Below are 72089 nucleotides of genomic sequence, written 5' to 3' on the forward strand. Positions count from 1 at the left end.
CCCTCCACTATCTTCTTGTGTGTAATTATATAGGTTTCAAGCCCTTGATCACTTATCAGCACACACACTATAGGCATGAGTTTAGAATAGTCCCTTGTGCGGCAGGGTAGCCTAGTGGTTAGAGCATTGGACTAGTAACGGAAAGGTTGCAAGTTCGAATCCCCGAGCTGACAAGTTACAAATCTGTCGTTCTGCCCCTGATCAGGCAGTTAACCCACAGTTCCTAGGCCATCATTGAAAATAAGAACTTGTTCTTAACTGACATACCTAGTTAAACAAAGGAATAAAATCAGGCGAGCTAGTTCAGGGCTAGCTCAGAGTTGTGAAATTTCTTGTGTCCCTGAGGAGAATGTTTGAAAACCACTATCTGTAGAGGTTTTGTTTTGCTTCACGTTAGGTTCATGTCCGTTACTGAAGAATTTACGAGTCTTTATCATAAGAGTTGAGTGACATGAAGACCCCTCCATAGAAGCTGTGTGTAATGTGTCTGAGTTAGTGTAGTGTACTGTTACCAGCCCTGGGGCCTGTAGGACAAGGAGACAGGTCTCTCTCTCTCTCTCTCTCTCTCTCTCTCTCTCTCTCTCTCTCTCTCTCTCTCTCTCTCTCTCTCTCTCTCTCTCTCTCTCTCTCGTATAAGTGTTTTGATCCTGCAGGTTTGTCTCATGGCCCATCTGCTGTTGCCTCACCTGAGAGGGTGTGGTCTCCAACTGAAACAAACACACAGTGCACCTGTATCGATGCGGAGCACCTACACACACCTGTGGTATTGTTCTCTCCTGACTGCAGGATTCAGTTAACATTTCTTTGTTCAATACATACATATCCTCTGCCATGCAGGACAATGAGACAGTCAGTAGGCTAGGGCTGTGGGGAGAGTGTATTTCATTTGACACTGTTAGTTGTGTATCTAGTGGTCTCTGCTGTACTGACCAACTCATAGAAAAGGTCTACTTTTGAAGGGTAGGTTGTTATGAGTTGGAACACACACAAACTGTAATAATGGCACTGTGAGTCGGGAAGCAGGTGCAAGTGAAACCTTCAATAAAACAACAAAACCAAGAACGACACAATTCTATGAGGCTACACGCCGGTACACAAGAATAATACCAACTGGTGAGTGAACATAAGAGCGTGACATATAAAGGGGAGGAAATGATGAAGGTAATGAAGTCCAGGTGTGAATCATAATGATTAACAGGTGTGCGTAATGATGAGTGTGAGGTGTGCGTAATGAAGAATCCCAGGACAGGTGGTTAGTATTCCGGCGATGTCGTAGGCTACGAGGGGAGGAGCAGGAGAAGATGTGACACACACACACACACAAAACAAAAACTGTCTACAGATATTATAACAGCAAAACTAAGACTTCTGACTGCAACCAGCTGGCAAAAAACTTGTTTAAAATATTCAACACCCAAACACAGCAACACTTTGAAGTATTTGGTCTTTATAAATTACAGGTTAAATCGTTACAAGCACCTGGGAAATAGATAGAGGAAGAGACAGAGAGAGAGAGAGAGAGAGAGAGAGAGAGATAGATAAAGAGAAAAGAGAGAGAAGGATTGTTGATAAGGGCCTGAGGCTGTGTTCTATTAGACCAGAAGCACACACATTCAGTAAGAGATGTCAGACAGACATACAGACGGACACACTGCCTGTCTCAGCGTGTTAAACTGTACAGAGGAACTCCTCACTCCTCTCCTACTCACACTCTCTCGCTCTCTCTGTCTCTCTCGCTCTCTCTCTGTGTCTCTGTCATAACTCTCTCTGCTCTCCTACAATTATGAGAAGCTCAATCGAATATCTCTGCCCTCTTCGAAAATAAAGGTGATATCTAGAATCTAAAAGTTTTTTTGGGCTGTGCCCATAGGAGAACCCTTTGAAGAGCCATTTTAGTTTCAGGTAGAACCCTATTGTGTTCCATGTAGAACCCTTTCCACAGGGGTTCTACATGGAACCCAAAACAGTTCTACCTGGAACCAAAAAGGGTTCCACCTGGAATCAAAAAGGGTTCTCCTATGAGGACAGCCAAAGAACCCTTTTGGAAACCTTTTTTCTAAAAGTGTGGTCTGCTATGTTTCCTAACAACTAGAGAGAACAGAGGAAGGAGGAAGAGGTGGAGAGAGGGAATACACAGACAGTGAGAGATAGTAAGGTAGGGATTTAGGGACGGAAGGATGGAGGGATAGAGGTAAAGAGGGATGGAGAGTGGGAGCGAGGGGACTGGTACTGTAGGCATCAATGCTGTGTAATACTTGAGACCACATATTGAGTGTCGGTCTTGTTTCTGTGTAGGATACAGTTGTACTCCGTCTTGACTCGGTCTCGGACAGTGAGGACATGTAATTTCTTCCGGAGACCAGCAGAGTAAAAAACATCATTATCAGCTTCCTTTCAGTCAGCGCATAAAACCGCTTCGCTAGGCCAAATATATACACTCCTTTCTTGAAACATTAGTATCTTAACAGCCTTTATAGATATGCTTGCGCAGTGGTGAACCTAGAGACCTTCAGTGTGTGATAGGTTGGTGATCCTGAAAGGACAGCAACTGTAATACCAGCTCACTCATGTAGGAGAGGTCCCTTTATGTCAAACACAAGTGGAAGCTATACCTATACCATTTTTTTTCAGTGGGCATTGCTTATACTCAATTCTTAATCCCTACTGTTGCGTATCAAAATTAGTGTAGTGGAGGTATATGACTTATCAATTATGTAGTACAATAGTACAAATCATGCACAAAGTTGCCAACACAATCGCAAATCCCGTGAAATATATTCACATGCATGTGCGCTGAACACATAGCCTAGTTACAGCGGAATATCATCTGTAGGCAGCAAGAGTGTGCAGCTCTCCACTGGTTTTGGCATGGAGCAGCTCACAGAAGAACGACATCGGTAGCCCGGTGGGTAGGAAAGACGTTTCAACGTATGATATCTACCAGTTAATGTTAACTAAGGCAACAATGGGTGTGTAAACTAGGTATTGAAAAAGGTAAGTCCTAAGTGTTGGTTAGTAGGCTACTTGTGACGCGCAATTGTCATCATGCCTGTTTGCATCAGGGGCGTAGACATGGATGGGCCTGAATGAAGAGGCCCACCAACTGGGGAGCCAGGCCCTGACAGGCCCACCCAATCAGATTGAAATGGTTCATTGTTGTTGTGGACTTTTTAAAATTTTATTTTTAAAAAGTGTGATTTTGAGAGTGAAAATAACAGCGTTTTAACTACTTTACATATATGAAACAAAAAGACAATCATAATATCAGTCAAAAATATGAAATTCCCAGTTTATGCTACAAAACCAACTTCATAAGGGGTTTTAAAAATGTATTATATTTGACTCAATGTTCCGTGACGTACACTAAGGCAGTGTTGGCAGAATAGATGGATGCAGTTCAATGCATGATTCATATAATTCACCAATATATTTCTTGGTATCAGGTTGTAAATCACAGCTGGCAAGGGCAATGATCACAAGTCAGTCATAGCAAGAACTTGAACAACTGTTAAACAGTTGTCATATCTCTTGGGTTCGGAAATTCACTCTGACTATCTACTCCTAATTCAGAGCACCCTCGTCTGAGTGTGAAGAACAACTGATGAATGTATGAACGTGCAACACCTGCTGATTTTGTCCTGTGTCAGTAAACATAGACAAAAAAAATCATAGTTTGTCAAGAATGTCCTAGATAACATGTAAATAGTCTAACCAGCTCTGCTACGGCGAGTAAAATGGTCAGAGTGAGGTGTCCTCTCATTTGTGTCTGGAAGTAGCTAGCTAGCAAGCAAGCCATCTTTAGCCAGTTAGCTTTTGTGCTTGGCTGGGACAAGCATGCATTGGCAGGCAAGCTGCAGAAGGACAAGGAGGCTACAATTCCCCATCTTTTATCAGTGCAATTTTGACACTAGCTGAAAAAGTTTCAGAGGGTTTATCTAATGGTCCTTCATTAGATATTAGCTCATCTTGCTCTGGCTAGCACTAGTTGTTGATCTTGTTGTCGTTGATGCATAACTGAGGGAGAGAGAGCACACCTTTTCATGGTTGTTTAATCAATAGTACTGTAAAGTTTCCAAATGTAAAGTAACATATTTGCAGAAATCTATTCAGGTGTATTTTGCGGCTTTTGGCGAATGCATTCTAAGAATCTAAAGTGTAAACACACAGTCAAGTTCAAAGTGAATGATGGTGGGCCTGTGTGGCAAATGGCTTATTTGTATAAATGTCTACTGTAGTTCTGATTGTCTACAGCGCACCGGTCTGTGTAGACTCCGGTCCTGGACAAGACAGATGTTTTTATTAGGTTTTATTTACTGCAGTGTATATTAATTGTCCAAACCCACGGCTGCTTTCCCACTCTACATTCCTATAGAATTTTCACAAATGCCTTAGTATACACTACGGGTCAAAGGTTTTGACACACCTACTCATTCAAGGGTTTTCTTTATTTTTACTATTTTCTACATTGTAGAATAATAGCGAAGACATCAAAACTATGAAATAACACATATGGAATCATGTAGTAACCAAGAAGTGTTAAACAAATCAAAATATTTTTTATATTTCAGATTCTTCAAATACCCACCCTTTGCCTTGATGACAGCTTTGCACTCTCTTGGCATTCTCTCAACCAGCTTCATGTGGTAGTAATCTGGAATGCATTTCAATGAATGCCTTGTTAAAAGTTAATTTGTGGAATTTCTTTCCTTCTTATTGTGTTTGAGCCAATCAGTTGTGTTGTGACAAGGCAGGGGTGGTATACAGAAGATAGCCTATTTGGCAAAAGACCATATTATTGCAAGAAAAGCTCAAATAAGCAAGGAGAATGTCACGTCCTGACCTAAGTTCCTTTTTTATTTCTCTATTTTATTTGGTCAGGGCGTGAGTTGGGGTGGGCATTCTAGGTTTTGTTCTAGGTTTTGTACTTCTATGTGTTTGGCCTGGTATGGTTCCCAATCAGAGGCAGCTGTCAATCGTTGTCTCTGATTGAGAACCATACTTAGGTAGCCTGTTCCCACCTGTGTTTGTGGGTAGTTGTTTTCTGTTTTGTGTTGTTTCACCTGACAGGACTGTTTCGTTTCTTACATTCTCGTTGTTATTTTGTTTCGTGTTCTGATATATTAAAATATTAACATGGACACTTCTAACGCTGCGTGTTGGTCCGATCTTGACTACTCTTCCTCAGACGAAGAGGAGAATCATTACAGAGAAACGACAGTCAATCATTACTTTAAGACATGAAGGTCAGTCAATGCGGAACATTTCAAGAATTTCAAGGTTTCTTCCAGTGCAGTCGCAAAATCCATCAAGCACTATCATGAAACTGGTTCTCATGAGGACCGCCGATAGGAAAGGAAGACCCAGAGTTACGTCTGCAGCAGAGGATAAGTTCATTAGAGTTACCAGCCTCAGAAATTGCAGCCCAAATAAATCCTTCACGGAGTTCAAGTAACAGACACATCTCAACATCCACTGTTCAGAGTGAATTAGGCCTTCATGGTCGAATTGCTGCAAAGAAGCCACTACTAAACACCAATAAGAAGAAGAGACTTGCTTGGGCCAAGAAACACGAGCAATGGACATTAGACCGATGGAAATGTATCCTTTGGTCTGGCGTCCAAATTGGAGATTTTTGGTTCCAACCTGCATTTTTTTGTGAGGCGGTGTGGGTGAACGGATATTCTCTGCATGTGTATTTCCCCCCACAAAGCATAGAGGAGGAGGTGTTATGGTGTGGGGGTGCTTTGCTGGTGACACTGTCAGGGATTTATTTAGAAGTTTCCATACATTGTTATAAAAATGGTCCCACTCATTAAGTCAGAATTTGATTGGTTGATTCCACTGTCACTCCAAAATTTTGCCCTCAACCATTTGAGTAGCAGATGCCTGAATCTAACTTCTGATGGTCTAGCCAATGGCTGATTTAGCTAGCTAGATGTATCTCCCCAGAGACAAGCAAATAACAATCCTGATTGGATCTTTTTTCTCTTCAGTTTTAACCCTTTCCTTTCCAACTAAAACTGAAGAGATTAGATGAGAATGTCATTGAAAATAATAATATCATGACCATTATTATTAGTCATTATTTTATAGGATGTGTTCCACACTGTGTTTGTTTTAGTAATCATTTGTAGTGGCTCTATTTTCCCTCAGCATACATTTTTTTCACAATTCTGAATTTCTAAAGAATCCATATGTTGTTCTGAAATATGAACCCAGAAATACTGGACATTTTGAACTCTTATTATGATGGTGATTTGACAAAATGACAATTATAGCCTTGAATTGGACTCGCATTTTTCTGGTCTCGGTCTTGACTCAGTCTCGGACCCCTTGTCCCCCTCCCGGTCTAAGTCTCGACTTGGTCTCGCTTTAGGTGGTCTCAAACACAACACTGGTAGACATACAGAGTTAGACATAACAGAGCTGTTGATAGTATTGTTTGAGTGTGTGGTGTGTTTTGTGTGGATACTGAAATTGAACAGTAGAGTGCATTATCATTTTTATGTGATGAATAGTTTAATTAGGATCATAGTAAGGGAAGGCCCTGTGTCACTACTTCCGCCGAAGTTGGTTCCTCTCCTTGTTTGGGCGGTGTCACCGATGTCACCGGTTTTCTAGTCACCACCGATCCATGTTTCATTTTCGATTTGTTTTGTCTTCATTATACACACCTGGTTCCATTCCATAATCATTGTTCCCTATTTAACCCTCTGGTTTTCCTCTTGGTTTTGTGCGTGTTTGTTATTGTCAAGTTGTCTCGTTTTGTGACCTGGATTATTTAGTCTCCTTTATGGAATATTGTTTTTGAGTAAAGTAACGGTTATTACTCATCTCTGTGTCCTGCGCCTGACTCCGCCTTACCCGCATCACCTAGACATTTGACACCCTGTTCCCTAAGCCTTCTTTGCCTCTCTCTCTCTCTCTCTCTCCCCTCTCCCTCCCTCCCTCCCTCCCTGCCTCCCTCCCTGCCTGTCTCGCTATGCTCTGTTTAGTAGCCAATTTAAGAGCCCTTTCATAAACAAACAATGCTAGACAAACATAAACTCCTCTCTAACTCGCCAGGGGAACTAACAACACATGCACATGCATGCACACACACACTTTTCTCTCTATAGCCAGGGGAACCAGAAAAACAACAGCAGGTCTCCATGCTGTCTCGTTTTCAACAAAGAGAGAAAAAGTTAACCCTCTATCATTACAGAGCTGAAAAAACAAACTCAAGAAAAGTGTATTTTCTAGTTCCTCACTAGCGATAACTGAAGGGTTTTCCCAATGTGGTTAAGTAGACAATGTAATATCACATTACTCAACTGTGAGTTTGATATGGCGTCACCCTCCACAAATACATTTGTCACAAAAGTAACAGCAAGCCACTAAAACTTTACCTACACTCCCGAACAGCAAGCCAAGACAACAATGACAAAGTTCAGAAACTTTTAGAGGAACCAGACTCTATATTAGCAACTTCCCAATGCACTACTATGTGACCCTGACATAACATACTGTACATTAAACACACAAAGTATAAGCACCACACTCCAACAAACCACGCAGCCTTTTATCTAGACAACGTCATACCCAGACAATCTTTTATAAGACAGTAGAATGTGAGGATATAAGAACAGCGATGGTAGCTATTCAGCCTGAACAGGTCATCCTAAGATTCAGAACTTTCCTTTCTTCCTCTCCATCAGTATTAGAGCTAGTGTGTTGAGCCGGGATGGCAGAAAGGAGATTGAGATTGGGTTCACACTCTGTGACTGTGGAGAGAGACGAAATGTCACCTGCAAATGTCACTGCCTAAATGCCACTGCAGCTCTGTGTCCTAGACTCTGTAAGACTGTGTGTGTGTGTGTGTGTGTGTGTGTGTGTGTGTGTGTGTGTGTGTGTGTGTGTGTGTGTGTGTGTGTGTGTGTGTGTGTGTGTGTGTGTGTGTGTGTGTGTGTGTGTGTGTTGGTTCTTCTATTATTGTGGGGACCTGAAATCCCCGAAAGTCCCCACAAGGATAGTAAAACAAGGAACAATCTTCCTCGTGGGGACATTTACCACATCCCCATGAGGACAAAGGCTATTTTAAACTTAGGGATTAGGTTTTGGGTTAGAGTTACAATTAGGGTTAGGGTTAGAATTAGGGTTAGGGTAAGGGTTTAGTGGTTAGGTTTAGGAGTTAGGTTTCGGTTTAGGGTTTGGGTCAAAGTTATGGTTAAGTTTAGAGAAACTAGGATTTTGAATGGAAATACATTTTAGGTCCCCACGAGGAATGAAGAACATAACGTGTGTGTGTGTGTATGCACGTGTGGGTATTTACACATTTGTGTGTACGCACGTGTGTGTGTGCTTGTGTGCGTGTGGCAGCAGGTAGGTTAAGAGCGTTGGGCCAGTAACCAAAAAGTCACTGGTTCAAATCCCTGAGCCAACTAGGTGAACAAATCTTCCGACGTGCCCTTGAGCAAGGCACAACCCTAATTGGTCCTGTAAATCGCTCTAGATAAGAGTGTCTGCTAAATGTGTGTTTTTTGCATCTTTCAAGTGTGTCTTTTAGCAATCCTCGTTAATAGTCCCGATGCCCTGGCAGTATTTTTGATTATATTTGAAGTATCGGGCCTAGTTTGGCAGTAGGCCTATTGTGTATGTACAGTGTACTGAGTGAACAAAACATTAGGAACACCTGCTCATTCCATGACATAGCCTGACCAAGAGAATCCAGATGAAAGCTATGATCCCTTATTGATGTCACTTCAAATCAGTGTAGATGAAGGGGAGGAGACATGTGAAAGAAGGATTTTAAGCCTTGAGACAATGGACACATGCAAGACAAAACATTGAAGTGCCTTTGAACATGGTATGATAGTATGTGCCAGGTACACCAGTTTGGGTCAAGAACTGCTGGGTTTTTCACGCTCAGCAGTTCCCCATATGTATCAATAATGGTCCACTACCCACAGGACATCCAGAGATACAGTGCCTTGCGAAAGTATTCGCCCCCCTTGAACTTTGCAACCTTTTGCCACATTTCAGGCTTCAAACATAAAGATATAAAACTGTATTTTTTTGTGAAGAATCAACAACAAATGGGACACAATCATGAAGTGGAACGACATTTATTGGATATTTCAAACTTTTTTAACAAATCAAAAACTGAACAATTGGGCGTGCAAAATTATTCAGCCCCTTTACTTTCAGTGCAGCAAACTCTCTCCAGAAGTTCAGTGAGGATCTCTGAATGATCCAATGTTGACCTAAATGACTAATGATGATAAATACAATCCACCTGTGTGTAAATCAAGTCTCCGTATAAATGCACCTGCACTGTGATAGTCTCAGAGGTCCGTTAAAAGCGCAGAGAGCATCATGAAGAACAAGGAACACACCAGGCAGGTCCGAGATACTGTTGTGAAGAAGTTTAAAGCCGGATTTGGTTACAAAAAGATTTCCCAAGCTTTAAACATCCCAAGGAGCACTGTGCAAGCGATAATATTGAAATGGAAGGAATATCAGACCACTGCAAATCTACCAAGACCTGGCCGTCCCTCTAAACTTTCAGCTCATACAAGGAGAAGACTGATCAGAGATGCAGCCAAGAGGCCCATGATCACTCTGGATGAACTGCAGAGATCTAAAGCTGAGGTGGGAGACTCTGTCCATAGGACAAAAATCAGTCGTATATTGCATAAATCTGGCCTTTATGGAAGAGTGGCAAGAAGAAAGCCATTTCTTAAAGATATCCATAAAAAGTGTTGTTTAAAGTTTGCCACAAGCCATCTGGGAGACACACCAAACATGTGGAAGAAGGTGCTCTGGTCAGATTAAACTAAAATTGAACTTTTTGGCAACAATGCAAAACGTTATGTTTGGCATAAAAGCAACACAGCTCATCACCCTGAACACACCATCCCCACTGTCAAACATGGTGGTGGCAGCATCATGGTTTGGGCCTGCTTTTCTTCAGCAGGGACAGGGAAGATGGTTCAAATTGATGGGAAGATGGATGGAGCCAAATACAGGACCATTCTGGAAGAAGACCTGATGGAGTCTGCAAAAGACCTGAGACTGGGACGGAGATTTGTCTTCCAACAAGACAATGATCCAAAACATAAAGCAAAATCTACAATGGAATGGTTCAAAAATAAACATATCCAGGTGTTAGAATGGCCAAGTCAAAGTCCAGACCTGAATCCAATCGAGAATCTGTGGAAAGAACTGAAAACTGCTGTTCACAAATGCTCTCCATCCAACCTCACTGAGCTCGAGCTGTTTTGCAAGGAGGAATGGGAAAAAATTTCAGTCTCTCGATGTGCAAAACTGATAGAGACATACCCCAAGCGACTTACAGCTGTAATCGCAGCAAAAGGTGGCGCTACAAAGTATTAACTTAAGGGGGCTGAATAATTTTGCACGCCCAATTTTTCCGTTTTTGATTTGTTAAAAAAGTTTGAAATATCCAATAAATGTCGTTCCACTTCATGATTGTGTCCCACTTGTTGTTGATTCTTCACAAAAAAATACAGTTTTATATCTTTATGTTTGAAGCCTGAAATGTGGCAAAAGGTTGCAAAGTTCAAGGGGGCCGAATACTTTCGCAAGGCACTGTATGTGATGTGATCCCACTTTCAGCTGTTTGTTGACCCTCTCCCCTGTGCCCCCCGTGTAAATGTGTTTGTCAGTGAAGGATGGTGGGAGGAGCTATAGTAGGGCGGGCTCATTGTAATGGCTGCAATGGAATGAATGCAACGGAATGAAACATATGGAAACCACACAAAAAAGTGATCATCCCCTAAACCCATAATAATAATTAAAGTGGATAGCAGAGAACATGTCTACTTATACCCTCACTTCTTGGCAGTGGCAAACCGTCATTCAGGGAAGGCAGAGACCCACCTGTTTAGCTAAAAAAACAAAAACATTTTGAACAGTCATCCAACTCGAAATTCCAAGACGGGAACTCAGGCCTCTTTCTAGAGCTCCAATCTGAAGATCACTGACATCATGATTCGACCTTGTTTTTTTCAGAGTTCCCAGTTGTCTTGAAAGCACCATATATCCAGAGAATGCCAGTCTTTGATGACAAAGTTTGATGGCGAAATTTGCCCACAAGAAGGACCACCACGCCACCTTCCTGTTCAAGTGAGCACAGCACAACAGTGTGTCCAAAAATGTCTTGTATGCTGCTGTATAAATGATGTAATATGCCAGGGAGATATGTATACTGTAGCTAAGAAAGTAATACTAAGTGTATGTTGTGTAGTAAGCTGTTAGTAGCCCATGTGCCTCACCCTAATAATTTGGTCCCGTTCCCCCTCATAACTTAGTCTACTGTTCTGACTTGGTGGTGCACATGTAGCCTATAGCCTGTTTTAGGAAATGTCATCATGGAATATCGTAAGAGCTTTCATTGTGTGCTTATATGCCCCCTTTATTTATCCTACAGTTCTGGCTTGGTGTACAGTGAGAATACTGTAAAATGGCCCATGTTCTAATAAGCTCGCTCATTAATGTCTTAATCAAAGTTATGGATTGCCTCTTCATTCCTTTATGCCATAGTTTGTACATCTCAATTGTCAGTAGAAACCACATTTGTTTAAACAAGTCAGCCATATCAGCTATGTTAAAAAAAGGCTGAATTAACTGTTTTGCTGCCAGACAAGGCTCCGCTGATAGCCAGGTGTACTGTAGCACTGTTAAGGATTCACTCCATTGTGCTGAAAAGAAAGCTGTGCTGTTGGGACATGTTTATGTAGGCCCTAAATGTGATGACCCTCCCACTCTGTCTGCCGTATTCTTTCTCTTTGCTCTTGTTTTCCTTATTAGGATGTCGGTGGGCGGAGCCGGGAGGGTCGTCAGCGAAATGGGACACACCTGGGCCCGATCACTGTGGACAAGAGTTGGGGTGGAAAGATCTACTTTATTGTAAAAGCATTCCATTTTACTATAATTTCCCAACCAGAATCCATGGATTACATGGATTATATTTCCCAAACAGAAGCCATGGATTACAGGCAACATCCTCACCGAGCTAAAGGCGAAAGCTGCAGCTTTCAAGGAGCGGGACACTAATCCGGACGCTTATAAGATATCCCGCTATGCCCTCAGACAAACCATCTAACAGGCAAAGCATCAATACAGGACTAAGATTGAATCCTACACACCGGCTCTGACACTTGTTGGATGTGGCAGGGTTTGAAAAATATTACAGACTACAAAGGGAAACCCAGCCACGAGCTGCCCAGTGACACGAGCTTACTAGCCTTTAAAGCTTGCTTCAAGGCAAGCAACACTGAAGAATGCATGAGAGCACCAGCTTTTCCAGACGACTGTGTGATCACGCTCTATGGCAAGAGGTACTGGAGTGCCAAGTCTAGGACAAAATGGCTCCTAGCTTCTCCCCCCAAGCCATAAGACTGCTGAACAACTAATCAAATGGTCACACGGACTCTTTACATTAACCCCCCCCCCTTGTTTTTACACTGCTGTTACTCGCTGATTATTATCTATGCATAGTCACTTTACAAATGACCTTGAATAATCTGTACCCCTACACATTGACTGGGTACAGGTACCTCCTGTATATTGCCTCGTTATTGTTATGTAATTTATTTTTATATTTGATTTTTAGTAGTTTTAGTTTATTTAGTAAATATTTTCTTAACTCTATTTCTTGAACTGCATTGTTGGTTAAGGGTTTGTAAGTAAGCATTTCACGGTAAGTTCTACTACACCTGTTGTATTCGGCGCATGTGACAAATAAAATTTGATTTGATTTAATATATCATTGTATTTGCAGTTCAGCGAAAAAATGGCCTTTTAGAAATATTTCATGCAATTCTGTCATTTTACATATTAGCAGAATCTTTTTTAACACTACACAAATTACCAAAATTACAGGTTAAGAATGGACAGAGATATAGGCCTATGTGTTCACCTTATCATATTTCTCCAATGCCAAAACAGTGTGTCTTGTTTGCAACAAAACTGTCCCTGTTTGCACATAATTACATCTGAGACGTCATTAGGAGTCTGAGCATTGTACTTTCAAAAGTTAGATTTACCTTTCCACCCCAGACAGATTTAGACAAATGTAAGCTTTAACTGCTGGCTACTCTTCCTCCGTGGCTTAACCCAATGAGAGAAGGTCACAATTGTTTCCCTAAAAGCTGCCTGGGTTTAAACATATTCTACTGTAAAGAAAATGAATAGCTTAATCAATTGATAGTGACAGAATTAGATTACTTCCCGAGCAAAGTCCATGTTTTGTCTCCTCGACTATAAAAGGTTGTAGCTCAGCCTCTGAATGTCATAGAAACAAAATAATATATCCATATGGCCACCCAGACTATTTATATTTACCCCCCTTTGTTTTTACACTGTTGCTACTCCTTTACCCCTATCTACACTACCGTTCAAAGGTTTGGGGTCACTAAGAAATGTCCTTGTTTTTGATAGAAAAGCATATTTTCTGCCCATTAAAATAGCATCAAATTGATCAGAAATGCAGTGTAGACATTGTTAATGTTGTAAATGACTATTGTAGCTGGAAACAGCTGGAATATCTACATAGGCGTACAGAGGCCCATTATCAGCAACCATCACTTCTGTCTTCCAATGGCACATTGTGTTAGCAAATCCAAGTTTATCATTTTAAAATGCTAATTGATCATTAGAAATCCCTTTTGCAATTATGTTAGCACAGCTGAAAACTGTTGTTCTGATTAAAGTAGCAATAAAACTGGCCTTCTTTAGACGGGTTAAGTATCTGGGGCATCAGCATTTATGGGTTCGATTACAGGCTCAAAATGGCCGGAAACAAAGAACTTTCTAAACTCATCAGTCTATTCTTGTTCTAAGAAATTATGGCTATTCCATGCGAGAAATTGACAAGAAACTGAAGATCTCGTACAAAGCTGTGTACTACTCCCTTCACAGAACAGCACAAACTGTCTCTAACCAGAATAGAAAGAGGAGTGGGAGGCCCCGGTGCACATCTGAGCAAGAAGACAAGTACATTAGAGTGTCTAGTTTGAGAAACAGATGCCTGACAAGTCCTCAACTGGCAGCTTCATTAAATAGTACCACCAGTCTCAACGTCAACAGTAAGAGGCGACTCCGGGATGCTGGCATTCTAGGCAGTGTTCCTCTGTCCAGTGTCTGTGTTCTTTTGCCCAGCTTAATCTTTTCTTTTTATTGGCCAGTCTGAGATATGGCTTTTTCTTTGCAACTCTGCCTAGAAGGCCAGCATCCCGGAGTCGCCTCTTCACTGTTGACGTTGAGACTGGTGTTTTGCGAGTACTAACTCACATATTTCACATGTATTTTACAGCTTGTTTCTATCATCGCGCTGTTATAGATCACTTTATATAATCGGATCAGTTTTATTTTCTTCAAAATCTTAAGCTAACAAGTGCTTTTTTCCATTTTATTTTACAAATAGGTAGGCCTATGGCATACCCTCTTATACCCTTTCAATTTGAGTCTTGGTTTTAACTTAACAGCCCTTCACGGACACCGAAGTAGGATATTTAAAGAGTACAGAACAAGACTCCTTGGCAAGCTCCGGCTGGTCTCCTTCAACCACTTCTTGTCCCTCACCGTCCCTGGTCTCATATATCCCTGGACTTCGTCACAGGTTTCCCCCCGCTGATGGCAACACCGTCATCATGACAGTAGTAGACCGGTTGTCCAAAGCCGGCCATTTTATTCCTCTCCCCAAGCTACCCTCTGCCAAAGAGACAGCCCAGCTCATGGTGCAGCACGTCTTCGCCAGACGTCAGTGATGCCCTTGTCCCGAAGCTAGCGTAGTAATGACTACCTAAGGGCTTCCCTGTTTCATCTATTGCTGTTCACTAGACCCTATGATCACTTGGTTACATAGCTGATGCCCACTGGACTGTTCATTAATCACGGGACTCCATTTTATTTATTTTGTTAATCTGTTGGCCCCAGCCTCAAACTCAGGCACTGAGTGTAGTTAACTGACTCTCTCTGCCCACGGCCAACAGCTCCGCACCCCCCGCAGCTACTTGCCCAAGCCTCCACAGCTTCTCCTTCACCTAAATCCAGGTAGCTGATGTTCTGGAAAGAGCTGCAAAACCTGGACCTGTACAAATCAGCTGGGCTAGACAATCTGGACCCTCTCTTTCTAAAATTATCCGCCGCCATTGTTGCAACCCCTATTACTAGTCTGTTCAACCTCTCTTTCGTATCGTCTGAGATTCCTAAAGATTGGAAAACTGCCGTGGTCATCCCCCTCTTCAAAAGGGGTGACACTCTAGACCCAAACTGTTACAGACCTATATCCATCCTGCCCTGTCTTTGAAAGCCAAGTTAACAAACAGATCACCGACCATTTCGAATCCCACCGTACCTTCTCCGCTCAAGGTACTAAATTATATCATAACCGCCATTTATAAAAGAAGGTACGGTGCAGCCATCTTCATCGACCTGGCCAAGGCTTTCGACTCTGTCAATCTCCGTATTCTTATTGGCAAACTCAACAGCCTTGATTTCTCAAATGACTGCCTCGCCTGGTTCACCAACTACTGCTCAGATAGAGTTCAGTTTGTCAAATCGGAGGGCCTGTTGTCCGGACCTCTGGCATTCTCTAGGGGGTGCCACAGGGTTCAATTCTCGGGCCGACTCTTTTCTCTTTATATATCAACGATGTCGCTCTTGCTGAGGGTGATTACTTGATCCACCTCTACGCAGACAACACCATTCTGTATACTTCTGGCCCTTCTTTGGACACTGTGTTAACAAACCTCCAAACGAGCTTCAACGCCATACAACACTCCTTCCGTGGTCTCCAACTGCTCTTAAACTGCTCTCTTCAACCGATCTCTGCCCGCACCCGCCCGCTCGCCCGACTTGCATCACTACTCTGGATGGTTCTGACTTAGTGGACAACTACAAATACCTAGGTGTCTGGCTAGACTGTAAACTCTTCTTCCAGACTCATATTAAGCATCTCCATTTCAAAATTTTATCTAGAATCTGCTTCCTATTTCGCAAACAAAGCCTCCTTCACTCACACTGTCAAACATACCCTTGTAAAACTGACCATCCTACCGATCCTTGACTTCAGCGATGTCATTTACAAAATAGTTTCCAACACTCTATTCCGCAAACTTGATGCAGTCTATCACAGTGCCATCCGTTTTGTCACCAAAGCCCCATGTACCACCCACCACTGCGACCTGTATGCTCTTGTCAGCTGGCACTCGCTACATATTCGTCGCCAAACCCACTGGCTCCAGGTCATCTATAAGTCTTTACTAGGTAAAGCTCCGCCTTATCTCAGCTCACTGGTCACCATAGCAACACCCACCCGTAGCACACACTCCACAGGTATATCTCACTGGTCATCCCCAAAGTCAACAGCTCTGTTGGCTGCCTTTCCTTCCAGTTCTCTGCTGCCAATGACTGGAACGAATTGCAAAAATTGGAGACGTATATCTCCCTCACTAACTTTAAGCATCAGGTATCTCATCAGCTTACCGATTGCTGCAGCTGTACACCGCCCATCTGTAAATAGACCATCTAACTACCTACCTCATCCCCATATTGTTTTTATTAACTTTTTTTTGCTCTATGGCACACCACTATTTCTACTTGCACATCATCATCTGCACATCTATCACTTTAGTGTTAATTTGCTAAATTGTAATTACTTTGCTACTATGGCCTATGTAATGCCTTACCTCCTTACTCCATTTGCACACACTGTATACAGATTTTTCTATTGTGCTATTGATTGTACTTTTGTTTATCTCACGTGTAACTCTGTGTTGTTGTTTTTTGTCGCACTGCTTTGCTTTATCTTGGCCAGGTCGCAGCTGTAAATGAGAACTTGTTCTCAACTGGCCTATCTTAAATAAAGGTGAAATAAAAAAAAACATTGTGTCACTTCACTTGCGTTCATTGCACGCAGAGTCAGTGTATATGCAACAGTTTGGGCCGCCTAATATGCCAGAATTTTACGTAATTATGACATAACATTGAAGGTTGTGCAATGTAACAGGAATATTTAGACTAATGGATGCCACCCCTTAGATAAAATACGGAACGGTTCCGTATTTCACTGAAAGAATAAATATCTTGTTTTCGAGATGATAGTTTCCGGATTCGACCATATTAATGACCTATGGTTCGTATTTCTGTGTGTTATTATGTTATAACTATGATTTGATAGAGCAGTCTGACTGAGCGGTGGTAGGCAGCAGCAGGCTCGTAAGCATTCATTCATTCGTTTTGCCAGCAGATCTTCGTTGTGCATCAAGCATTGCGCTGTTTATGACTTCAAGCCTATCAACTCCCGAGATTATAGGCTTGTGTTCGATCCCTCCGATGTCAACAACTACAGACCAGTATCCCTTCTTTCTTTTCTCTCCAAAACTCTTGAACGTGCCGTCCTTGGCCAGCTCTCCCGCTATCTCTCTCAGAATGACCTTCTTGATCCAAATCAGTCAGGTTTCAAGACTAGTCATTCAACTGAGACTGCTCTTCTCTGTATCACGGAGGCGCTCCGCACTGCTAAAGCTAACTCTCTCTCCTCTGCTCTCATCCTTCTAGACCTATCGGCTGCCTTCGATACTGTGAACCATCAGATCCTCCTCTCCACCCTCTCCGAGTTGGGCATCTCCGGCGCGGCCCACGCTTGGATTGCGTCCTACCTGACAGGTCGCTCCTACCAGGTGGCGTGGCGAGAATCCGTCTCCACACCACGTGCTCTCACCACTGGTGTCCCCCAGGGCTCTGTTCTAGGCCCTCTCCTATTCTCGCTATACACCAAGTCACTTGGCTCTGTCATAACCTCACATGGTCTCTCCTATCATTGCTATGCAGACGACACACAATTAATCTTCTCCTTTCCCCCTTCTGATGACCAGGTGGCGAATCGCATCTCTGCATGTCTGGCAGACATATCAGTGTGGATGACGGATCACCACCTCAAGCTGAACCTCGGCAAGACGGAGCTGCTCTTCCTCCCGGGAAGGACTGCCCGTTCCATGATCTCGCCATCACGGTTGACAACTCCATTGTGTCCTCCTCCCAGAGCGCTAAGAACCTTGGCGTGATCCTGGACAACACCCTGTCGTTCTCAACTAACATCAAGGCGGTGGCCCGTTCCTGTAGGTTCATGCTCTACAACATCCGCAGAGTACGACCCTGCCTCACACAGGAAGCGGCGCAGGTCCTAATCCAGGCACTTGTCATCTCCCGTCTGGATTACTGCAACTCGCTGTTGGCTGGGCTCCCTGCCTGTGCCATTAAACCCCTACAACTCATCCAGAATGCCGCAGCCCGTCTGGTGTTCAACCTTCCCAAGTTCTCTCACGTCACCCCGCTCCTCCGCTCTCTCCACTGGCTTCCAGTTGAAGCTCGCATCCGCTACAAGACCATGGTGCTTGCCTACGGAGCTGTGAGGGGAACGGCACCTCAGTACCTCCAGGCTCTGATCAGGCCCTACACCCAAACAAGGGCACTGCGTTCATCCACCTCTGGCCTGCTCGCCTCCCTACCACTGAGGAAGTACAGTTCCCGCTCAGCCCAGTCAAAACTGTTCGCTGCTCTGGCCCCCCAATGGTGGAACAAACTCCCTCACGACGCCAGGACAGCGGAGTCAATCACCACCTTCCGGAGACACCTGAAACCCCACCTCTTTAAGGAATACCTAGGATAGGATAAAGTAATCCCTCTCACCCCCTTAAAAGATTTAGATGCACTACTGTTCCACTGGATGTCATAAGGTGAATGCACCAATTTGTAAGTCGCTCTGGATAAGAGCGTCTGCTAAATGACTTAAATGTAATGTAAATGTAACCGATGTGAAATGGCTAGCTAGTTAGCGGGGTACGCGCTAATAGCGTTTCAAACGTCACTCGCTCTAAGACTTGGAGTGGTTGTTCCCCTTGCTCTGCATAGGTAATGCTGCTTCGAGGGTGGCTGTTGTCGTTGTGTTCCTGGTTGGAGCCCAGGGAGGAGCGGGGAGAGGGACGGAAGCTATACTGTTACACTGGCAATACTAAAGTGCCTATAAGAACATCCAATAGTCAAAGGTTAATGAAATACAAATGGTATAGAGAGAAATAGTCCTATAATTCCTATAATAACTACAACCTTAAACTTCTTACCTGGGAATATTGAAGACTCATGTTAAAAGGAACCACCAGCTTTCATATGTTCTCATGTTCTGAGCAAGGAACTGAAACGTTAGCTTTCTTACATGGCAAATATTGCACTTTTACTTTCTTCTCCAACACTTTGTTTTTGCATTATTTAAACCAAATTGAACATGTTTCATTATTTATTTGAGGCTAAATTGATTTTATTGATGTATTATATTAAGTTAAAATAAGTGTTCATTCAATATTGTTGTAATTAACAACAATTAACAACTAAACAAAATAGACATTGGCCGATTAATCTGTATCGGCTTTTTTTTTGGTCCTTCAATAATCGGTATCGGTATCGGCATTGAAAAAACATAATCGGTCGACCTCTAGTTTCCGCCTAGCTCAGTACTGGGTAGCCTAGTGGTTAGAGCGGTGGACTAGCATCCGGAAGGTTGCAAGTTCAAAACCCTGAGCTGACAAGGTACAAATCTGTCGTTCTGCCCCTGAATAGGCAGTTAACCCACTGTTCCTAGGCCGTCATTGAAAATAAGAATTTGTTCTTAACTGACTTGCCTAGTTAAATAAAGGTAAAATAAATAAAAAAAACTTTCGGTGGTGGGGCAGCCAGTGGAAAATACAGAGTGTAGGGGTTGGTAATGTTCTCCAGTTGCGCCGTGATTGGCCAAGTGTTCCGTCACTCACGGGGACGCTACGTCACTGTTAAATCTAAGGGTAGAGCTCAAAGATTCAAGCCCCTTGGATGCTGCCATACAGTTACATTAGAAGTGCCCATTTAAGAAGACTCAAAGACATTGCCCACAGATAAAATTATGTCAAATCATGTTATATCTACAGTAGCTTTGAATTTGACATCATGAATCAAGTCGACAATATACTGGCAAATCATTTTCAATCCTTGTCATATGAAGAAAAATAATGAACAGAAATTATGGATAAAACGTATCAGTGCTCATCGGCCATTGGACATAAACATTGATGGAAATGGCAAATTCAACAATGAGTGGTTTGGATGAAATCAGTGGCTGCAAGCATTGCAAATCAATCACTAGCCTGATATTTAGTGGAGTGGGTATGTGGTCCCAAGTATGGGTTTAAGGGTCTCTTCTCCAAGCTTAAAAGGATAAACACTCAACATTGGCCATGTTGTCAATCCAGCTTGACTTCTGGGACAACTGGGAACTCGAGAAAAAAAACTGACTGGGAAAATACATTTTAAACGGTCAATTCCAAGTCAGGAACTCAGGCCTCTTTCTTGAGCTCCGAGCTGAAGATCACTGACGTCATCATGATTCAACCTTGTTTTTTTCCCCCGAGTTCACAGTTGTCTTGAAAGCACCATAAATTCAGAGAATGCAGGACTTTGATGACAGAGTTTGATGACAAGATTTTCCCACGAAGGACCGCTACGCCACCTTCCTGTTCAAGTGAGCACAGCACAACAAGGTGAGTCCAAAAATGTCTTGTTATCTGCTCCATAAATTATGTAATATGCCAGAGAGATATGAATACTGTAGCTAAGAAAGTAATACTAACATGCTGACCAGACCGGTCACGTCGCGTCTGCGAGAGTCGCAAAATACATTTTGAAATCCATGTTATTCAATTATTGCACCCACACTGCTCGCACGCGCCAACGAGTGTCTGCGTTGCCAAGGGCTAAAATAGAAGTCCTTTCTATTTCTGACACAGATTGCGCTGCAAGTCCTGCCTCTCCCATCTCCTGATTGGTTTATAGAAGCAGGTACCCACGTGTCATCTCCTTATTGGTTATACCCACGTGGGTGATTGAAAGATGAAATGTTTTGCCGGTTGTCGTGGTAAAAGTGTAGATTTATTTTCTTTAGGTAAAAGTGTAGATGCCAATCGCCATATAATTTCAAAGATGAAATAGCCTGGAAGGGGGAGAGATGACTAGAAATGATTCAGTTGGCCGTTTTATGTGTGGATTAATTGTCGGAGTAGAGGACCTCGTGCATTTCAGGTAAAATAACAACTCAATGTTTATATCCCAGGACAAATTAGCTAGCAACAGCAAGATAGCTAAATAGGACAAATTAGCTAGCCAGTGCAAGCTAACTAGCTAAATTGCCAAACTTGTTTAATGCTTTTCGACCTGTCCCCAAATGAATGTCATTGATTCAGAGTTTGTTTTGATATTTTAACCTGCGTGTCGTGATCGCCTTTGGTGTAGGGGGACAAAATACATTTATGCACGATAGCGCACGATAGCGCACATGTGCAGCCGGTTTAGGTTCCGTGTAAGTGTATGTTGTGTAGTACTCTGTTAGTAGCCCATATGCCTCACCCTAATAATTTGCTCACTTCTCTCCTCATAATTTTGCCAACTGTTCTGACTTGGTGGTGCACACATAGCCTATGCCCTGTTTTAGAGAAATGAGTTTTCATTGTCTGCTTATATGCCCCCTTTATTTATCCTACGGTTCTCACTCGGCGTACAAGGAGAATAATTTAAGAATGACCCATGTTCTGAATTCTGTCGCTGTACATTTAAAAAGTGCTGAACAAATAGTTATACTGACTACTAGCTTGTTCATTAATGTTTTAATCAATATTACGGATGGCCTCTTATGTGCTCGTCGTCCCCTTATGCCATAGTTTGTACATCTCAGTTATCAGTAGAAACCACATTTGTTAAGCAAGTCAGCTATGTTTTTTTAAGGCAGTAAATGAGGCTGAATTAACTGTTTCACTGCTAGGCAAGGCTCCGTTGATAGCCATGTGTAACAGTGGTAAGGTGTTGGGACTGCTGTTTGGACTCTGCTGTTGGGACAGCTTTACTGTATGTAGGCCCTAAATGTTTGTGGGCACCTTTTGTCACAATTATAGTGCAATTAATGTATTGTTTAGTGTGTGTTGTGTAGTGACTTTGCTGACATGTATCTAAAAACAAATTGGGTAGTTTGCCCCACCAAGATTTACATGCTTTTCTGACAAACTGTTCCAAATTGTCAGAAAAATAATATTGATAATAATAATAACCCTCCTATTTCTTGATGGCACCGGAGAAGGAGGCAACCGATTGTGTTTTTTTGTTCGTTCATTTGTGTTTTTTGTAACTTCTTTTTTTACTTATTTTGTACATAATGTTGCCACTACCGTCTCTTATGAACAAAAATAACTAATGGACATCAGGACTGAGATTACTCATCACGGACAGGCAGAATCCTATTTTTCCTTTAATGAGTCTGACGAGCCCAACGCGAACGGTATACTGCTTTCTCAGGAACAGGCCCAGATCCCCGTGATTTCCGTGAAGGGGAGGCAGAGAAAAAGGGACCAAAGGGCAGGCTGCTTTCTGAGAATTTGTCGGCGATCGAAAAAACAAACAATTCCTTCCATTCTGCTAGCAAACATGCAATCTTTGGGGAATATAATAGATTACCTCCACGCAAGATTAAACTACCAATGGGACATTCAAAACTGTAATATCCTATGATTCACAGAGTCGTGGCTGAACGACGACACTATCAACATACTGGTTGGTTATACACTGTACTGGCAGGATAGAACAGCGGCATCTGGTAAGACAAGGGGCGGCAGGTTATGTATTTTTGTAAATAACAGCTGGTGCACAATATCTAAGGAAGAGTCGAACTATTGCTCACCTGAGGTAGAGTATCTCATGATAAGTTGTAGACCACACTATCTACCTAGAGAGTTTTCATCTATTTTTCGTAGCTGTTTACATACACTACAGTCAGAGGCTGGCTCTAAGACAGCATTGAATGAGCTGTATTCTGTCAATAGCAAAAAGAAAACACTCACCCAGAGGTGGTGGTCCTAGTAGCCGGGGACTTATATGCAAAATTACCAAATTTCTGTCAGCATGTTAAATGTGCAACCAGAGGGGAAAAAAACTCTGGACCACCTTTACTCCACACACAGAGACGCATACAAAGCTCTCCCTCGCCCTAACCATAATTCTATCCTCCTGATTCCTGCTTACAAGCAAAGATTAAAGCAGGAAGCACCAGTGACTAGATCAATAAAAAAGTGGTCAGATGAAGCAGATGCTAAACTACAGGACTGTTTTGCTAGTACAGACTGGAATACGAACTAAATTACTTCTATGCTCGCTTCGAGGCAAATGGCACTGAAACATGCATGAGAGCACCAGCTGTTCCGGAAGACTGTGTTATCACGCTCTCCGCAGCCGATTTGAGTAAGACCTTTAAATATGTCAAATATACAAGATCCTGCAACCATGGAGAGGTAAATACCTGTCTATTTACAGAAAAATTGCCCTGATTAACACCGTAGTCATATCTCAGTTTACTCACTTACTTATGGCGTTGCCTACTCCTGAGGGTTTGTTTTTAAAATCATATGAGCAAAAAAATATTTCGCTTTATCTGGGACGCTAAACCAGACAAAATAAAGCATGCCTATCTATATAATGAATATGAATTGGGTGGGTTGAGATTAGGAAATATAAAAGCACTAAACCTCTCTCTAAAAGCTTCACTTATTCAAAAGTTTTACTTGAACCCTAAATGGTTCTCAAGAAGATTACTAAGAAAAGCTCATCCATTGTTTAAAAATGCCTTTTTGCCTTTGTGCAGATTGATTGAATTGAAAATTATACTTTTTTCAAAGTATCTCTCTTTTTCAAACAAGAATTGCAAAAATATTATGGCTGAACTCAAATGTCCTGGTTGATCAAATACCTGTATTTATGAGAAAGATGTTTAAAAAGGGTATTTTGTTCTTAACCTCTTCCCTCTACTCGGGACGCTTGCGTCCCAACTAGAGCTCTGGAAATGCAAATGTGCTACGCTAAATGCTAATAGTATTAGTTAAAACTCAAACGTTCATTAAAATACACATGCAGGGTATCGAATTAAAGCTACACTCGTTGTGAATCCAGGCAACAAGTCAGATTTTTAAAATGCTTTTCGGCGACAGCATGAGAAGCTATTATCTGATAGCATGCACCAATACACTACAACACAAAAGCACAGCAGGGGACGTAAACAAAATAATTAGCATTTCGGTTAAATGATATTGTAAATTGGAATGGTAGAGTCCTTGATAGAGTTATCAGAATTGTACGGGAAGGTCTGCTCAATCCAAGAGTACAACGCCATTATTTTTATTTCTACTTTGCACATTCTTCCATTGCAATACTACCATTCCAGTGTTTTACTTGCTATATTGTATTTACTTTGCCACCATGGCCTTTTTTGCCTTTACCTCCCTTCTCACCTAATTTGCTCACATTGTATATAGACTTGTTTTTTTTTACTGTATTATTGACTGTATGTTTGTTTTACTCCATGTGTAACTCTGTGTCGTTGTATGTGTCGAACTGCTTTGCTTTATCTTGGCCAGGTCGCAATTGTAAATGAGAACTTGTTCTCAACTTGCTTACCTGGTTAAATAAAGGTGAAATAAATAAAATAAATAAATAAAAACAACCAATTGATTACAGCGTTACCCCAAAAATAGAGGAGGCAGGTGGCAGTGGGAGGAGGTAGGGAACTGGTCTGTCTGTCCTATATAAAGGATCAAAACTGGCGGAGGAATAAAAATAGCATAAATAGAAAAGCATACCAGTTTCATTTGAGGGCAAGGATGTTGGCAACTGTGCCATACAGATTGCAAAATAGTAGGGAAGAGATTTTGATGTACCGATTCCATGGTATGAGTTGATATATAAAACACCGCAAGATTCAAGGCTTTTCAGCTAAAAATTATTATATATAATTCTTGCCACCAACAAAATGTTGAATATTTGGGGCATAAAGTCATCGAAGCTCTGCAGATTATTTTGTGAGGATACAGAATCAATAGACAATTTATTTTGGTATTGCACTCAGGTAGCCTGTTTCTGGTCTCAGGTTCAGGAATGGCTGAAAATGCATAGCATTGATCGTAGAAATAGTACTGTTGGGAGATCTGGAGAAACCGAGTAAGTCAATAACTAATACACTAATACTCTTAGTAAAAGTATTTATCTTCAACTCGCAATCTGTGGATTCTATTCGATTAGATAGATTGAAATTGTACATCAAACATCACAGCATAGTTGAAAGATATATGTTGTGAAGAAATCCGAAGAGGGTGGCCAGCAGAGATACTGTAGGTGGGATGTGCTGAGTGAAGCTGAGGGTTGGGATGTGCTGAGTGACGCTGAGGGTTGGGATGTGCTGAGTGAAGCTGAGGGTTGGGACGTGCTGAGTGAAGCTGAGGGTTGGGATGTGCTGAGTGAAGCTGAGGGTTGGGATGTGCTGAGTGAAGCTGAGGGTTGGGATGTGCTGAGTGAAGCTGAGGGTTGGGATGTGCTGAGTGAAGCTGAGGGTTGGGACGTGCTGAGTGAAGCTGAGGGTTGGGATGTGCTGAGTGAAGCTGAGGGTTGGGATGTGCTGAGTGAAGCTGAGGGTTGGGATGTGCTGAGTGAAGCTGAGGGTTGGGATGTGCTGAGTGAAGCTGAGGGTTGGGATGTGCTGAGTGAAGCTGAGGGTTGGGATGTGCTGAGTGAAGCTGAGGGTTGGGATGTGCTGAGTGAAGCTGAGGGTTGGGATGTGCTGAGTGAAGCTGAGGGTTGGGATGTGTTGAGTGAAGCTGAGGGTTGGGATGTGCTGAGTGAAGCTGAGGGTTGGGATGTGCTGAGTGAAGCTGAGGGTTGGGATGTGCTGAGTGAAGCTGAGGGTTGGGATGTGCTGAGTGAAGCTGAGGGTTGGGATGTGCTGAGTGAAGCTGAGGGTTGGGATGTGCTGAGTGAAGCTGAGGGTTTGGATGTGGAATTGGAGACAAGTGGGAGTGGAGTTGCTGTGCCGGAGATAGAATGATGGTCAAAGATAAAAGTCAAAAATAAAGTCAAAATAAAACATAATAAAAGTATGTTTGAATAAAACTGAGGTGTTTGTACACATGCATATACACACACTCTCATTCAAATAAACGCATGCAAGAACACATACATGTAATAGTGCCAGACATGCACACAAACATATACAGTTGGCTTTGCTGTTATGATTTTAGTTGTCCTTGATGTCCTTTGTTTTTTAAAGTTTTGTTGCATAGTTGTTCGCTGTTTTCTTCTGTACTTTTATTTTTTCTCTTTAGTCTTGGTTGTTGGTGCATTGGGGAGTTCTTGGGGGTGGGGAATGGGATTCATTTTATTTTTATTTTTTATTTTTATTCTTGGGGCGACTGTGGGAGGGGTGTCAATGGTTGAGGGCCAGCTATTAGGGAACTGTGGGGGGGATCTTGGAGAGTTCTGGTTCACGTTTTTGGCCTGGTGGGAGATCTGTCAACATGCCCTTGAGCAGGGAATCTGTGTGTCGCTCTGAATGGGAGTCTGTGATGACTGGTATGGTGTCGTTGTTGAGCGGCTTCACAGCAAGTATATTGTATGTTTCGGATACTCAATTAAATAAAAATCCATTTAAAAATGTAAAAAACATTCACAAGGCCACAGGGCCAAACGGATTACCAGGACGTGTACTGCGAGCATGCGCTGACCAACTAGCAAAGTGTCTTTACTGACATTTTCAACCTCTCCCTATCCGAGTCTGTAATACCAACATGTTTTAAGCAGACCACCATAGTCCCTGTGCCCAAGAACACTAAGGTAACCTGCCTAAATAACCCGTAGCACTCATGTCTGTAGCCATGAAGTGCTATGAAAGGCTGATCATGGCTCACATCAACACCATTATCCCAAAAATCCTAGACCCACTCCAATTTGCATACTGCCCAAACAGATTCAGAGATGATGCAATCTCTATTGCACTCCACACTGCCCTTTCCCACATGGACAAAAGGAACATCTATGTGAGAATGTTATTCATTGACTACAGCTCAGTGTTCAACACCATAGCGCCCTCAAAGCTCATCAATAAGCTAAGGACCCTGGGACTAACACCTCCCTCTGCAACTGGATCCTGGACTTCCTGATGGTCCGCCCCAGGTGGTAATGGTATGTAGCAACACATCTGCCACGCTGATCCCTAACACAGGGTCCCCTCAGGGGTGCGTGCTCAGTCCCCTCCTGTACTCCTTGTTCACTCATGACTGCACATCCAGGCACGACTCCAACACCATCATTAAGTTTGTCAATGACACAACAGTGGTAGGCCTGATAACCGACATCAACGAGACAGCCTACAGGGAGGAGGTCAGAGACCTGGCCGTGTGGTGCCAGGACAACAACCTCTCCCTCAACGTGATCAAGACAAAGGAGATGATTGTGGACGATAGGAAAAAGAGGACCAAGCACACCCCCATTCTCATCGACAGGGCTGCAGTGGAGCAGGTTGAGCGCTTCAAGTTCCTTGGTGTCCAAATCACCAACAAACTAACATGGTCCAAGCACACCAAGACAGTTGTGAAGAGGGCACAACAAGACCTATTATTTTATCCAAATGTATTTATTTTATTTTTAAACTGCGTTGTTGGTTAGGGACTTGTAAGTAAGCATTTCACTGTTGTATTCGGCGCATGTGACTAATACAATTTGATTTGATTTGATCTCCTTATTGTTATTATTACTATTATTATGACCATCATTATAATAAGTAATGTTATTATCATTAGTAGACTTAGTATAACAGCCTTGTGTAACCACCATGGAACTGTAGGCTTAAGAGTGCTTCATGTTTAGACTCACACAATGATATATTTAGATTGTGTGCTACTGATTGAACTCTAAAACAAAACTAAAACTTTATTGTACATCCCCTCCATGACCACGACCACAACCCCACACATAACTCAAGTTCACAGACAAAATAAAAACAATTTCAGACAAAATAAACAACATTTCAGACAAAAAGTGAAGTTTCTAAAACTGTTTGAATGATATCTGTGAGTATAACATAACTCATATGGCAGGCGAAAACCTGAGAAAACATCCAAACAGGAAGTGGGAAATCTGAAGTTTGTAGTTTTTGAACTCAGCCCCTATCGAATACACAGTGGAATATGGGTCATTTTTCCTACGGCTTCCACTAGATGTCAACAGTCTTTAGAACATTGTTTCAGGCTTCTACTGTGAAGGGGGAGCGAATGAGAGCTGTTTGACTAAGGGGTCTGGCAGCAGCCTCGTTCTCAGTCACGCGCATTTCACATGAGAGGTAGCTCTCGTTCCATTGCTTTTCTACAGACAATGGAATTCTCCGGTTGGAACATTATTGAACATTTATGAAAAAACATCCTAAAGATTGATTCTATACTTAGTTTGACAAGTTTCTACGACCTGTAATATAACTTTTCAAACTTTTCATCCGACGTTCGGCTGAACCTGAACGCACGTTTGGATTTGTTTACAAAATAAGCTATTTGCACATAAATGATGGGCATTATCGAACAAAACAAACATTTATTGTGGAACTGCGATTCCTGGGAGTGCATTCTGATGAAGATCATCAAAGGTAAGTGAATATTTATAATGCTATTTCTTACTAATTTTGACTGCGCAACATGGCGGATATTTCTTTTGTCTGGTTTGGGCTCTGAGCGGCGTACTCAGATTATGCTTTTTCTGTAAAGTTTTTTAAAAATCTGACACAGGGTTGCATTAGGGAGAAGTGTATCTAAAGTCCCATGCATAACACTTGAATTTTCATCAACATTTATAATGAGTATTTCTGTGAATTTGTGTGGCTCACTGCAAAATCACAGCATGTTTTTGAACTACTATACATAACACACCAATGTAAAATGAGATTTTTGGATATAAATATGCACTTTATCGAACAAAACATACATGTATTGTGTAACATGAAGTCCTATGAGTGTCATCAGATGAAGATCATCAAAGGTTAGTGATTCATTTTATCTCTATTTGTGCTTTTTGTGACTCCTCTCTTCAGCTGGAAAAATGGCTGGGTTTTTCTGTGACTTGGTGGTGACCTAACATAATAGTTTGTGGAGCTTTCGCTGTAAAGCATGTTTGAAATCAGACACTGTGGCTGGATTAACGAGAATATTATCTTTAAAATGGTGCCTAATACTCGTATCATTGAGAAATTTGATTTATGAGATTTCTGTTGATTTGTGTTTGGCACCCTGCAATTTCATTGTCTGTTCCGCTAGCAGAACCCCAGCCCTAGACAGGATATGGAGACAACTGGGCCTGCAGTAACAGTGGATGAGTGGATGAGCAACTGGTTCCATTCAGAGGTACATTTTTATTTTCATATCTGTAATGTAAGTGATTTTCACTGTTAATGTCATTATGTATTGCTGTAATATCATTGATTTATGAGATTGGTTTCTGTGACACTGATACTAATTACTGATAATAATCTCTTTTGTCAAAAGGTCGCTGTCCATTCTGGCAGTATATGCCCAGTAGCCAGAAAAGTGCTATCTCTTGCTAATTTTTTTTTTACACCTATGCAGTACCTTTAGCAATAATAATAATAATAATAAACCTCTACTTTAGTAAAGAAAACAATGATGAAAGGTGTGATGTAATAAATACGAGTGGTGTCCACTGATTAAATGCAGTCTTTCTGCATCGTGAAGAGGGAAAACCCATATATTCACAAAGTTTGTGATGAATGACAGGTTGTTTCTAAATGCAAAATAGATTTGGGGATGTCAGATGTCTACCAAGCTTACACATATCGTGGGGGCAGAAGACAAACAGTATTGTACTCTCTCTGTGCGTGTGTTGTACCGTACTCTTCAGGTGTACCTATGCCCTGTATGACAAGCGCTAGGGTAATTGAATGGAAGCAAAGCCCCGGGCTAAGATAACCATGGTGGGTGAGGGACTTGCCTAGTTAAATAAAGGCTAAATACATATTTCTTTGAAACCACAGTGGGTGAGGAGCTTTACAATGTCCTCTGGGGGAAAAAAGCGGCTTTCGTTGTCCATTCACTCCGTCAAATAAAGCTTTCACACTTTAAATAAAACAGAGACGTATGTGTCTTATAGTGAATAGAAATTGACAGGGTGTAGCATGCTGGATGGGAAATCATAGACCCTGTGTGTGGGGGAGGATGTGTGTGTGTGTGTGTGTGTGTGTGTGTGTGTGTGTGTGTGTGTGTGTGTGTTTCCAGAGGAGATATGAAAGGTTTGTTGAGAGCATCTCTCCGCAGGCTCTCAGGTGATGGTTTGATGGCTCGATACTGTTTGAAAAATGTCAAGAGCTCCTTTCATGTTGAAGTAAAGGACATTTGGTCCCCATTTTGAGAGGGAAAATAAACTATGAACGTCAACCTACCAACTCACTGTGTCTCAAAAGGTCTACAAGGATGATTTAGAAGAGAAGAAATGACCCACAAAATGGAGTCATGTGCAGGCTGATCGTTACAAAACGTAACATGCCACTTTGCTTGTCTGGACTTCTTATTCCTCCTTTCAAGCAACACTTTCTCCAACGTGTGATAGAAAGACTTCAATGTAAACAGACAAAATACCAACTAAACCCAACCTGTCTGTGGTTTTCATCTGAGATTGTGTGCTTGTGCTGTGTGTTTCTCTCTCTCAGCCTTGCTCTCTCCCTCTCTCTCTTTCTCTCCCCCTCTCTGCCTCTGTCTCAGATTGGCATGCTGCATCACTAACAGTTCTACCCCTCCCTGCTGATTAAATATGTTGCACAGACAATAGAATCAACTGCTAAGACTGGGGTTCCCAAACTTTTCTGGCCCACGATCCCATAAAGATATATGAAATGTTCATGACCCCAACCATGTGAGAAAAAAAATGTAATTAACAGCCAATGTTTTATTTTTTAATTAGGGCTATGGCAGTCAACTGCAAAACATTCTGACAGTATTTCTGATTGTATTCGCAACTCACCATCATATAATTTTAATGTGGGGCTATGACAGTCAATTGCAAATTAGTCTGACATAATTGATCTAATCTCACCACCACTAATGAGATAGGTGTGCTTGATGCATGTCACGTCGGAGCTTCACAAACTCAGAGGACGTGGTCTCCTGACATATCCAACCTGGGTCAAAAAAAATGTATGCAAACAAGAGCACTGAATCAGCGTAACATGAGTTGTAATACTTGGAGGGAGACAGCACAGTATTCCCTTTGAGTCAGGAACCAAAACTCCTCCATAGTGACCCGTGAAGGCGTTGTGTGCAGCATTCGGTCACATCACAGCTTGATCAGGTGTTTGATTTCACTTAATGGCATGTCAACTGAGCCAGGGTCATAGTCAAACGGATTTATCTGATTCGGTCACAAAATGTTTTGGTATTTACCCTGCATGCTTGCGTTCAGTTCGTTCAGTTTCCCAAAAATACTGTACCAGTACAGTACCAGTCAAAATCTTGGACACACCCACTCATTCCAGGGTTTTTCTTTATTTTTAAAATGTTCTACATTGTAGAATAATAGTGAATACATCAAAACTATGAAATAACACATATTGAATCATGTAGTAACCAAAAGACTGAGTCAATGTGCCGGGGTGCAGGTTAGTCGAGGTATTTTGTACTTGTAGATAGGGTTGAAGTGACTATGCATAGATAATATACAGCAAGTAGCAGCAGTGTATAAAACAAATGGGGGGGGGGGGGGTCATTGTAAATAGTCCGGTGGTCATTTGATTAATTGTTCAGCAGTTTTATGGCTTGGGGTAGAAGCTGGTAAGGAGCCTTTTGGGCCTAGACTTGGCGCTCCGGTACCGCTTGCAGTGCAGTAGCAGAGAAAACAGTCTATGACTTGGGTGACTGGAATCTCTGACAATTTTTAGGGCTTTCCTCTGACACCTCCTAGTATAGAGGTCCTGGATGGCAGGAAGCTTGGCCCCAGTGATGTACTGGGCCGTACGCACTACCCTCTGTAGCGCCTTACGGTCAGATGCTGAGCAGTTGCCATACCAGGCAGTGATGCTCTCGATGCTGCAGCTGTAGAACTTTCTGAGGATCTGGTTACCCATGCCAAATCTTTTCAGTCTCCTTGAGGGGGAAATGGTGTTGTCGTGCCCTCCTAACAACTGTCTTGGTGTGTTTGGACTATGATAGTTTGTTGGTGATGTGGACACCAAGGAACTTGAAACTCTCAACCCGCTCTACTACAGCCCCGTCGATGTTAATGGGGGCCTGTTCGGCCCGCCTTTTCCTGTAGTCCACAATCAGCTCTTTGTCTTGCTCACATTGAGGGAGAGGTTGTTGTCCTGGTACCACACTGCCAGGTCTCAGACCTCCTCCCTATAGGCTGTCTCATCGTGATCAGGCCTACCACTGTTGTGTCGTCAGCAAACTTAATGGTGGTGTTGGAGTCGTGTTTGTCCACACAGTTGTGGGTGAATAGGGAGTACCGGAGGAGGATCAGCATGGCAGACGTGTTGTTGCCTACCCTTATCACCTGGGGTCGGCCCGTCAGGAAGTCCAGGATCCAGTTGCAGAGGGAGGTGTTTAGTCCCAGGGTCCTTAGCTTATTGATGCGCTTCATGGGCACTGTGGTGTTGAAGGCTGAGCTTTAGTCAATGAACAGCATTCTCACATAGGTGTTCCTTTTGTCCAGGTGGGAAAGGGCAGTGTGGAGTGCGATTGCATCATCTGTGGATCTGTTTGGGTGGTAGCGAATTGGAGTAGGTCTAGGGTTTTCGGGAGGATGCTATTGATGTGAGCCATGACCAGCCTTTCAAAGTACTTCATGGCTACCTACGTGAATGCTACAGGGTGGTATTCATTTAGGCAGGTTACCTTCACTTCCTTGGGCTCAGGGACTATGGTGGTCTGCTTGAAACATGTAGGTATTACAGACTCGGTCAAGGAGAGGTTGAAAACTTCAGCGAAGACACTTGACAGTTGGTCCACATGCTTTGAGTACACGTCCTGGTAATCCGTCTGGCCCTGAGGCTTTGTGATTTTTGACCTGTTTAAAGGTCAAGCTTGGCTACCAAGAGCGTTATCACACAGTTGTCCAGAACAGCTGGTGCTCTCGTACATGCTTCAGTGTTGCTTGCCTCAAAGCGAGCATAAAAGGCATTTATCTCGTCTGGTATGCTTGCGTCACTGGGCTGCTTGCGTCTGGGTTTCCCTTTGTAGTCCGTAGTAGTTTTCAAGCCCTGCCACATCCGACGAGCGTCAGAGCCGGTGTAGTAGGATTCAATATTAATTCTGTATTGGCGCTTTGCCTGTTTGATGGTTCATCTGAGGGCATAGCAGGATTTCTTATAAGTGTCCGGATTTGTGTCTAGCCTTTAGCTCGATGTGGACGTTGCCTGTAATTCATGGTTTCTGGTTGGGATATGTACGTACGTTCACTGTGGGGACGACGTCGTCGATGCACTTATTGATGAAGCCGATGACTGAGGTGGTATACTCCTCAATGCCATTGGTTGAATCCCAGAACATATTCCAGCAAAACAGTCCTGAAGCGTAGCATCCGTGTCATATGACCACTTACATATTGAGCGAGTCACTGGTACTTCCTGCTTTGGTTTTTGCTTGGAAGCAGGAATCGGGAGGATAGAATTATGGTCAGATTTGCCAAATGGAGGGTGGGGGAGAGATATGTATGTAAGGTTCTGTATTTATTTTCTTAGTCAACCTTATGTTCTGTTTCGTTGTGTTCTTGAACGTAGCCCTGTTTCTTTGTGTTCTTGAACGTAGCCCTGTTTCTTTGTGTTCTTGAATGTAGCCCTGTCTTTCATTTTTGCTCATTGATTTCACCTGTGTTAGTTACTCACCTGGTCTCATCAGCTCCTTATTTAGTTCAGTTCATTCTGTTTGTGCCTTTATGAGGTATTGTTCATTTTGACTCTACTAAGCCTTTTTCTAGCTCATTTGTGAGAATCAGTTATAGCCTTAAGTCCTAGTTTTGATTCACCTGCCTGTTTGCCTACCTGTGTATGACCATTGCCTGCCTATGACCACGATTCCAGATTGAAAACGGCAAACTTAAATCTGTTTTACCTCATTTCTACCAGCAAGTCACATGTGCAACCAGAGGGAAAAAAAACTAGAGACCATCTTTACTTAACACACAGAGATGCTTACAATGTAGTGAATACTCAGTGAGAAGAATGTGTAGATTCACGCGGCAGGTGTTTTTTGCGAATGCGAAAACACACACACACACACACACACACACACACAGCCAGACCATATTGGCATCCAACTGAGGACATGTTGCTTCTGAACGCTACTCAACACCAGTTGATGAGCTACTGGCAGAGACGGAGGCAGGCTGGGACAGAGAGAGCCTTCTGGGGGTGCGTTCACAAGTCAACAGTTGTTGATGTGTGTGTCTGTAGGTGGCAGATGTGCTCTCAGAGACTAATTGGCCCTTATTGCTGTCTCTGAGCGGGGGGGTTGTTTATTACTGCACACATCTCGGTAGGGCCCAAGGGAGGTGTGTGTGTGCGCGTGGACAACTCTCCCAGTGGGGAAGAACATTTCTCATGTAGACAGACATATATTTGCGGGTGTTTTCTATATCATCAGGGGTGCAACTTTGGTTTTAGAAGTGGCGGTGACATATTTATAAAAAATTAAAATATATATTTTATCCAGTCGGATAAACACTCCATATAGCCTATCCGACTGCTCAGAGATGTCTTCATGGTCCTAAAGCAGACCTTTGCCTCGTTTTGTATCACATTCAAATGAGAAAACTAGTGAGACATGAGAAAAATTATATTTCAGAATGTGGGGGGGACATGTCTCCAGTGAAATGTGTGCCCCTGTATGTCATTAATATATGCAGTAAGCCTACATCAAACCTGTCGTAACTAGTTAATTGCATGTGTTTCTTCTCATAAACAATGACAATTGATGGATGGTGATGAGTAACAGCAATGTTCAAAGTAAACATCGATAGGTATCGACGGTGTGTCACCAGCAACACAAGCACATCGAAGGAAAATATTAACAATGTACCTCTTTTATATTAAGCCCCCTCTCTCTCTCTACACACACACAACCACACACACATCAAATCCCTGCATCTGTGGATTTGATTGGAGTGTCTCATTATGTGTCTGTACACAAACAAAGGAGAGAGATGTAATCTGCTCAAACAACAGGACATGAAGAGGCCTATGGTAATTGGCTGAAGAGACACTATCATTTACAACACTTACACTGGCATCTCATTAGAGAAGAGGGATACAGAGAGAGAGAGAGCGATACAGAGAGAGAGAGAGAGAGAGATACAGAGAGATACAGAGAGAGAGATATACAGAGAGAGAGAGAGATACAGAGAGATATACAGAGAGAGAGATACATAGAGATATTGAGAGATACAGAGAGATACAGAGAGAGAGAGATACAGAGAGAGAGATATACAGAGAGATACAGAGAGAGAGAGATATATACAGAGAGAGAGAGAGATACAGAGAGATACACAGAGAGAGAGATACAGAGAGATACAGAGAGAGAGAGATACATAGAGATATTGAGAGATACAGAGAGATACAGAGAGAGATAGATACAGAGAGAGAGAGATACAGAGAGAGAGAGCTACAGAGAGAGAGAGATACAGAGAGAGAGAGAGATACAGAGAGATACAGAGAGAGAGAGAGATACAGAGAGATATACATAGAGATATTGAGAGATACAGAGAGAGAGAGATACAGAGAGAGAGAACTACAGAGAGAGAGATACAGAGAGAGAGAGAGAGAGAGATACAGAGAGAGAGAGATACAGAGAGAGAGATACAGAGAGATACAGAGAGAGAGAGAGAGATACAGAGAGATACAGAGAGAGAGATACAGAGAGAGAGATACAGAGAGAGAGAATGAAAAATAAGATCATATCAAAGACGATGTGCACAAACCATGACAGGCACCATGATGGGCACAAACTGCATCTCCAATAGATACACACACACACACACACACACACACACACACACACACACACACACACACACACACACACACACACAGGAGCCAACATGTGCCAGACAGTATCTACAGTATATCCCCCCCCCCCACCCCACCACCCACACACATACAGTACACACCTGAACCAGATTGGGAGAGTAATGTTTCGTCTTGCTCTGCCAAGTGAAGTAGAAAAAAAGGTTCCAAAGGGTTATTTGACTGTACCCATAGGAGAACCCTGTTTGGTTCCAGGTAGAACCCTTTTTAGTTCCATGTGGAATCCATTTGGGTTGCATGTAGAACCCTCTGTAGAAATGGATCTACCTGGAACCAAAAAAGGTTCTTCAAAGGGTTCTCCTTTGGGGTTCTACATACTTTTTTTCTATCTAGAACCTAAGAGTAAACCTCCTGTGATGTCCTTCTTATCCTCCCCCCTCCTCCCCCTCTACTCCTCCTATCCTAACCTCCTCCTTTCCTTCTCCTCCTCTCTCTGATCTTTTATGAATTTTTTATCTAATTCTGACTGAAAGATGCGCTCTGCCTCTCATGGAGGAGAGAAAGAGATGGAGGCGGGGAGCGAGTACTGCACACACTACAATTATTTAGGTTTAAAAATAATCTCAACTGAGACAGAAAGCACACAGAGCATTGAAATCTATTAAAATATGGCTAAAACGAATTGAATGACTCAGCCAATTGCACTTTATGGCAGCGAGGTGTGGGGTCCACTTGCAAAATAAGATTTCACCAAATGGGACAAAAAAAAACATTGAAACCCTGCAAACAATGCATGCAGGGCAGAATTAGGCCAATATACACTAGTAATAAAAACTCAAAAAAGAGCAATGAAGTTTTGGAAACATCTAAAATACAGTGACCCCCCCCGTCCGTGATTGGGAGTCCCATAGGGCGGCGCACAATTGGCCCAGCGTTGTCCGGGTGAGGGGAGGGTTGGGCCGGAGTAGGCCGTCATTGTAAAATAAGAATTTGTTCTTAACTGACTTGCCTAGTTAAATAAAGGTTAAATATATATATATATATTTTAATCTTCTACCCCAGAGTCAGATGAACTAGTGGATATAATTTTTAAGTCTCTGTGTCTAGTATGAAGGACGTTAGAGGTAGTTTCTCGAGCCAATGCTAACTAGCATAAGCACAATGACTGTAAGTCTCTGCCCAAATCCTAAAGTATCCCTTTAAAGTCCAGATCAAATGAAAAAGCACATTTTTTTATGAGCGTGAACACGCTGGAATTCAGATGCATGTTAGTTAATGAGAGAAAAACGATGGGCCGTGAGCGTCAACACCGTCAACAGCATCATGCACTTTAAAATTAGCAAGTACATTGCTTCTGCCCGAAGCAATGCTGGTTTAGTAAATGTTGACGCCATTGACTGCGTCTCTCAATGTGGTTTGGGCTTAATACTACATGCGTTTGTCTCAAGTTCTGGAGGTTATTGACTGTCTGCATTCTCATCAACTCCAATTCGGCTGGAGGCACGGAATATTCTGGTCCTAGTCCATTGTGGATTGATACTACAGTTTATTAAATAGCATAGGCCACAATAACGAGTAGTAGCAACAGCAACAACAACAAACAACATCCAGTGTTTGCTCAAGATGTTTGGAGTGTTGACAGTCAACATTTTGTCAAGGGGGCTGAAAAGGTTACAGCCTTATTCTAAAAATGATGACATGACATTTTTCCTCTCACCAACCTACACACAATACATCATATCGACTAAACAAAAACAGGTTTTTCCAAATTTTTTCTCATTTATATTTAAAAAAAAATTGAAATATTACATTTGCATAAGTATTCAGACCCTTTACTCAGTAATTTGTTGAAGCACCTTTTGCAGTGATTACAGCCTTGAGACTTCTTTGGTATGACACTACAAGCTTTGCACACCTGTATTTGGGGAGTTTCTCACAATCTTCTGTGCAGATCCTCTCAAGCTCTGCCAGGTTGAATGGGAAGTGTTGCTGCACAGCTATTTTCATCTATCACCAGAGATGTTCGATCGGATTCAAGTCCAGGCTCTGGCTGAGCCACTCAAGGACATTCAGAGACTTGTCCTGAAGACACTCCTGCGCTGTCTTGGCTGTGTGTTTAGACTCGTTGTCATGTTGGAATGTGAACCTTTGCCCCAGTCTGAGGTCTTGAGCGCTCTGGAGCAGGTTTTCATCAAGGGTCTCTCTATAATTTGCTCTGTTCATCTTTGCCTCGATCCTGACTAGTCTACCAGTCCCTGCCGCCGAAAAACATCCCCACAGCATGATGCTGCCACCACCATGATTCACCGTACAGATGGTGCCAGGTTTCCTCCAGATGTGACGCTTGGCATTCAGGCCAAAGAGTTTAATCTTGGTTTCAGCAGACCAGAGAATCTTGTTTCTCATGGTCTGAGAGTCTTTAGGTGCTGTCGTGCCTTTTACTGAGAAGCGGCTTCTGTCTGGCCACTCAACCATAAAGGCCTGATTGGTGGAGTGCTGCAGAGATGGTTGTCCTTCTGGAAGGTTCTCCCATCTCCGCAGAGGAACTCTAGAGCTCTGTCAGAGTGACCATCGAGTTCTTGTTCACCTCCCTGACCAAGGCCCTTCTCCCTCGATTGCTCCGTTAGGCCGGGTGGCCAACTCTAGGAAGAGTCTGGGTGGATCCAAAGTTATTCAATTTAAGAATGATGGAGGCCACTGTGTTCTTTGGGACCTTCAATGCTGCAGAAATGTTTTGGTACCCTTCACCAGATCTGTGCCTCGACACAATCGTGTCTCGGAGCTCTACAGACAATTCCTTTGACCTCATGGCTTGGTTTTTGCTCTGACATGCACTGTCAACTGTCGGACCTTATAAAGACATGTTGGTGCCTTTCCAAATCATGTCCAATCAATTGAATTTACCACAGGTGGACTCCAATCAAGTTGTAAAAACATCTCAAGGATGATCAATGGAAACAGGATGCACCTGAGCTCAATTTAGAGTCTCATTTCAAATGGTCTGAATACTTTTCGCTTTTTTCTTTCGCTTTGTCAGTATGAGGTATTGTGTGCAGCTTTATTTAATCCATTTTAGATTACGCTGTAACGTAACAAAATGTGGAAAAAGTCAAGGGGTCTGAATACTTTCCAAAGGCACTATACATGTGAGGCACATTCTCAATAAGCAAGATATAGCTGAGGCCTATTGTTGATATGGCGTTATGACTGAACATTTTCAATAGTGTGTCTTTGGTAATCGGACAAGAGGTGCCCTTTGGAAATGAATACAAGCTGAATGGAGTATGCACTGCAGGTGCCTGTGAACTGTGAATAATGCAAAAGCATGTCAGCAAAAGATTCACGAGTAGACCATTTAGAAACCTCTCATGGATAGGCTCCTTGGCTAATGCATGGCCAGGTCAGGACAGGACAGGAGACCATTTAGAAACCTCTCATGGATAGGCTCCTTGGCTAATGCATGGCCAGGCCAGGCCAGGACAGGAGACCATTTAGAAACCTCTCATGGATAGGCTCCTTGGCTAATGCATGGCCAGGCCAGGACAGGACAGGAGACCATTTAGAAACCTCTCATGGATAGGCTCCTTGGCTAATGCATGGCCAGGCCAGGACAGGACAGGAGACCATTTAGAAACCTCTCATGGATAGGCTCCTTGGCTAATGCATGGCCAGGCCAGGACAGGACAGGAGACCATTTAGAAACCTCTCATGGATAGGCTCCTTGGCTAATGCATGGCCAGGCCAGGACAGGACAGGAGACCATTTAGAAACCTCTCATGGATAGGCTCCTTGGCTAATGCATGGCCAGGCCAGGACAGGACAGGAGACCATTTAGAAACCTCTCATGGATAGGCTCCTTGGCTAATGCATGGCCAGGCCAGGACAGGACAGGAGACCATTTAGAAACCTCTCATGGATAGGCTCCTTGGCTAATGCATGGCCAGGCCAGGACAGGACAGGAGACCATTTAGAAACCTCTCATGGATAGGCTCCTTGGCTAATGCATGGCCAGGCCAGGACAGGACAGGAGACCATTTAGAAACCTCTCATGGATAGGCTCCTTGGCTAATGCATGGCCAGGCCAGGACAGGACAGGAGACCATTTAGAAACCTCTCATGGATAGGCTCCTTGGCTAATGCATGGCCAGGACAGGACAGGACAGGAGACCATTTAGAAACCTCTCATGGATAGGCTCCTTGGCTAATGCATGGCCAGGCCAGGACAGGACAGGAGACCATTTAGAAACCTCTCATGGATAGGCTCCTTGGCTAATGCATGGCCAGGCCAGGCCAGGACAGGAGACCATTTAGAAACCTCTCATGGATAGGCTCCTTGGCTAATGCATGGCCAGGCCAGGACAGGACAGGAGACCATTTAGAAACCTCTCATGGATAGGCTCCTTGGCTAATGCATGGCCAGGCCAGGTCAGGACAGGAGACCATTTAGAAACCTCTCATGGATAGGCTCCTTGGCTAATGCATGGCCAGGCCAGGCCAGGACAGGAGACCATTTAGAAACCTCTCATGGATAGGCTCCTTGGCTAATGCATGGCCAGGCCAGGCCAGGACAGGAGACCATTTAGAAACCTCTCATGGATAGGCTCCTTGGCTAATGCATGGCCAGGCCAGGCCAGGACAGGAGACCATTTAGAAACCTCTCATGGATAGGCTCCTTGGCTAATGCATGGCCAGGCCAGGACAGGACAGGAGACCATTTAGAAACCTCTCATGGATAGGCTCCTTGGCTAATGCATGGCCAGGCCAGGACAGGACAGGAGACCATTTAGAAACCTCTCATGGATAGGCTCCCTGGCTAATGCATGGCCAGGCCAGGCCAGGACAGGAGACCATTTAGAAACCTCTCATGGATAGGCTCCTTGGCTAATGCATGGCCAGGCCAGGCCAGGACAGGAGACCATTTAGAAACCTCTCATGGATAGGCTCCTTGGCTAATGCATGGCCAGGCCAGGACAGGAGTGAGACCAGACACATTGTTGTCTTTTCTTTTTTAATCAAATACATCTAAAAACAAGCAATTGTTACAGGAAAAGAACTTGCTTCTAAGTACCAGTGCCACGGGATTATCTCATCTCTCGTTCCATGATGGGTATATAGCCTAAGTATATGGAAGGGTTTTCACGCACAATCCAAAATATTAACAGGAGCTGGCTAAAATAATGTAATAGACCACATAGATAAAATGGGGATGTCAGCTTACTGTTTTGCTGCTGGTCTTAAATATCCCCACCAGCGCATATTGAAATGTGCACTTTGCCACACGTTTTTAAAAACTGTTACGCCCGTCGTTGAATGAGTGAGACCAAAGTGCACCGTGGAAAGTGTTCGTCGTACTTTATTAAATGAGCACCAAACAACATTGAAACAAATGTAAAGTTCTGCAGGGCTAGACAGCTACTGTGCAAAAACAAGATCCCACAAACTTGAGTGGAAAACAGGCTGCCTAAGTATGATTCCCAATCAGAGACAACGATAGACAGCTGCCTCTGATTGGGAACCCTACCCGGCCAACAAAGAAATAGAAAGCTAGAATGCCCACCCAAATCACACCCTGACCTAACCAAATAGAGAAATAAAAAGGCTCTCTAAGGTTAGGGCTTGACAAAAACACCTAAGATATTGCCAGCCTTGTCCATATAATACAGGTAAATTACTAATCTTGGCGCTAAGATTTGAAAATAGAAGAGTAGAATAGAATAGAATAGAAGAGAGAACAGACGAAAATAGAGCTCTGAAGCCTCAGGATCAGAACATCCAATCAATCAGAATAAACCAAATGACAAAACAGTCAAAACAAAACTACATCACCTATTGGGAAACACAAGCACAAAGCAAAATGCAGTGCTATCTGGCCCTAAATCGACAGTACACAATGGCCAACTATGTGACCATGGTTACCGTTCAAAAGCTTAGGAAAATCTTGACAAAGTAGTGAGCACAACCTAGCCATAAAAAAGGTCAGACAGAAAAAGCTGGCTGCCAAAAGAAGAACGGGTGTGTGATCACTGCATAATTAAAGAAACAGAGCCAAACTTTCTCATTAAAGTCACAAAATACACAACAATTAGAGAAGATTACTTCCTTAAATTTGAAATTATACTAAAAAGTTTCAAAAACCTCTCAGATAAAGAAAAACTTCCAATCCTACAAGAAGAGGACAAGGAGATGTAGGTTGGCAGCACACTATGTAACAGCAGCACACGATGTAACAGCAGCACACTATGCCAGAAGATGAGGGACTGTTAGTGACAATAAGTGCCATAAGATGTGAAAACATTTACGAATAATATATTATTAGCATGTTGTCCATTATTATTATAGTTGGTGTGTGTGTAACCGGTGTGAATTCGCTAGCTAGTTAGCAGGGTGCGTGCTAATAGCGTTTCAATCAGTGACTTCACTCGCTCTGAGACTTTGAAGTATTTTTTTTGTTGAGCGATAGGTAACGATGCTTCGTGGGAGGCAGTTGTTGATGTGTGCAGAGGGTCCCTGGTTCGAGCCCAGGTAGGGCTGAGGAGAGGGACGGAAGCAACACCGGTACACATGTGTGCGTGTATGCACCAGTGGTGACCCTTCATTCAGGGCGGTTTTGAGCCCCACCTGTCTAGCTAAAATATATACATATAATAATTAGCCTGTTTTGCATAAATTCGTGTCACATATCAGTTTGAAAACAAGGATTTATTTTTTATCCCTTGAGTTAATTAAGCCTCATGTAAAATATCCTCTCTTCTTGAGTAAGGCAGCTCCAAATTGCAGGTGTTTCAACCTAGCTTAGTGCTATCTGTGGTGGAAGGGCAGCCTGCAAAGATACAGAGCGTAGGTGATGGTTGTATTTTCTTCTCCGTGATTGGTTCAGTGTTCTGTCACTAGTGGGGACACTATGTCACCGCAGAATCTACAGGGAGCTCTAGGCAGTTCAAGCCCCCTTGGGTGCTGTCATAGATTTACAGTTTAAAAATCTTAGCTAGCAAGGTAACTAGCTACACAAGCAGTCATCATCATGAATCACATCGACAATATTCAGGAAAATCCTTTTCAATCCTTGTCATATGAAGAGAAATTACAGATAAAACGTCTGGGTGCTCATCGGCCATTGGACATAAACACTACACAACAAGTCGCAAATCAATCCCTATTTTTTCTCCCTCGCCTGCTATTCGGTGGAGAGGGTGTATGGTCCAAGTCTGGGTTTAAGGATTTAAAACATCTGCATGAAAGGGTCTCCTTTCCAAGCTTAAAAGGTTATAAACATTCATACGCAACACCATGGGACAAAAAAAGTGACCATGCCGTCAATCCAGCACGACGTCTTCATCCAGAGAATGACAGACTTTGATGACAAAGTTTTCCCACAAGAAGGACCGCTGCACCATCTTCCTGTACCTTCCTGGATACCGTATGTATACTGGATCTAAGAAAGTAATACTACATGTATGTTGTGTAGTAAGCCTATGTGTCTCACAAGCCCATGTGTCTCACCCTAATAATTCAGTCCCTCAGAATTTATCCAACTGTTCTGACTTGGAAGTTCACATGTAGCCTATAACCTGTTTTAGAGAAATGTCATTGTCTAATATTGTAAGAGCTTTCCTTGTCTGCTTATAATGCCCACATTATTTATCCTGGGGTTCTGACTTCGTGTAGAGGGAGAATACTGTGAGAATGGCCCATGTTCTGAGTTCTATCGCTGTCCATTTCAAAAGTGCTGAACAAATAGGCGTAACTACTATGTCCGTCTTAGCTCTATCAGTGTTTTAAACGAAATTACGGCTTGCCTCATCTGCTCATTATGCCCTTATACCCCAGTTTATACACATATCCATTGTTACATTATTTATATAGGTCTAACCCAAAAGTATCTTATTCATCATTTTAGGCAATGTTGGAATTATCCATTTCATTGTTTTGCTCAATTTGTGTATTATAATTAGCTCATGTGCTTTTCTCCACAAGGAGGGGCTACAGTGGCTTGCGAAAGTATTCACCCCCTTGGCATTTTTCCAATTGTGTTGCCTTACAACCTGGAATAAAGTCGATTTTGGGGGGGGGTTGTATCATTTGATTTACACAACATGCCTACCACTTCGAAGAGGCAAAATATTTTTTTCTTGTGAAACAAACAATAAATAAAAAAATTTAAAAAAGAAAACTTCAGTGTGCATAACCATTCACCCCCCCCAAAGTCAATACTTTGTAGAGCCATCTTTTGCAGCAATTATAGCTGCAAGTCTCTTGGGGTATGTCTCTATAAGCTTGGCACATCTAACCACTGTGATTTTTGCCCATTCTTCAAGGCAAAACTGCTTCAGCTCCTTCAAGTTGGAATCTTTAAGTCTTACAACAGATTCTCAATTGGATTTTGGGTCTGCGCTTTGACTAGGCCATTCCAATACATTGAAATGTTTCCCCTTAAACGACTCGAGTGTTGCTTTAGCAATATGCTCAGAGTCATTGTCCTGCTGGAAGGTGAACCTCCGTCCCAGTCTCAAATCTCTGGAAGACTGAAACTGGTTTCCCTGAATAATTTACCTGTATTTAGCGCCATCCACCATTCCTTCAATTCTGACCAGTTTCCCAGTCACTACCAATGAAAAACACCCCCACAGCATGATGCTGCCACCACCATGCTTCACTGTGGGGATGGTGTTCTCGGGGTGATGAGGGGTGTTGGATTTGCGCCTGACATAGTGTTTTCCTTGATGGCCAAAAATCTAAATTTTAGTCTCATCTGACCATTGTACCTTCTTCCATATGTTTGGGGAATCTCCCACATGCCTTTTGGCGAACACCAAACGTGTTTGCTTATTTTTTTCTTTAAGCAATGGGGCTTTTTTTGGCTTCCGTAAAGCCCAGCTCTGTGGAGTGTACGGCTTAAAGTGGTCCTATGGACATATACTCCAATCTCTGCTGTGGAGCTTTGCAGCTCTTTCAGGGTTATCTTTTTGTCACTTTGTTGCCTCTCTGATTAATGCCCTGCTTGGAGAGTTCCTAGGTCTTCATGGTGCTGCTTTATGGTGCCAATAGCTTAGTGGTGTTGCAGACTCTGTGGCCTTTTAGAACAGGTGTATATATACTGAGATCGTGTGACAGATCAAAGTCCACACAGGTGGACTTTATTTACAAATTATGTGACTTCTGAAGATAATTGGTTGCACCAGTTCTTATTTAGGGGCTTCATAGCAAAGGGGGTGAATACATACGCATGCACCAAAGCGAAAATTGGACATGATTTGGAAAGGCACATTACTGTCGATATAAGGTCCCACAGTTGACAGTGGATGTCAGAGCAAAAACCAAGCCATGAGGTCGAAGGAATTGTCTGTAGAGCTCAGAGACAGGATTGTGTCGAGGCACAGATCTGGGGAAGGGTACAAAAAAATGTCTGCAGCATTGAACAAAGTGGCCTCCATCATTCTCCAATGAAAGAAGACTCTTCCCAGAGCTGTCTGCCTGGCCAAACTGAGAAATCGGGGGAGAAGGGCCTTGGTCAGGGAGGTGACCAAGAACCTGATGGTCACTCTGACAGAGCTCCAGAGCTCCTCTGTGGAGATGGGAGAACCTTCCAGAAGGACAACTATCTCTGCAGCACTCCACCAATCAGGGTTTTATGGTAGAGTGGCCAGACAGAAGCCACTCCTCAGTAAAAAGCACATGACAGCCCACTTGAACTTTGCCAAAAGGCATCTAAATGACTTTCAGATTATGAGAAACAAGATTTTCTGGTCTGATGAAACCATGGTTGAACTCTTTGGCCTGAATGCCAAGCGTCACATCTGGAGGAAACCTGGCACCATCACTACGGTGAAGCATGGTGGTGGCAGCATCATGCTGTGGGGATGTTTTTCACCGGCAGGCACTGGGAGACTAGTCAGGATCGAGGGAAAGATGAACGGAGCGAAGTGCAGAGAGAGCCTTGATGAAAACATGCTACAGAGCGCTCAGGACCTCAGACTGGGGCAAAGGTTCACCTTCCAACAGGACAACAACCTTAAGCACACAGCCAAGACAGCGCAGGAGTGGCTTCGGGACAAGTCTCAGAATGACCTTGTCCTACAATACTTCAAATGATAGGGTAACAGCCTCTCTCTAGTCTCTCACTCTCAATCATTATGAATTTACTGAACATAAATGTAACAATGTTTGTGTATGGTTCAAAAGTCAAAACCCATGTCAGGATTCATTATTATTGAGATCGAGTAACGCAAATCCACAAGGAGTCATTAGAAACCATATTTACTTAAGCAAATAAACATATCAGCTATGTTTTTTAAAAAGGCAGTAGGCTTAAATGAGGCTGAATGAACTGATTCGCTGTCAGACGAGGATCCAATGATAGCCAGGTGTAGCCGTGGTAAGGATTCACTCCATGGTGCTGAAGGAAAGGTCTGCTGTCTGGACAGATTTATGTCCGCCCTGACAGCTTGTGAGCACTGTTTGTCACAGTTATAGTGCAATTATTGTATTGTTTAGTGTTGTGTAGTGGCTTTGCTGGCATGCATCAACAAAAAATATTGAGTTTGCCACACCATGCTAAAATCAACACTGGTTTGCATGTGTATGCGTGTTTCCCCACAGGGAGTGTTGTTCGCCTAGAGAGGAGATTACCCACAGTGCATCACTTTGTCAGTACTCACGGGAGGTTGATGATTCACTGTCAACACATGATGTACCGCACACTTTACTCCTCACTTCTCCCTCTCTTTTCTCTCTCTCTCTTTTCACATCTCTCTCACCTTCCCCTCTTCCATCCTCTCATCTCCCCTCTTCCTTTTTCCCATGCCTACACTACCCCTCTCTGTTCATGCCTACACTACGCCTCTCTGTTTTCCTCTCTCTGTTCATGCCTACACTACCCCTCTCTGTTTTCCTCTCTCTGTTCATGCCTACACGACCCCTCTCTGTTTTCCTCTCTCTGTTCATGCCTACACTACCCCTCTCTGTTTTCCTCTCTCTGTTCATGCCTACACGACCCCTCTCTGTTTTCCTCTCTCTGTTCATGCCTACACTACCCCTCTCTGTTTTCCTCTCTCTGTTCATGCCTACACTACCCCTCTCTGTTTTCCTCTCTCTGTTCATGCCTACACTACCCCTCTCTGTTTTCCTCTCTCTGTTCATGCCTACACTACCCCTCTCTGTTTTCCTCTCTCTGTTCATGCATACACGACCCATTCCACTTTCTCACCCCTTTAGTTCACATCTCTTTCTCTCTTTCACCATCACTCATTTCTTCTCTCATCCCTCTTTTGATCTCCAGCACCTCTTCCTTTCTACTTTCAACTTCCTTCACCCTAACTACTCTTTCTCACATATGTATCTATTATCCCTTTCACCTTTCTAACCCTTTCATCCCAGCCATATATATTTCCCTCCCCTTCCCACCTATTGCCCTCATCTCTCTTTTCTCTCCCTCCCCTTCTCCCTTCCATTGCCTCTATGTTATGCTCTGTGAGCTAGAGTGAGGGGTAAGAGAGTAGAGTAGAGAAGAGAATATGACAGGGAGGGGAGGGGAGGAGAGATGAGGAGAGAGAAGTATGGGGAAGAGGAGATAATATGAGAAGGTGAGTAGGGGAAGGCATAGGAGGACAGGATGAGGGGAAGAGAGAGGAGGATGGAGGAGAGGAGAGAATTTGAGAAGGTGGGGAGGGGAAGGCATAGGAGGAGAGGATGAGGGGAAGAGAGATGAGGAGAGAGGGGGATGGAGGAGAGGAGAGAATAGAAGAAGGTGAGGAGGGAAAGAGAGAAGAGGATGGAGGAGAGGAGAGAATAGGAGAAGGTGAGGAGGGGAAGAGAGAGGAGGATGGAGGAGAGGATGAGGGGAAGAGAGAGGAGGATGGAGGAGATGAGAGCAGGGCTATGAATATAAAGGATGTCTGCGTGAGCAGTGGTTTGTCTCTCAGGTTTGTCATCTGAGAACAACACACACAGTCAGCACATTCTACTGAGGGAGAAAACCCTGGGGAGGCCTTACACACACTCTCTCTCTTACACACACACACACACACACACACACACACACACACACACACACACACACACACACACACACACACACACACACACACACACACACACACACACACTCAAACACTCACTCTGATTCACACACATACACTGAGTCATTTTTAAAGGGAAAATAGAGACGTTCCTCCCTTTTCGCATAGACCAATGCAAAAATAACATAGCATTATATATCTTTATGACTAGAATTAAAATGAATCAATATACGCACAACTGAACCAAAATATAAACGCAGCATGCAACAATGTCAAAGGTTTTACTGAGTTACAGTTCAAATAAGGAAATCAGTCAATTTAAATCAATTCATTAGGCCCTAATCTATAGATTTCACATGACTAGGAATACAGATATGGATCTGTTGGTCACAGATATATATTTTTAAAAGTCTGGTATGATCACCATTTGCCTCATGCAGCGTGACAACGCCTTCGCATAAAGTTGATCAGGCTGTTGATTGTGGCCTGTGGAATATTGTCCCACTCCTTTTCAATGGCTGTGCGAAGCTGCTGGATATTAGTGGGAACTGGAATCGTACACATTCATCCAGAGCATCCCAAACATGCACAATGAGTAAGACGTCTGGTTAGTATGCAGGCCATGCAAGAACTGGGACATTTTCAGCTTGCAGGAATTGTATACAGTCCCTTGCGACATGGGGCTGCGCATTATCATGGGGCTGCGCATTATCATGCCCCAGTTGAAGGTGGCAGATAAATGGCACGACAATGGGCTTCAGGACTTGTCACGCTATCTCTGTAAATTCAAATTGCCATCGATAAAATGTAATTATGTTGGTTGTCAAATCAAATCAAATTGTATTTGTCACATACACATAGTTAGCAGATGTTAATGTGAGTGTAGCAAAATGCTTATGCTTCTAGTTCCGACAGTGCAGTAATATCTAACAATAATATCTAACAGTAATATCTAACAATTCCCCAACAACTACCTAATACACACAAATATAAAGGGGTGAATAAGAATATGTACATGTAAGTATATGGATGAGCAATGGCGAACGTGCAATAGATGGTATAAAATACTGTATATACATGTGACATCAGTAATGTGAGTTATGTAAATATTATTAAAGTGGCATTATTTAGAGTGCATTGTATAAAGTGACTAGTGATCATTTTATTAAAGTGGCCAGTGATTGGGTCTCAATGTAGGCAGCAGCCTCTCTTAGTTAGTGATTGCTGTTTAGCAGTCTGATGGCCTTGAGATAGAAGCCGTTTATCAGTCTCTTGGTCCCAGCTTTGATGCACCTTGTACTGACTTCGCCTTCTGGATGGTGGCGTTGTGAACAGGCAGTGGCTCGGGTGGTTGATGTCCTTGATGATCTTTTTAGCCTTCTTGTGACATCGGGTAATGTAGGTGTCATGGAGGACAGGTAGTTTGCCCCTGGTTATGCATTGCGCAGACCGCACAACCCTCTGGAGAGCCTTGCGGTTGAGGGTGGTGCAGTTGACGTACCAGGCTGTGATACAGCCCGACAGGATGCTCTCGATTGTGCATCTGTAAAAGTTTGTCCAGATTTTGGGTGACAAGCCAAATTTCTTCAGCCTCCTGAGATTGAAGAGGCACTGTTGCACCTTCTTCACCACACTGTCTGTGTGAGTGGACCATTTCAGCTTGTCTGTGATATGTATACAGAGGAACTTAAAACTTTCCACCTTCTCCACTGCTGTCCCTTCGATGTGTATAGGGGGGTGCTCCCTCTGCTGTTTCCTGAAGTCCACGATCATCATCTGTTTTCCTGAGACCACACTCTGAGTGCCCTCACCTCCTCCCTGTAGGCATCTCGTCGTTGTTGGTAATCAAGCCCACAACTGCTGTGACGTCTGCAAACTTGATGATTCAGTTGGAGGCGTGGCCACGCAGTCGTGGGTGAACAGGGAGATTCCGACAACATATCTCGAGAGAGCCATGTTTCTGTGAAACGGAGAATGTTACAATCTATGATGTCTCTCCGGAAGGCAAGCTCGAATTTCGTCTACCTTGTTGTCAAGAGACTGAACATTGACTAGTAGTCTACTCGGGAGCGGTGCACGTCTACGGAGCCTGGCCAGGTGGCCGCATTGTCTGCCCCTTCTGCGGCGTCGTTGTTTTGGATCGCCTACTGGAATTAGCTCCATTGTCCTGGGTGGTGGTCCAAACAAAGGATCCGCTTTGGGAAAGTCGTATTCCTGGTCGTAATGTTGGTAAGTTGACGTTGCTCTTATATCCAATAGTTCTTCCCGGCTCTATGTAATAAGACTTAAGATTTCCTGGGGTAACAATGTCAGAAATAATACATTTAAAAAACTACTGCATAGTTTCCTAAGAACTCAAAGCGAGGCGACCATACATTGAGGGAAAAAAGTATTTGATCCCCTGCTGATTTTGTACGTTTGCCCACTGACAAAGAAATGATCAGTCTATAATTTTAATGGTAGGTTCATTTGAACAGTGAGAGACAGAATAACAACAAAAAAATCCAGAAAAACACGTCAAAAATGTTATAAATTGATTTGCATTTTAATAAGGGAAATAAGTATTTGACCCCCTCTCAATCAGAAATATTTCTGGCTCCCAGGTGTCTTTTTTACAGGTAACGAGCTGAGATTAGGAGCACAATCTTAAAGGGAGTGCACCTAATCTCAGTTTGTTACCTATATAAAAGACACCTGTCCACAGAAGCAATCAATCAATCATATTCCAAACTCTCCACCATGGCCAAGACCAAAGAGCTCTCCAAGGATTTCAGGGACAAGATTGTAGACCTACTCAAGGCTGGAATGGGCTACAAGACCATATCCAAGCAGCATGGTGAGAAGGTGATGAGATTGGTGAGTTGGTGAGATTATTCGCAAATGGAAGAAACACAAAAGAACTGTCAATCTCCCTCGGCCTGGGGCTCCATGCAAGATCTCACCTCGTGGAGTTGCAATGAACATGAGAATGGTGAGGAATCAGCCCAGAACTACACGGGAGGATCTTGTCAATGATCTCAAGGCAGCAGGGACCATAGTCACCAAGAAAACAATTGGTAACACACTATACCGTGAAGGACTGAAATCCTGCAGCGCCCACAAGGTCCCCCTGCTCAAGAAAGCACATATACATGTCCGTCTGAAATTTGCCAATGAACATCTGAATGATTCAGAGGACAACTGGGTGAAAGTGTTGTGGTCAGATGAGACCAAAATGGAGCTCTTTGGCATCAACTCAACTCGCTGTGTTTGGAGGAGGAGGAATGCTGCCTATGACCCCAAGAACACCATCCCCACTGTCAAACATGGAGGTGGAAACATGCTTTGGGGGTATTTTTCTGCTAAGGGGACAGGACAACTTCACAGCATCAAAGGGACGATGGACGGGGCCATGTACCGTCAAACCTTGGGTAAGAACCTCCTTCCCTCAGCCAGGGCATTGAAAATGGGTCGTGGATGGGTATTCCAGCATGACAATGACCCAAAACACACGGCCAAGGCAACAAAGGAGTGGCTCAAGAAGAAGCACATTAAGGTCCTGGAGTGGCCAAGCCATTCTCCAGACCTTAATCCCATAGAAAATCTGTGGAGGGAGCTGAAGGTTCGAGTTGCCAAACATCAGCCTCGAAACCTTAATGACTTGGAGAAGATCTGCAAAGAGGAGTGGGACTAAATCCCTCCTGAGATGTGTGCAAACCTGGTGGCCAACTACAAGAAACGTCTGACCTCTGTGATTGCCAACAAGGGTTTTGCCACCAAGTACTAAGTCATGTTTTGCAGAGGGGTCAAATACTTATTTCCCTCATTAAAATGCATTTATAACATGCACTTCTCTGGATTTCGTTGTTGTTATTCTGTCTCTCACTGTTCAAATAAACCTACCATTAAAATTATAGACTGATCATTTCTTTGTCAGTGGGCAAACGTACAAAATCAGCAGGGGATCAATTACTTTTTTCCCTCACTGTATCTGTCGGCGCCATGCTTTCCATAGTTTATGCCTGCCCCTACCATAAACCCACCGCCACCATAGGGCACTCTATTCACAATGTTGACATTAGCAAATCGCTTGCCCACACAATGCCATACACGCTGTCTGCCATCTGCCCGGTACAGTTGAAACCGGAATTCATCCGAGAAGAGCACACTTCTAGAGCGTGCCAGTGGCCATCGAAGGTGAGCATTTGCCCACTGAAATCGGTTACAACGCCAAACTGCAGTCAGGTCAAGACCCTGGCGAAGATGATGAGCATGCAGATGAGCTTCCCGGAGACCGTTTCTGACAGTTTGTTCTGAAATTCTTTATGTTTACAAACCCACAGTTTCATCAGCTGTCTGGTCTCAGACGATGTGAAGAAGCTGGATGTGGAGGTCCTGGGCTGGCATGGTTACACGTGTTCTGCGGTTGTGAGGCTGGTTGGACGTACTGCCAAATTCTCTAAAACAACATTGGAGGCGGCTTATGGTAGAGAAATCAACATTAAATTCTCTGGCAACAGCTCCTTCAGTCAGCATGCCAATTGCATGCTCTCTCAAAACTTTAGTTATCTGTGGCAATGTGTTGTGAGACAAAACTGCACATTTTAGAGTGGGCTTTTATTGTGCCCAGCACAACGTGCACCTGTGTAATGATCATGCTATTTAATCAGCTTCTTGATATGCCACACCTGTCAGTTGAATGGATAATCTTGGCAAAGGAGAAATGCTCACTAACAGGGATGTAAACAAATGTGTGCACAACATTTGAGAGAAATAAGCTTTTTGTGGGTAAGGAACATTTCTGGGATCTTTAATTTCAACTCATGGAACATGGGACAATGTAGAAATATAATGGATAGATGAAACAGCCTCTTGGGTAGGAAGAATCTGACTTTGTGTGTGTGTGAGTTATTTTAGCAAAGACCAAATACTGAACATCTACATAAAAAACAGAAACAACATAGAGTGATGGGCTACACTACACACCAGCAATTAAATATTCAATTTTATACACACACACACACACACACACACACACACACACACCACACACACACACACACACACACACACACACACACACACACACACACACACACACACACACACACACACACACACACACAGAGAGAGAGAGAGAGGCAGAGAGAGATAGAGGGAGAGACAAAGAGAGAGAGAGAGAGAGAGAGAGAGAGAAGCTATATGACAAAACACATCGACATATTAGTTATCCTCTTCCATGTGAGAAGCCGTTTTAACTGCAGACCAAAATAAGTGTCAGAGAGAAAAGGCTTGGTGCCAAGTCTGCCGACAATGACAAACATCAGTGAGATGACTTCAGACAGTCTTTGAAGCAGGGGAAGGAAAGAGGGAGAATTAAGGTGTGGAACCCCCCCACCACACACACACACACACACACACACACACACACACACACACATCATTACTCCTCTACCCCCCCCCCCTAATAATTAGTCCCGGAGCAATAACCAGTCAAATGTTTGCTCATCCATCTTGGTCTGGACATCCATGTCATACCCAGTCCTCATAGAGAACATCTAATAAGCTATAGTATACACTAACTAATTAAATCCTTATTGATTTATATACAGTACCACTCAAACGTTTTCTAAATTGTAGAATAATAGAGTAGACATCAAAACATATAGAATCATGTAGTAACCAAAAAAGTAATCACCCTTTGTCTTGATTTGATGACAGCTTCTCACACTCTTAGCATTCTCTCAACCAGCTTTATGAGGTAGTCACCTGGAATGCATTTCAATTAACAGGTGTGCCTTGTTAAAAGTTCATTTGTAGAATTGATTTCCTTCTTAATGCGTTTGAGCCAATCAGTTGTGTTGTGACAAATTAGGGGTGGTATACAGAAGATAGCCCTATTTGGTAAAAGACCAAGTCTAAATTATGGCAAGGGCACAAATAAGCAGAGAGAAACGACAGTCCATCATTACTTTAAGACATGAAAGTCATTCGATCTGGAACATTTCTAGAACTTTGAAAGATTCTTCAATGGCAGTTGCAAAAACCATCAAGCGATGAAACTGGCTCTCATGAGGACCGCCACAGGAAAGGAAGCCCCAGAGTTAACTCTGCTGCAGAGGATAAGTTCATTAGAGTTACCAGCCTCAGAAATTGCAGCCCAAATAAATGCTCCACAGAGTTCAAGTAACAGACATATCTCAACATCAACCGTTCAGAGGAGACTGCGTGAATCAGGCCTTCATGGTCAAATTGCTGCAAAGAAACAACTACTAAAGGACACCAACAATAAGAAGAGGCTTGCTTGGGCCAAGAAAATGAGCAATGGACATTAGAGAGGTGGAAATCTGTCATCAAGGGTGGCTACTTTGAAGAATCTCAAGAATAAAATATATTTTGATTTGTTTAACACTTTTTTGGTTACTACATGATTCCATACGTGTTATTTCATAGTTTTGATGCCTTCAATATTATTCTACAATGTAGAAAATAGTAAAAATAAAGAAAAACCCTTGAATGAGTAGGTGTGCCCAAACTTTTGACTCGTACTGTATGTTAAACCAACTTGAGGAAATGGATTGTTTCCAAATGCCCGCTAAATTAAAAAGGAAAACGTGGCTAAGAGAACCAGAGAGAGAGAGAGTGTAGAGAGCAGGGCTGAGCAGAGCGAGAGAGAGAGTAGACATTTCTGTCATAAAGAATACATCAGTGGAGGCTCCTCAAAGGAGGAAGGGGAGGACCATCTTCCTCAATGAATTTCATTTTTTTATATATATATTGAAACATTATGGTTATCAGTCCTAGATAAAACTACACTAAATATATTCACATCACCAAATAATTGATTAAAACACACTGTTTTGCAATGACGGCCTATATTAGCCTCAGTAGCACCATGGTGTTGCCGGAGGACAGATAGCTTCTGTCCTCTTCTGGGTACATTGACTTCAATACAAAACCTAGGAGGCTAATGGTTCTCACCCCTTTCCATAGGCTTACACAGTAATTATGACAACTTCCGGAGGACGTCCTCCAACCTATCAGAGCTCTTGCAGCATGAACTGACATGTTGTTCACCCAATCAAAGGATCAGAGAAGGAATCTAGTATTGAAATGATAAGCTACAGCTTGCTAGCACTGCAGTGAATGCAATGTGGTGAGCAGTTCACTCAAAGAGAGAAAAAGACAATAGTTGAACAGTTTTGAACAAATTCATTCATTTCAAATTAAAGGAAAAGCAAATAGAGAGAGGGGGAGAGAGAGAGAGAGAGAGAGAAAGAGAAAGAGAGAGAGATATTTGTTTGTATGTTTTTCACTTTCACTTAGCTAGCAAATGCAGCTAGCTAGTTTAGCCAACTCGAACACCCGGCTCAAACAGAGAGGGATGCTATGTTAGTTAGCTGTCTATGGCTATCCAACACTGGAACTCTTCCAAGTCAAAGTAAGCTTTTGGTTTTATGATTTTATTGTCACCGGGGCCATCTGGTGTAACTTCTTAAACTGCTGTTTTCTGACTGTACACTGTACTTCATGATTGTAGTGGGTTTACTACTTCTAGTAGTTCTAGTTGACTATGACGTGACAACGATGTAGGCTGTGGTTAGTGGTCATGATATGAAGGTTTTGCTTGGAAAGGTTTTTCGCCTGGTCAAAGCCAGCTGATGTGTGTGCACTGAAGTCCACAAGTGAAGGGAAAAGGTGAGAGGAGGGAGCGTCTAGATAGTTGCGAGAAGGAACTATAAAGTGATCATGCTGTTTTTATGTGGCTGCTATGAAAGTGAACTTTTGTGTGAACAGGGTTGTATTCATTCTGCCGATTATGTTGAAAATAATGTCTTAAATGGAAGCAAACGGAACGAAATGGGGATAAACATACCTTGACCCCAAGAAACTCTCATTGGCAACTGATTACACCCTACACCCATTGGCAAGCGATTACACCCTAGATCAGCAAAAGTGTGCAAGGTGGTATTGAATGTGTCACGGTCACCTTGATTACTAAATATTCTCTTGACCTGTGCACCTACGTTGTAAATGTTCAGTTGTAGGCTAGGTTGTAGCAACCTCATGATGGGTTCTGGGAAAAGTTGAGTATCATATAGTAGCATAAACCAATCGATGTTACACTGAGCTAATATAAATATACACTGAGCTAATATAAATAAGGCCATGCTCATAATATATTTTTTTAATTCTGCCTCATGCCTCATTTTAAATGGCACCGACCGCCACTGGTATACATACTGTAAATGTGGGTACATGTATACATATGACTTGGGCAAGTACAAACAAACACTCACACTGATTATCTCTAGCAAACAAACACTCACACTGATTATCTCCTCTTTCTCCTCTTCTCTCTTCCGCACGGAATCTCTGCTTTTCTCCCACCCTCACAAACACTCACACTGATTATCTCCTCTTCTCTCTTCCTCGCAGAATCTCTGCTTTTCTCCCACCCTCACAAACACTCACACTGATTATCTCCTCTTCTCTCTTCCTTGCAGAATCTCTGCTTTTATCCCACCCTCACAAACACTCACACTGATTATCTCCTCTTCTCTCTTCCTCACAGAATCTCTGCTTTTCTCCCACCCTCACAAACACTCACACTGATTATCTCCTCTTTCTCCTCTTCTCTCTTCCTCACAGAATCTCTGCTTTTCTCCCACCCTCACAAACACTCACACTGATTACCTCCTCTTCTCTCTTCCACACAGAATCTCTGCTTTTCTCCCACCCTCACAAACACTAACACTGATTATCTCTTCTCTCTTCCACACATAATCTCTGCTTTTCTCCCACCCTCACAAACACTCACACTGATTATCTCCTCTTCTCTCTTCCTCGCAGAATCTCTGCTTTTCTCCCACCCTCACAAACACTCACACTGATTATCTCCTCTTCTCTCTTCCACAGAATCTCTGCTTTTCTCCCACCCTCACAAACACTCAAATATTAATGAACGGCAAACTGAATCCAAAAAAGCAACAGACACAAAATAAATAAATAAACCAAATAATATCTCTGTCGCATCTGCTGCAGTTGGTTCATTTCAATACCATCTCTGCGGGGTTATTGCATTGTTAATATGGCAACTGAGATGCAGGTGAGTGGAGGAAGGGTGGAGGATTGCATAGTCTCAGTCTCAAATTCATTTAAACGTCAGAAAGAGAAATCAAGTGTGTCTGCTGGTGAATGTGTGTGTGTGATAACAGGTTCAGGACAGGTTACTTTTAATATCATTGTGAGCTTGTTCAAAGCACTTTAGCTTTTAGAATTACCTTCATAATGGGAGAACGATAGAGAGAACAAAGGTGGAGAGTAGAGAGACAGAAGAGAGGAGAGAAGAGACAGAAGAAGAGAGAAGAGTAGAGAGACAGAAGAGAGGAGGAGAGTAGAGAGACAGGAGGAGAGTAGAGAGACAGGAGGAGAGGAGAGAGACAGAAAAGAGGAGGAGAGTAGGGAGACAGAAAAGAGGAGGAGAGTAGAGAGGACAGAAGAAGAGAGGAGGAGAGTAGGGCGACAGGAGGAGAGTATAGAGACAAAAGAGAGGAGGAGAGTAGAGAGACAGAAGAGAGGAGGAGAGTAGAGAGACAGAAGAAGAGAGGAGGAGAGCAGGGAGACAGAAAGGAGGAGGAGAGTAGGGAGACAGAAGAGAGGAGGAGAGTAGAGAGACAGAGAGAGGAGGAGAGTAGAGAGAGAAGAGAGGAGGAGAGTAGGGAGACAGAAGAGAGGAGGAGAGTAGAGAGACAGAAGAGAGGAGGAGAGTAGGGAGACAGAAGAGGAGGAGAGTAGAGAGACAGAAGAAGAGAGGAGTAGAGTAGAGACAGAATAAGAGCGGAGAGTAGAGACAGGATGAGAGTAGAGAGACAGAATAAGAAAGGAGAGTAGAGAGACAGAAGAAGAGAGGAGGAGAGTAGAGAGACAGAAGAAGAGCGGAGAGTAGAGACAGGAGGAGAGTAGAGAGACAGAAGAAGAAAGGAGAGTAGAGAGGACAGAGGCTTTGACAGAGGAGACGGGAGATGGACAGAAGAGAGGAGGAGAGTAGAGAGAGAAGAGAGGAGGAGAGTAGGGAGACAGAAGAGAGGAGGAGAGTAGAGAGACAGAAGAAGAGAGGAGGAGAGTAGAGAGACAGAATAAGAGCGGAGAGTAGAGAGACAGAAGAAGAGCGGAGAGTAGAGACAGGAGGAGAGTAGAGAGACAGAAGAAGAGCGGAGAGTAGAGACAGGAGGAGAGTAGAGAGACAGAAGAAGAAAGGAGAGTAGAGAGGACAGAGGACAGAGGCTTTGACAGAGGAGACGGGAGATGGACAGAAGGGTGTGAATATGAGAGGAGGAGAGAGACAAGGGAAAGAGTGGTGAGGTGAGGGAGGGAATGTGAAAAAGCAAGAGAAAGAAAAGGGAGAATAAATAATAACATCTTTATCATGACATTGGTGGTCCCACAGTGCTCTGTCTATATTAGCCAGTGAGTCTGTAAATCTTTGAATAGAGTTTGTGTTAGGGATTATCCATATGTAAACACAGGCACTAAGCCCTGTTGTCTTGTTAGGGGCTGTGTGTGTGTGTGTGTGTGTGTGTGTGTGTGTGTGTGTGTGTGTGTGTGTGTGTGTGTGTGTGTGTGTGTGCGTGCGTGCGTGCGTGCGTGCGTGTGTGTGTGTGTGGTTAGAGCTGTGGATGTGTAAATAGACACATATAAACCCATAGGACTTTATGATCTAGCAGATCAAAGGCAAGTGACTTCATAAGGATTTTACACCCACACACACATTCTACTAAATATTGATTTATTTTGAACTCTTTATGCGGTGCACACTGCACAGAACTCCAGAAGAATTATTACTGAATTATCACAGTGAATTATTGTAAAGTTTGTTAATGTGTCAATTAATCCCATTAAGGATGGGTTGCCAACTGGCGATTTGACACCAAAACAAAATGTCATTCATTCTTTCACACAAACACACTCACATAGAAGGGCCACTCTTTTGATCGCGTGCCAGGCAAATCCAACACAACACAGAAGAGAGAAATACCATTGCACCCATGTGGGACGTATACACAGTTGTATATTGTGGCAGGCCTGAACAAACACGCTTATCCTAAATACACACCCTCATATAGAAACACACACATATTCTACACACCCACTGCGCCTAGCTCCAGCCATCAAAAGTTAAACCACATATCCCAAACCAATAACTGCTGCTGGGGAAGATAAAATACTAAATGACACTACGTCTTCTGACTATAGGCCATGCATATGCTGCGTTGTATGCTTCGAGTAGATCTGAGTTTTAAAAAAAAACATTTCAGGCTTTTATGTTAAAACAACTAGAGCCTCTGCACACGCTGTAATAACATGTGATTTAAGAAAATCCAGTGTTGTTTTTCCTGATGGTGCTCTGACCAGGCATTATATGACTCATGATCATATATGGAATCAGAAATAGCAACACATTGTATTTTCTTAGATAAACTCAAATTAACTACAGTAACTGTTGGCATCTTATTTTCCCATTGTCCCAAAACCAAACCGTGGACTGACCTCAAAAATACATATGAACCGTGAGTTTGGTGAACCGTTACACCTCTAATAGGGGGACGAAATAATAGTTGTCAACACTTGTATTTTCCACCCTTTCTCTCTTTATTTCACTTTCATTCTTTCTCTCACATTCTCTCTCTCCCTCTTTCAATCTCCTTCCTCCACCCCTTACTCTCCCTCCTCATTTATCTCTCCCTCTCTCTTTCTCCATACCTTCCTATGCCATTGATTCCTCTACCTCTTAAACTGCAATAATAGGCTGTTTCAACAGATCAATGGCACCCTTAATTGTGGAATGGAGTTAATTATTATTCTCTGGACAATGTGACAGGCCACCAATTAGACCAATTATATTGGTCTATCAGGAAGAGAGTGCTCTGACTAATAGACAGAGGTATTGATGAGGCCTGATGACTATCATCAAACATAATTTACTCATATTTTAACTGGCCAGATTTGCTATTATTGAATCTATGTCCCTCTCCTGCTCTTCTCTTTCTCTCTCCCTCCCTTTTTCCCAACTCTCCTTCATTCTCTCCCTCACTCCCTTCATCCCGATCTTTTCCCTCCCCCTCTCTTTCTCAGCTCCATTGCTATGTGGGATCTGTTCCTCAGAGTAGTGAGTGAGTCATTGTTTAATGTTTAATGTCCAGGTGCAGAGCTAGGTCCCACAGTTTTACACCCAGGCCAACAGCGGGGGGGGGTAGGTGAAGGTATAGGTGAAGGGAAGAGCTGTGCCCAACAAGAGGAGCATGAGGGAGTTGAGAGGGAAAGATAGAGGGAAGGAGGGATATATAATGACAGGCAGCACAGCAACAAGAGGGGAATGAGGAAGGAGAAGAGAGGGAGGCGAGGGAAGTGAAGGGGAGGCAGGCAGAGAGGTGGGTAGGGAGAAAGAGAGAATGAATACATGGAGGAGAGTGAAGGAGAGACAGGCAGAGAGGTGGGTAGGGAGAAAGAGAGAATGAATACATGGAGGAGAGTGAAGGAGAGACAGGCAGAGAGGTGGGTAGGGAGAAAGAGAGAATGAATACATGGAGGAGAGTGAAGGAGAGACAAGCAGAGAGGTGGGTAAGGAGAAAGAGAGAATGAATACATGGAGGAGAGTGAAGGAGAGACAGGCAGAGAGGTGGGTAAGGAGAAAGAGAGAATGAATACATGGAGGAGAGTGAAGGAGAGACAGGCAGAGAGGTGGATAGGGAGAAAGAGAGAATGAATACATGGAGGAGAGTGAAGGAGAGACAGGCAGAGAGGTGGGTAGGGAGAAAGAGAGAATGAATACATGGAGGAGAGTGAAGGAGAGACAGATCGATAGGTTAACACATAGAACATTCCTACTGAGCTTTACATCAGGGACATGCAGGCTAACTATTGCAGTAGGACATCCACACAGACAAGAACATCTAGGCTCAGACACTCTGGAGAAGGACAGTACACCACATATGTACTGTAGGGGTAGGCAACCATGGTCCTGGAGAGATGCAGGAAATACAGGGTACAGTTCCAACCAACACTCCACCTGACTCCCAGAAATGTACTGCATACTTGTTTAGTGTTTAGTATTTTATTTGGATCCCCAGTAGCTGTTGCTGAAGTAGCAGCTACTCTTCCTGGGATCTAAACAAAACATAGAACATGACTAAACACATTTAAAATAAGAACAAAATAACCAAAAAAGGTCTAAGGGCCAGTTACAAACGTACAGTTGAAGTCGGAAATTTACATACACCTTAGCCAAATACATTTAAACTCAGTTTTTCACAGTTCCTGACATTCAATCCTAGTAAGAATTCCCTGTCTTAGGTCAGTTAGGATTATCACTTCATTTTATGAATGTGAAATGTCAGAAAAATAGTAGTGAGAATTCTTTCTTTCAGCTTTTATTTCTTTCATCACATTCCCAGTGGGTCAGAAGTTTACATACACCCAATTAGTATTTGGTAGCATTGCTTTTACATGTTTTAACCTGGGTCAAACATTTTGGGTAGCCTTCCACAAGCTTCCCACAAAAGTTGGGTGAATTTTGGCCGATTCCTCCTGACAGAGCTGGTGTAACCGAGTCAGGTTTGAATGCCTCCTTGCTTGCTCACGCTTTTTCAGTTCTGCCCACAAATTTTTACAGGATTGAGGTGAGGGCTTTGTGATTGCCAATCCAATACCTTGACTTTGTTGTCCTTAGGCCATTTTGCCACAAGTTTGGAAGTATGCTTGGGGTCAGTGTCCATTTGGAAGACCCATTTGCGACCAAGCTTTATCTTCCTGACTGATATCTTGAGATGTTGCTTCAATATATCCACATAATTTTCCTACCTCATGATGTCATCTATTTTGTGAAGTGCACTAGTCTCTCCTGCAGCAAAGTACCCCCACAACATGATGCTGCCACCCCGTGCTTTTCGGCTTGCCAAACATCACCCTTTTTCCTCCAAAGATAACGATGGTCATTATGGCCAAACAGTTCTATTTCTGTTTCATCAGACCAGAGGACATTTCTCCAAAAAGTACAATCTTTGTCCCCATGTACAGTTGCAAACCGTAGTCTGTCATTTTTATGGTGGTTTTGGAGCAGTGGCTTCTTCCTTGCTGAGAGCTCTCTCAGGTTACATCGATATAGAACTAATTTTACTGTGGATTTAGATACTTTTGTACCTGTTTCCTCCAGCATCTTCACAAAGTCCTTTGCTGTTGTTCTGGGATTGATTTGCACTTTTCGCACCAAAGTACATTCATCTCTAGGAGACAGAACGCGTCTCCTTCCTGAGCGGTATCACGGCTGCGTGGTCCCATGGTGTTATTACTTGCGTACTATTGGTTGTACAGCTGCACGTGGTACCTTCAGACATGTGTAAATTGCTCCCAAGGATGAACCAGACTTGTGGTGGTCTACAATTCTTTTCTGAGGTCTTGGCTGATTTCTTTTGATATGCCCATGATTTCAAGCAAAGAGACACTGAGTTTGAAGGTAGTCCTTGAAATACATCCACAGGTACACCTCCAATTGACTCAAATGATGTCAATTAGCCTATCAGAAGCGTCTAAAGCCATGACATCATTTTCTGGAATTTTCCAAGCTGTTTAAAGGCACAGTCAACTCAGTGTATGTACACTTCTGACCCACTGGAATTGGGATACAGTGAATTATAAGTGAAATAATTTGTCTGTAAACAATTTTTGGAAAAATGACATGTGTCATGCACGAAGTAGACGTCCAAACCGACTTGCCAAAACTATAGTTTGTAAACAAGAAATTTGTGGAGTGGTTGAAAAAGAAGTTTTAATGACTCCAACCTAAGTGTATGTAAACTTCCCACTTCAACTGTATATTAGTACATATCCATATTATTTAGGTCAGGTAGGGGAGAGGTGTGGTGCTGTAAGGTGTTGTTGTATATGTTTTTTGAAGCAAATTTTGCTGTTTGCTTGAGTAATTTAGCTTAGCGGTTAAGAGCGTTGGGCCAGAAACCAAATGGTCTCTAGTTATCCCAGAGCCGACTAGGTGAATAATCTGTCTGTGCCCTTGAGCAAGGCACTTAACCCTAATTGCTCCAGGGTCGCTTTCAATAACGTCTGATTCCTGGCCGGGACCCCACTATACGAAGGTGCCTCAAGGGGAGTGTGATATGCAAAAAAATGAAATTCCAATTCACATGCGTATAATACACACTGGTACATGTGTAAAATAGGACAAATGTAAGCACCCACCTCAAATCAAATCAAAGTGTATTTGTCACGTGCGCCGAATACAACAGGTGTAGACCTTACAGTGAAATGCTTACTTACAGGTCTAACCAATAGTGCAAAAAAGGTATTAGGTGAACAATAGGTAAAGAAATAAAAACAACAGTAAAAAGACAGTGAAAAATAACAGTAGTGAGGCTATAACAGTAGTGAGGCTATATACAGTAGTGAGGCTATAACAGTAGCGAGGCTACATACAGGCACCACTTAGTCGGGCTGATTGAGGTAGTATGTACATGTAGATATGGTTAAAGTGACTATGCATATATGATGAAGAGAGAGTAGCAGTAGCATAAAAGAGGGGTTGGTAGGTGGTGGGTGGTGGAACACAATGCAGATAGCCCAGTTAGCCAATGTGCGGGGGCGCTGGTTGGTCGAGCCAATTGAGGTAGTATGTATATGAATGTATAGTTAAAGTGACTATGCATATATGTTAAACAGAGAGTAGAATGAGAGTAAAAGAGTGGTTGGGGGGGCACACAATGCAAATAGTCCGGGTATCCATTTAATTACCTGTTCAGGAGCCTTGTGGCGTTGGGGTAAAAACTGTTGAGAAGACTTTTGGTCCTAGACTTGGCACTCCGGTACCGCTTGCCGTGCGGTAGTAGAGAGAACAGTCTACGAATGGGGTGGCTGGGGTCTTTGACAATTTTTAGGACCTTCCTCTGACACCGCCTGGTGTAGAGGTCCTGGATGGCAGGCAGCTTAGCCCCAGTGATGTACTTGGCCGTACGCACGAGCCTCTGTAGTGCCTTGCGGTCGGAGGCCGAGCAATTGCCATAGTAGGCAGTGATGCAACCAGTCAGGATGCTCTCGATGGTGCAGCTGTAGAACCTTTTGAGGATCTGAGGACCCATGCCAAATCTTTTTAGTTTCCTGAGGGGGAATAGGCTTTGTCGTGCCCTCTTCACGACTGTCTTGGTGTGTTTGGACCATTCTAGATTGTTGGTGATGTGGACACCAAGGAACTTGAAGCTCTCAATTTGCTCCACTACAGCCCTGTCGATGAGAATGGGTGCGTGCTCGGTCCTCCTTTTCCTGTAGTCCACAATCATCTCTTTAGTCTTGGTTACGTTGAGAGAGAAGTTGTTATTCTGGCACCACCCAGCCAGGTCTCTGACCTCCTCCCTAAAAGGCTGTCTCGTCGTTGTGGTGATCAGGCCTACCACTGTTGTGTCGTCTACAAACTTAATGATGGTGTTGGAGTCGTGCCTGGCCATGCAGTCGTTGGTGAACAGGGAGTACAGGAGGGGACTGAGCACGCACCCCTGGGGGGCTCCAATGTTGAGGATCAGCGTGGCAGATGTGTTGCTACCTACCCTCACCACCTGGGTGGCGGCCTGTCAGGAAGTCCAGGATCTAGTTGCGGAGGGAGGTGTTTAGTCCCAGGATCCTTAGCTTAGTGATGAGCTTTGAGGGCTCTATGGTCTTGAAAGCTGAGCTGCAGTCAATGAATAACATTCTCACATAGGTGTTTATTTTGTCCACGTGGGAAAGGGCAGTGTGGAGTGCAATAGAGAGAGTAGATTGCATCATCTGTGGATCTGTTTGAGCGGTATGCAAATTGGAGTGGATCTAGGGTTTCTGGGATAATGGTGTTGATGTGAGCCATTACCAGCCTTTCAAAGCACTTCATGGCTACGACCAAGTCATTTAGGCAGGTTGCCTTCGTGTTCTTGGGCACAGGGACTATGGTGGTCTGCTTGAAACATGTTGGTATTACAGACTCAATCAGGGACATGTTGAAAATGTCAGTGAAGACACCTGCCAGTTAGTCAGCACATGCCCAGAGCACACGTCCTGGTAACCCAGTGGCCTTCTGAATGTTCACCAGTTTAAAGGTCTTATTCACGCCGGCTACGGAGAGCGTGATCACACAGTCGTCCGGAACAGCTGATGCTCTCATGCATGCCTCAGTGTTGCTTGCCTCGAAGTGAGCATAGAAGTGATTTAGCTCGTCCGGTAGGCTCGTGCCACTGGGCAGCTCACAGCTGTGCTTCCCTTTGTAGTCTAATAGTTTGCAAGCCATGCCACATAAGACGAGCATCAGAGCCGGTGTAGTAAGATTCAATCTTAGCCCTGTATTGACGCGTTGCCTGTTTGATGGTTCGTCGCAAGGCATAGCAGGATTTCTTATAAGCTTCCGGGTTAGATTCCCGCACCTTGAAAGCGGCAGCGCTAACCTTTAGCTCAGTGCAAATGTTGCCTGTAATCCATGGATTCTGGTTGAGGTATGTACGTAAAGTCACTGTGGGGACGATGTCCTCGATGCACTTATTGATAAAGCCAGTGACTGATGTGGTGTACTCCTCAATGCCATCGGAAGAATCCCAGAACATATTCCAGTCTGTGATAGCAAAACAGTCCTGTAGTTTAGCATCTGCTTCATCTGACCACATCAAGGCAAAGGTTGGCTACTTTGAAGAACCTCAAATATAAAATATGTTTTGATTTGTTTAGCACTTTTTTGGTTACTACATGATTCCATATGTGTTATTACAAAGTGTTGATGTCTTCACTATTATTCTACAATGTAGAAAATAGCAAAAATAAAGAAAAACCCTGGAATGAGTAGGTGTGTCCAAACCTTGGACTGGTACTGTATATGTAAGTTGATTATACAGACAATTTAGAATTTTAAACAATACTACTTCGCACAAATACAATAATTAATGCAGTCAATCTCTTCTCTACTTTGAGCCAAGAAAGACCGACTGGAAACTTGTTGCAGGTTCTCCAGATAACAGAGAAATGAAGCACTAACATTTTCACTCACAGAGGCTCCAGCGGTGAACTTTACTAAACTAATGGACATGGCTCAGAAACTCATCTACTGTGATTTATTTATATTAAATCACATTAATCAAACCCGGTTTGTTTGTTTGTCTCTCTGCTGTCCCTCTGCTACCGATGATGAATATAAGTGAGGAGTAATGACGGGTGCATTTGGTCGAGAAGATTGCCACGGCAACAACAAATTACCACAGCAACAATGACAACAACAGCAACATCAGCGATCTCATTAGCGTCGGCTGGATGCGCATCTCAAACTGGCGCAATGCACCATGGGTAAAAAGACAGATGACAAATCTACAGCACCAGAAACCTATTTATACAGAATAGACCATTTTACAACGAGAAAGGGAGAGCTATAGAGAGAGAGAGAGGGAGAGAGAGAGAGAGAGAGAGAGAGAGAGAGAGAGAGAGAGAGAGAGAGAGAGAGAGAGGGGAGATGGAGAATGAGGGGAGAGAGAGTCCCTGAGAAAGACCAAGAGAAAGAGACTGATAGAAAGAGAGTAGAAGAGAGAGAGAGAGAGAGAGAGAGAGAGAGAGAAGAATTCTGCGATGGGAAAACTCATAATAAAGTTAAGTTGGGGCCCACCTACACACTCAGATGCTCCAACACATAGCTTTATTGGTTTTTCAGGAGTTGTAACCCAATAACGGTATGTGTGGGACCGTCTGTGTGTGGGACCTTCTCCACCTCCATTATCTACAGCTCCACTAGCCCAGACCACTAGACTGATAAATGCAGGGTCTTTCTGGTTGCTCTCGCTCTCCCCGAGCTCCTTAATAGTTCTGTCCATCATGGAGCAATCTTTTTTCAGATCGATAGGAAACATAGGGGATATTAAATCTGTTATTTCGTCTACACTATAGTAAGAGTCTTCCAACAGGGCTGTGTGGTAGCTCATATATTGAGATCCTATCATCCTATCATCCATAGCGTCAATATCAATCTGGGAAATCTAATACGTGGAAAGAGTAAGACATGAGGGAGACAGTGTGGAGACAGTGTGGAGACAGTGGGGAGATAGTGTGGAGACAGTGGGGAGAGACAAAAATGACTGTCTTCTCCTCAGGAACATTCCCCTGGTGTCTGACCCCAACACAACAATCCTCTGTCTAACATGGGCCTGTGGAGACAGGTGGAGACAGTGGGGGAGATAGTGGGGGAGAACTAAACTCCTCTCTATAGGAACATCCCCCTGGCATCTGACCCAGACACAACAGCATAGCTGTCTAACATTGGTCTCTAGTGGAAGCAGGGGGAGACGGGGGGAGAGTGAAGGATACATAAACTCCTGTTCTCTCTACAGGAACATCCCCCTGGTGTCTGACCCGAGCGCTTAGCTTCAGCTGTAAACAAAGAGCTCCCAACGACATGTTCAATTAATCAATGTCTCCCCACAGCAAGCCTGAAATATATGTTGTAGCAGGGAGAGGGGAGAGGAGAGAGGGGAGAGGGGAGAGCACATAGCAGGCCTGAACTATATGTTGTAGCAGGGAGAGGAGAGGACAGGATAGGATAGGATAGGAGAGGAGAGGAGAGGAGAGGAGAGAGGAGAGGAGAGGGAGGGAGAGGAGGAGAGAGAGGAGAGAGAGGAGAGGAGAGGAGAGGAGAGGAGAGGAGACATAGCAAGCCTGAACTATATGTTGTAGCAGGGAGAGGGGAGAGGAGAGAGGGGAGAGGACATAGCAGGCCTGAACTATATGTTGTAGCAGGGAGAGGAGAGGACAGGACAGGATAGGATAGGATAGGAGAGGAGAGGAGAGGAGAGGAGAGGAGAGGAGAGGAGAGGAGAGGAGACATAGCAAGCCTGAACTATATGTTGTAGCAGGGAGAGGGGAGGGGGGGAGAGGGGAGAGGGAAGGGGACATAAGCAGGCCTGAACTGTATGTTGTAGTGGGGAGAGGGGAGGGGAGGGGGATGGGGGGAGAGGGAAGGGGACATAGCAGGCCTAAACTGTATGTTGTAGCAGGGAGAGGGGAGAGGAGAAGGGGGGGGATATAGCAGGCCTGAACTGTATGTTGCAGCAGGGGAGACGGGAGGGGAGAGGGGAGAGGGGGAGGGTACATAGCAGGCCTGAACAGTATGTTGTAGCAGGGAGAGGGGAGGGGAGAGGGGAGAGGGGAGGGTACATAGCAGGCCTGAACAGTATGTTGTAGCAGGGAGAGGGGAGGGGGGAGAGGGGAGAGGGGAGGGTACATAGCAGGCCTGAACAGTATGTTGTAGCAGGGAGGGGAGGGGGAGAGGGAGAGGGGAGGGGTACATAGCAGGCCTGCACAGTATGTTGTAGCAGGGAGAGGGGAGAGGGAGAGGGGAGGGTACATAGCAGGCCTGAACTATATGTTGTAGCAGGGAGAGGGGAGGGGGAGAGGGGAGGGTACATAGCAGGCCTGAACTATATGTTGTAGCAGGGAGAGGGGAGGGGGAGAGGGGAGAGGGGAGGGTACATAGCAAGCCTGAACAGTATGTTGTAGCAGGGAGAGGGGAGAGGGGAGGGTACATAGCAGGCCTGAACAGTATGTTGTAGCAGGGAGAGGGGAGAGGGGAGGGTACATAGCAGGCCTGAACAGTATGTTGTAGCAGGGAGAGGGGGGGGGAGAGGAGAGGGGAGGGTACATAGCAGGCCTGAACAGTATGTTGTAGCAGGGAGAGGGGAGAGGGAGAGGGGAGGGTACATAGCAGGCCTGAACAGTATGTTGTAGCAGGGAGAGGGGAGAGGGAGAGGGGAGGGTACATAGCAGGCCTGAACTATATGTTGTAGCAGGGAGAGGGGAGGGGGAGAGGGGAGAGGGGAGGGTACATAGCAGGCCTGAACAGTATATTGTAGCAGGGAGAGGGGAGAGGGGAGAGGGAGGGTACATAGCAGGCCTGAACAGTATGTTGTAGCAGGGAGAGGGGAGAGGGGAGGGTACATAGCAGGCCTGAACTATATGTTGTAACAGGGAGAGGGGAGGGGGAGAGGGGAGGGTACATAGCAGGCCTGAACTGTATGTTGTAGCAGGGAGAGGGGAGGGGAGAGGGGAGAGGGGAGGGTACATAGCAGGCCTGAACAGTATGTTGTAGCAGGGAGAGGGGAGAGGGGAGGGTACATAGCAGGCCTGAACAGTATGTTGTAGCAGGGAGAGGGGAGGGGGAGAGGGAGGGTACATAGCAGGCCTGAACAGTATGTTGTAGCAGGGAGAGGGAGGGGAGAGGGGAGAGGGGAGGGTACATAGCAAGCCTGAACAGTATGTTGTAGCAGGGAGAGGGGAGAGGGAGGGTACATAGCAGGCCTGAACTATATGTTGTAGCAGGGAGAGGGGGGAGGGGGAGAGGGGAGAGGGGAGGGTACATAGCAAGCCTGAACAGTATGTTGTAGCAGGGAGAGGGAGAGGGGAGGGTACATAGCAGGCCTGAACAGTATGTTGTAGCAGGGAGGGGAGAGGGGGAGGGTACATAGCAGGCCTGAACAGTATGTTGTAGCAGGGAGAGGGGAGAGGGAGGGTACATAGCAGGCCTGAACAGTATGTTGTAGCAGGGAGAGGGAGAGGGGAGGGTACATAGCAGGCCTGAACAGTATGTTGTAGCAGGGAGAGGGGAGAGGGGAGGGGGGGAGAGGGGAGGGTACATAGCAGGCCTGAACAGTATGTTGTAGCAGGGAGAGGGGAGAGGGAGAGGGGAGGGGGAGGGTACATAGCAGGCCTGAACAGTATGTTGTAGCAGGGAGAGGGGAGAGGAGAGGGAGAGGGGAGGGTACATAGCAGGCCTGAACAGTATGTTGTAGCAGGGAGAGGAGAGAGGGGGGGGAGAGGGAGGGTACATAAGCAGGCCTGAACAGTATGTTGTAGCAGGGAGAGGGGAGAGGGAGGGCCTGAACAGTATGAGCAGGGGAGGGGAGAGGGGAGGGGGACATAGCAGGCCTGAACAGTATGTTGTAGCAGGGAGAGGGGAGGCCTGAACAGAGTTGTAGCAGGGAGGGGAGGGGAGGGTACATAGCAGGCCTGAACAGTATGTTGTAGCAGGGAGAGGGAGAGGGGAGAGGGGAGGGGAGGGGGGGGAGGGTACATAAGCAGGCCTGAACAGTATGTTGTAGCAGGGAGAGGGGAGAGGGGAGGGGAGGGGAGAGGGGAGGGTACATAGCAGGCCTGAACAGTATGTTGTAGCAGGGAGAGGGGAGAGGGGAGGGGGATGAGGGGAGAGGGGAGGGTACATAGCAGGCATCACCACATTAGGCCTGAACAGTATGTTGTGGAAAGAGGGAGAGGGGAGAGAGGGGAGAGGGGAGGGGGAGAGGGAGGGGGAGAGGGAGGGTACACAGGCCTTATGTTTAGCAGAATGTGAAATGTCAGTATGTTATTTATTTCAGCTTTTATTTCTTTCATCACATTCCCAGTGGGTCAGAAGTTTACATACACTCAATTCGTATTTGGCATTGCCTTTAAACTGTTTAACTTGAGCAAACGGCCTTCCCACGAGCTTCCCACAATATTGTTCTTGGCCCATTCCTCCTGACAGGGAGGGGGACTGAGTTAGGTTTGTAGGCCTCCTTGCTCGCACATGCTTTTTCAGTTCTGCCCACAAATTTTCTACCGGATTGAGGTCAGGGCTTTGTGATGGCCACTCCAATACCTTGACTTTGTTGTCCTTAAGCCATTTTGCCACACGTTTGGAAATATGCTTGGGGCCAATGTCCATTTGGAAGACCCATTTGTGACCAAGCTTTAACTTCCTGACTGATGTCTTGAGATGTTGCTTCAATATATCCACATAATTTTCCCTCCTCATGATGCCATCTATTTTGTGAAGTGCACCAGTCCCTCCTGCAGCAAAGCACCCCCACAACATGATGCTGCCACCCCCATGTTTCACGGTTGGGATGGTGTTCTTCAGCTTGCAAGCATCCCCCTTGTTCCTCCAAACATAACAATGGTCATTATGGCCAAACAGTTCTATTTTTGTTTAATCAGATCAAAGGACATTTCTACAAAAAGTACGATCTTTGTCCCCATGTGCAGTTGCAAACCGTAGTCTGGCTTTTTTATGGCGGTTTTGGAGCAGTGGCTTCTTCCTTGCTGAGCGCCCTCTCAGGTTACATCGATATAGGACTCGTTTTACTGTGGATTTAGATTATTTTGTACCTGTTTCCTCCAGCATCTTCACAAGGTCCGTTGCTGTTGTTCTGGGTTTGATTTGCACTTTTTGCACCAAAGTACAGTGGGGAGAACAAGTATTTGATACACTGCCGATTTTGCAGGTTTTCCTACTTACAAAGCATGTAGAGGTCTGTAATTTTTATCATAGGTACACTTCAACTGTGAGAGACGGAATCTGCAAAATCACATTGAATGATTTTTAAGTAATTAAATTTGGATTTTATTGCATGACATAAGTATTTGATCACCTACCAACCAGTAAGAATTCCGGCTCTCACAGACCTGTTAGTTTTTCTTTAAGAAGCCCTCCTGTTCTCCACTCATTACCTGTATTAACTGCACCTGTTTGAACTCGTTACCTGTATAAAAGACACCTGTCCACACACTCAATCCAACAGACTCCAACCTCCCCACAATGGCCAAGACCAGAGAGCTGTGTGAGGACATCAGGGCCTGCACAAGGCTTGGATGGGCTACAGGACAATAGGCAAGCAGCTCGGTGAGAAGGCAACAACTGTTGCCGCTATTATTAGAAAATGGAAGAAGTTCAAGATGATGGTCAATCACCCTCAGTCTGGGGCTCCATGCAAGATCTCACCTCGTGGGGCATCAATGATCATGAGGAAGGTGAGGGATCAGCCCAGAACTACATGGCAGGACCTGGTCAATGACCTGAAGAGAGCTGGTACCACAGTCTCAAAGAAAACCATTAGTAACACACTACGCTGTCATGGATTAAAATCCAGCAGCGCACGCAAGGTCCCCCTGCTCAAGCCAGCGCATGTCCAGGCCTGTCTGAAGTTTGCCCAAGACCATCTGGATGATCCAGAGGAGGAATGGGAGAAGGTCATGTAGTCTGATGAGACAAAAATAGAGCTTTTTGGTCTAAACTCCACTCGCCGTGTTTGGAGGAAGAAGAAGGATGAGTACAACTCCAAGAACACCATCCCAACCGTGAAGCATGGAGGTGGAAACATCATTCT

This window comes from Oncorhynchus nerka, linkage group LG22 (genome assembly GCF_034236695.1).
Source record: "Oncorhynchus nerka isolate Pitt River linkage group LG22, Oner_Uvic_2.0, whole genome shotgun sequence".
NCBI classification, from domain to species: Eukaryota; Metazoa; Chordata; class Actinopteri; order Salmoniformes; family Salmonidae; genus Oncorhynchus; species Oncorhynchus nerka.